Source organism: Panthera pardus, unplaced genomic scaffold (genome assembly GCF_024362965.1).
Source record: "Panthera pardus isolate Hobbes unplaced genomic scaffold, ASM2436296v1 HiC_scaffold_9, whole genome shotgun sequence".
NCBI classification, from domain to species: domain Eukaryota; kingdom Metazoa; phylum Chordata; class Mammalia; order Carnivora; family Felidae; genus Panthera; species Panthera pardus.
The window spans coordinates 620143-692231 of record NW_026527024.1 but is presented as its reverse complement, the minus strand read 5'-3'; the positions used below and the strand labels follow the sequence as shown (position 1 = coordinate 692231).

Genomic DNA, 72089 nt, shown 5'->3' with positions numbered 1-72089 from the left:
TGATAACGCAGAGCCTGCTTGTGATTCTCTGTCTCCCCCTCTCTCTGCCCCTCCCCCACTCTCCCTTTCAGAATAAAGAAAAAACATTTAAAAAGTACTAATTCAATTTCTTTACTTGCTATAGGTATGCTGCAATTTATTTATTTATTATTAGGTATAATTGAGATAACATTATATTAGTCTCAGGTGTACAACATAATTATTCAATATTTGTATGTATTTCAAAATGGTCACCACAGTAAGTCCAGGAAACATGTCACTATATGTAGTTATAGAAAATTTGTGGGGTGCCTGGGTGGCTCAGTCGGTTGAGCGTCCGGCTTTGGCTCAGGTCACGATCTCACGGTTTGTGAGTTCGAGCCCCGTGTCGGGCTCTGTGCTGACAGCTCAAGAACCTGGAGCCTGTAACGGATTCTGTGTCTCCCTCTCTCTCTGCTCCTCCCCTGCTTGTGCTCTCTCTCTCTCTCTCTCTTTCAAAAATAAATAAACATTAAAACAAAAAAAAAGAAAAAAGAAAATTTGTTTCTTGTGATGAGAACTTTCAAGATCCAGTTTTCTTGCTGGTTTCCAATCTGCAGTACAGTATTATTAACAATAGTCACCATGCTCTACATTACATCCTCTTGACTTACTCATTTTATAACCGAAAATTTGTACCTTTTGACCATCTTCACACATTTTCCGCCCCCTCCCCCAACCCCCTGCTCCAAGCAATTCTCTATCCGTGTGCTCGCGGCTTTCTGTTGTTTTGTTTTGTTTTGTCGTTTTTTTTTTAGACTCCTCGTGTAAGGGAGATCGCACAATATTTATCTTTTTCTGTCTGACTTATTTCACTTAGTATAATGCCCTCAGGCTTCATTCATGTTGTTGCAAATGGCAAGGTTTCATTCGTAACGGTTGCATAATATTCCATTGTAAATATACAGTATATAGACTATATACATAAAGAACATGTCGTGTGGGGTGCTCGGGTGGCTCTGTTGGGTAAGCGTCCGACTCTTGGTTTCAGCTCAGATCATGATCTTGCGGTTTCCTGAGTTGGAGCCCCGTGTTGGGCTCTGCTCTGGCAGCTTGGCACCTGCTTGGGATCCTCTTTCTCTCTCCCTCTCTCTCTACCCCTCCCCCACTCGCACTGGGTCTCTCTCTCTCTCTCTCTCTCTCTCAAAATAAGTACAGAAACTTAAAAAAACTTAAAAACATTCATCCATCGACGGACACTGACGTTGCTTTCGTATCTTAGCTGTTGTAAATCATGCCGCAAGGACCATGGGGGGACAGGTATTTTTTTGGAAGATAATGATTTCATTTTCTTCAGATAAATACCCAGAAGTGGAATTGCTGGGTCCTATGGCACCCCTGTGTCTCTAGATCTACGGTGAGTGTCTTATAAGCAGCATATGGTTGGAACGGGAAGCAATGACTTACGGGCCCCAGGGTATTCTTCTGGGGTGTTAACCCTGTCGGCTGAACTCTTCATTTCAGGTATTGTACTTTCCAGCTGCGGACTTTCTCTCTGGTTCTTTATAAAAATAATTCCTATCTCTGTGTTAAGATTCCCTACTTTTTCACACTTCAGACTCAAGATCTCCTTTAGATCTTTGTCCATGGCTCCTTTGGTTCTTGGGGCATATTTAACACAGTTCATTTGAAGACTTTGTCTCATAAGTCTAACGTCTGGGCTTCCGCAGGGATGGTTTCTGACAATTTCTGTCTTTCCTGTGGCTCAGCCATCCTGTTTCTTTGTATGCTTCATAATGTTTGGTGGAAAACTGGACTGTTTGAATATTGGAATGTGGTAACTCTGGAAATCAGATTTTTCTCCCTCTCTGGGAATTGATGTTGGTGCTTGGAAAGGCCGATAGTCATCTGTTTAGCGACTTTTCCGAACTGCTTTTGCTAAGACTCTATTCTTTGTTATGTGTGGTCACCGAAGTCTCTTTTCCATCATCTCCATAGTCAGCCTGTGATCTGAATGCCTGAATCCAATAAGAAAAGAAAGGAACAAAAGGTGTTCTGTGTCTTTCTATCTCTTTAAACTCTTTCCACAGAAGCTGCTTCGGCCCGAGTGGTTGAAACACGGCCAGATCCGTGTAGGTCTCTCAATGATTCACGAGACACATCGAAACACACAATCCTGATTTTTGGAGGACAAAGTTTTTCTTGCCCACCCCAGCACCATCACACCATGCCAGGAATGTGGGCCACCTTCTCTGAGGCTCCCGGCTGTGGGGCTGGGGTCAGGGACTAGTAGCTGTTCCACAAACAAAAATCAAATGTTCTTCGGGATCTATTTTACAACAGTAGTGACAACAATGACTAAGCAGCTGGGGGTGTCCTCTGGCCCCCGGGGCTGATCAGTGTGCCACATGAGGCGGTGGTGCTCAGAAACCCACCCGGAGGTTCTTCAGAAGCATCCATCACTGACAGCAAGGAGATCGTGCCACCAAGGAGGTAGGTTGTCACCAAAGAATCCAGCTTCCTGTGGTCGATTTTGTCTCTTTCCCAGTACAACCTCTGTTGTTGGTTAACTCCTTGCTGCAGTAGGAAGCTCACACTACCGTTCTGCACAGATGGAAGCAAGGAAGGAAAAAGAATTATTTCTGGGGACGCCTGGGTGGCGCAGTCGGTCAGGTGTCCAACTTTGGCTCAGGTCGGGATTTCACGGTCTGTGGGTTCGAGCCCCGCGTCGGGCTCTGTGCTGACAGCTCAGAGCCTGGAGCCTGCTTTGGATTCTCTGCCTCCCTCTCTCTCTGCCCCTCCCCTGCTTACGCTCTCTCAAGAATAAATAATAAACATTTTTTAAAAATGAATAAGCTGTTAAACCAAGGCTTTGAAAATTTTGCATATTTGCTCAGTGAATTTTATGAAATATTTATTCACTCAATTGTTCATCCATTCCAGAGGCACATCTTTTTTAATTTAATGAGAATTTCATTTTCTTTCTTTTTTTTAAATTTTATTTTGTTTAATGTTTATTATTTTTGAGAGAGAGAGACAGAGACAGAGTGTGAGTGGGGGAAGGGCAGAGAGAGAGGGAGACACGGAATCCGAAGCAGGCTTCAGGCTCCGAGCTGTCAGCACAGAGCCTGACACGGGGCTCAAACTCACGAACCATGAGACCATGACCTGAGCCGAAATTAAGAATTGGATGCGTAACTGACTGAGCCACCCAGAGGCCCCCAGAAACACTTATCGAGCACCTGGGAAGTGGGAGTTTGGGTGCCGGGCACAAAGAATGCTTGGGGGAAAGAACTTGAGAAACACTAACTCTCCAGCCAGAAAAGTGGGTGGAGAATGAGAAAATGAGACCGTAGGGAGCAGGATAAGGGCCACACAGGGGACTCTGCCTGGAGGTGATGGAGGGTGTTTTTTGCCAAAGGCAGTGTGGCTGGGGGTTCAGAGATGGGGTGGGGGGTGGTGATCAGAGAGCTGGCCCCTGGAAAGCAAGATATTTGATATCTGGATCAAAACAATGATCAGTCCTTAAGGGACCACGCAGAGGAGACGTCGTGGGGCTGCTGCTACAAGCCCACTTTGCCACACAGTGTGAGTCTGTACACTGTTCTTGCTGTGTTTGTCTCTGGAACTCTGATCCCAACACACACACACACACACACACAGGAGCGGAGGCCATAATTCAAGCAACTGAGGACACACTATTCAGATACAAAAGGCAAAGTGGTTTGGGGAGCAATGGGAAAGTTGCTTCAATTACCCAGATGTTTGTTTGCTCTGGTTCATCATTTCCTGTAACCAGTTGAAATCACGATGAGGTTTGGACTAGACATCATCTAAAGTGGTATTTCTGGGGATGCAGGCTATTTGTATTTCTGTCACTCAGCCACCAGCCCTTGCCCCTCTTTCTCACTGCAGAAAAAAGAAACAGAAAAAGAAATATGTATTATTTTTGTCCACAATCAGGAGCTTTGGGGAATAAACATTACCCTTGTTATTTTCTCTGCCTTGCTCCAGTGGCCAGTCTTATTTTCTAGGAAGGAAAGATTATGCTGGTTTTATTATTGTTTTTAATCATCATTATTATTTTAAACTAAAGCAAATATAGTAGAACAGGTTGCCCCGCACCTTGGTTCTCATCCACAAACTCCTCTGAACAGAGTGGGGAGGCCTGAGCTGCCGAGAGATGCTCCCAGAGACAGATATTGACAAGCATTTGCAGCTCAAACAATAGGGGACCAGGACGGCCAGGAGAGCCTTGATCCTCAAAAGGGGACAAGCAGGGGAGGTTGTCCGTAGTCCCCTGAAACCGCTCCTCCCTCCCCAGCAAACAGGCACCCTGTAGACCCCTCCTTTTTCCTCAGCTGCCATCTGAGGCTCAACCCTCAGCTCTATCCCAGAGGGCTTCTGCGGAGGAGATGGGCTTCAATCCCTGGAGCCGGAGCCGGAGGAAATTGTCTGGCATTTAGGCTAAGTACAAACAAAAGAATCAAACCTGCAAAAGACCATGTTGGGTTAAAAAAACAAAAAAACAAAAACAAAAAAACAGGAAAATAAAAGGGAGAGAGAGAGAGAGAGAGAGGTTACATACCATCATAATTAAACTTAGAGGGGCGCCTGGGTGGCTTAGTCGGTTCAGCTTAGGTCATGATCTAACTTTTGTGGGTTCGAGCCCCACGTCGGGCTCTTTGCCGACAGCTCAGAGCCTGGAGCCTGCTGCGGATTCTGTGTCTCCCTCTCTCTCTGCCCCTCTCCTGCTCACGCTCTGCCTCCCTCTCTCTGAAAAATAAAATAAATATTTTTCAAAATTACACAAAAAAGAACAACCTTAGAAAAAGAATAGTGTCGTTCCTGGTTGGTATACGTACACTCATTTTAAGAATGTTTTCCCCCAAAGTGAAACGTTTGAAAAGTTATCTTTGTAATTGGTTAGAATGCAAGGCTATCTTTGTAATTGGACACAAAATCAAACATAAAAAGTCAAATTTAGCAGTGGGGGGGTGTACCAACTTTAGTGACACTAATGTTAATAAGTTCTGATACCCCACTGCCATCGGACACAAAATCAAACCTAAAAAGCCAGTCAAATTTAGCAGTGGGGGGGTGTATACCAACTTTAGTGACACTAATGTTAATAAGTTCTGATACCCCACTGCCATCGGACCAGCCAAGAGGAGTACTTTCACTTTCGTTATATAAATCTCTTAAGCAGCTACTCCAAATAACTTAGGACGACATGTTTTAATAGGCTTTAACAAGGTTTAATGTTACAAGAACCATACAGTTTGTTGGTACAAAAATGTATATGTTTCCCAATTATCGCCCTTGAATTTTAGACAGTTTGACACAAACTGATATTCAAAATGAATGCAGTTGCATGATGGGAAATAGACACAAATGACCAGGTAGAAGCTTCTTGCCCTTCACAAATATCTTAGGACATTCAGGGCTCACAGAAAAAAATGAACATACTTGTGCCAAGTAGTTAGCAATAAAGAAAAAAAAAAGACGTGTAACGTCCGCAAAATGAGCTTTGATTTTTTTTTTTTTTTTAATCGTCCTCCTGTCTATAATCTGCAAAATGCCTTTCTGATTCAAGGCAGCAGCAGATGGCAGTAAACACACAGAAGATTCACTTTCTGTCCACTCGGTACTAGAGCTTTGGCTAGAGAACTTCGTAGCCAAGAACAAGTTATTGTTCACACTCGGTATTTCCCAGAATTTTCTTCCTTTCCTAATGATCCCTAATAGTTACAGTAGGTCAAATACTTATGCCACGTTTAATATGACCGTATCTTTCAGCTTTAAGACTGCTGTTACTATTTAGAAGTTGCCATAAAGTGCCAAAAATAGACTTTTACCAATGGTTTTGTTAGTGGAGTCCCACTCACTGATTAGCTATGACCCCCCCCCCCCCCCCGGCAAGAAATGGCACATTAACCAGGAAAAAGGGATAAGAAATCTTAGTAATTTTTATCTTTGCCTGTCAAAGCTTTTGTTGTTGTTGTTGTTGATCTGAAATTTACGGTCAAATTGGTTTCCATACAACACCCAGTGCTCATCCCAAGCCTGCCAAAGCTTAATTTTCCTGTTTTAAATATTTTAGAATGCTAAATGTTAAAGTGAATTGAAGGTTTCAGGGACAGAAGAAAATGTGTGTTCAAGAATGTAATTAACTTGGGGTGCCTGGGTGGCTCAGCGGGTTAAGTGTCCCACTTCGGCTCAGGCATGATCTCACGGTTCAAGATCCCACGGTTCGTGGGTTCGAGCCCCGCGTCGGGCTCTGTACTGACAGCTCAGAGCCTGGAGCCTGTTTACGATTCTGTGTCTCCCTCTCTCTCTGCCCCTCCCCTGTTCACGCTCTGTCTCAAGAATAAATGAACATTAAAAAAAAAAAGAGTGTAATTAACTTGAATGCTTAAGAAACATCACTTTGTAAGGAATAATGTTTGCCAATTTCATACGCATCGAGCTTGGCCAGTAACTGGAAGTTTTTTAAGTAACCAGAATGAGAATTGGTATAGTTCCCTGGGAACCGAGACTCAGAGAAGGAAAGGGCTGAGACTTCGGGAGAGTGTAGACGGAAGATACTGTCTCTCGTCATCATCCTTATAATCTCTCATGCAGTGATGATAACTGATTGCCAAAATAGGTTAGCTGGGGTTTCCTGGAAGCGTGAGCAGTCCAAACTTATTCTCCCTTTTCCCACACTTGAGAGGTTTTTTCATTCATTTGGATGGAAGGCCGCTCTGGTCTCCGACATCTCTTATCAACCTCTGTTTAACATGGTAGCCTGAACACATGCAGTTTTTCTGAATTCCTTCTCGAATACCCCTGTCACTGAGTGAAATAATAGAAACAGGACAAAGAGAAGAGAAAGAAACCCCACTGCCCGGAATGGGGTTCGTTGCCTAGAGTTGGAAAAACCATCCTGAAAGCATGAGGACAGAGGCCCTCACTAAAGATGGCCTGAGACAAGCAGAAAGAAATCCTGGCACATTGATGACACCTGGGGCCTTGCTCCAGCCCTGGGCACTGCTCAGCAACATGCTTCCTGTGACATGAGGACATGAGGACAGTAAGTATGGCTCAAGCCACTGTCATTTGGGTTTCTCTCTCCCTGCCCCTCCCTCCCTCTCACACTCACACACACACTCTCTCCCTCTTCTCTCTCAAAATAAATAAATTAAATAAAAAAAATTAATTAATTAATTAATTAAAGAAAAAATAAGTATATTTTCTAAAAATTATTTGGGAAGACAAGGAACAAATTAGCAATAGATGCAACACCATGAATAATGTCAAGAACAATAGTGAACAAAAGAAGCCGGATCCAATGACAACATTTTTTTAAGTTTATTTATTTGTTTTTGAGAGAGAGAGAGGGAGAACAAGTGAGCACTAGAGTTGGGGAGGGGCAGAGGGAGAGAGAGAGAGAGAGAGAGAGAGAGAGAGAGAGAATCTTAAGCAGACTCCAAGCTCAGCTCAGAGCCTGACTGGGGGTTCGATCTTATGACCATGAGATCATGACCTGAGCCAAAGTCAAGAGCCAGACGTTTAACTGACTGACCCATCCAGGTGCCCCTAATGACAGTACGTATGTATTTATTTATTTTTGAGAGAGAGAGTGTGAGTGAGTGAGGGGCAGAGAGAGAGAGTGAGAGAGAGGGAGTGTGGAGCCCAAAGCAGGGCTTGAGCTCACCTGATTTGGTGCTTGAGCTCACAAACCCCAAGATCATGACCTGAGCCGAAGTTGGATGCTTAACCCAGGTGCCCCTAATGACAACATTTATATGAAATTCTAGAAAGGGGAAAACTGAGCTATGGTAAGAGAAGTAGATCTGTGGTTGTCTGGGATGGGGTGAGGACAGGAAAGGGCCCTAAAGGAACTGTTTTGAGGTGATGAAAATGTTCTACATCTTGATCGTGATTTTGTGTATGTACACATTTGTCAAAACTCATTGACCTGTACGATTAAAACGGGTGCATCTTACTGTGTACAGATTATTCCTCCCTAAGGATAAAAAATTAAAAAGAAGCATCTAAGTAAAACGAATCAATTTACTTAAAGAAAATATTGCGTAAATAGCCATTAAAGCGGTGCTTGGATTTCACGACACCCACAGGGTGGGTTTCACGTGGCTGTGACTCGAATGTCTCTAACTTCACTGAGAGTTTAACCGGTGCTGAGCTCAGGGTCCTACAAATACAACAGGAGTGCGCGTTCCCTGGGCTGGAGGGGGTGGGGGTGGGGTGGGGTGGGAGCTAGGGGGCAGCCTGGGGAAGGGGGTCCCAAAACAAGTGGAAGGGTAGATGACATCATTAGCCTACCTGAAGGCTGGGTTTTGGCCCACCTGGAAACATGGCAATTCTTTAGGAAAATGGGCCATTTGGTCATAGGGGTGAATACTTTTCCAGCGCTAACCTGTGCTTTTCTTTGGAATATACTGGAACCCCTTCCATGGCCCTTGCTGTCTTCAGATGACATTTATTTGTTTGTTTATTTATTTATTTATTTATTTATTTATTTATTTATTTATTATTTTTCAGATGACATTTAAATGCCCATTTAAATGGACCTCTGGGTCCTGACTTCCACAGGCCCATCTCTGCAGGCTGTCCGCAGCCCTGCCCATGACCCCTGCTCTCCCGCCACACCCGAGAACCGCCTGCCATTAGCCTCCTGCTGTCCAGTTCCCATCCACTCTGCGGGTCACGGTCACAAGCTGCCTATTGGCCTGGAAGGAAAGCAAATAGTTATTTAGAGGGAATCTTTCTGTGGACAAAAACATCTGCAGCCAGCTCTGTCTAAGCCGGTCTCCCATATGCATTCTCCCTGTAAAAATCTCTGTGCTAGGACTGCCTGGCTGGCTCTGGCAATGGATCATGTGACTCTTGATCTTGGGGTTGTGAGTTCGAGCCCCATGTTGAATGTAGAGATTACTTAAAAATAAAATCTGAAAAAACAAAAAAAAATCTCTGTGCTCTTGATCTCCAGGTCCTGAGTTCGAGCCCCACTTGGGGCATAGAGTTTTCTTAATGTTTATTTATTTTTGAGAGAGAGAGAAAGAGAGAGAGAGAGAGAGAGAGAATGGGTAGGAGAGGGGCAGAGAGAGAGGGAGACACAGAACCTGAAGCAGGCTCCGGGCTCTGAACTGTCAGCACAGAGCCCGACTCGGGGCTGCAACTCTCGAACGGTGAGATTATGACCTCAGCCAAAGTCAGACATTCAACCGACTGAGTCACCCAGGCGCCCCAGAGTTTACTTAAAAAAAAAAAAAAAAGAAGTTAAAAAATCTCTGTGCATGGGATGTAAACAGCCACCCTTCTGAAATGCTGGAGGAGAATATGACTGTGGAAACAACAATAACAAAATGTCGCCTTTGGGCAGAGATCACCAAGGAATGTGGGGGGAAAAAGGCAAGGGTGATGTTATAGTGATAGAAGGCCAGGACGTTCCCTTCCTGGCAAAAAGTGACTTGTAGAACACATTTTTGGGAGGGCGATAAAAACGTCCTAGAACCGGATTATGGCAATGGTTGGGCAGTTCTATAAGTTTACTAAGAATCACTGAATTGTATGGCACGTAAATTGCGCCTCAATACTCTGTAAGCTGGTTATAAGCTCTTACTTGTGCTCTGATATGATTTTAGCAACGAGTGAAACATTAGAAAGTAAAAAACAAACAAAATCCAAAAAATCTGAACGGGAATCGGGTGCTTTATCATTTCAGTGGTCGTACAAACGTCTGGGGAGGTCGGGCTGGGTGTGGGGCCCTGTGTGGTGTGTGCGTGGAAGATGGTGGGATGATCAAGAAAGCTTATCTTCTAGGAGCTCAACTGAACGCCTCACCCGTGGACTGTGGTGTGTGCGACTCTCCAGGGCCAGACTGGATCCAAGTGATGAAACTTCTTTTTGCTTACTGGCAGGTGAATAATCACTTAATCCCCGAGAGCCGTGTCAGTCAGAAAGGAGGACCCCCCCCCACCCTGCTCCGAACGTGCGAGGCCAGACCTGGGGGTCCATGGAGGAGGTGCCACACGTCCGGCTGCTGGAAAGGAAGTGGCATTGGGGTTGGGGAACGTGGGCAGGCCATCTGGGGCCCTCACAGCATTGACTGAACCAGGGAAACAGGAGCTTGAGTCACTCAGGTGACGGAGTTACAGGTCAACCCATGGAGACAGCCCGTGTTCACTGGGTTTTCTATTTATTTAGTTTTATTATTTTTTAAATGGTTATTTATTTTTGAGAGAGAGAGAGCATGCAGGTGAGCAGGGGAGGAGCGAAGAGAGAGGGAGAGAGAGAACCCCAAGCAGGCTCTAAACTGATAGCAGAGAGCCCAGTGTGGGGCTTGAACTCACGAACCATGAGCCGAAGTCAGATGCTTAACCAGCTGAGCCACCCAGGTGCCCCATGGGGTTAAAAAAATTTTTTTTTAATTAATTTATTTTTAGAGAGAGAGTGTGTGTGTGCACACAAGTGGGGGAGGGGTAGAGAGAGAGAAAGAGAGAAGAAAATCCCAAGCAGGCTCATGCTGTCAGCTAAAAGCCCAACTTGGGGTTTAAACCCATGAACCGTGAGATCATGACCTGAGCAGAAACCAAAAATCCGGCGCTCAGCCAACTGAGCCACCCAGGCGTCCCAATTAAGGGATGCATCTTACAACTTCCTGGCCCCGACCAACCTATCCCTCTGTATTCCACACTCTATTATTGTTGGGCCTACCCTCCAGCCTCGGTGCGTCAAACCACACCCCAGAGGCTCCTCTAAAGGCATCTTTGGGGTTCATCTGTCCCAGTAGAGAACAAATAGAGGGTTGCTGGAGGGGTTGTGGGAGGGGGACACGGGCTAAATGGGTAGGGGGCATTAAGGAATCTACTCCTAAAATCATTGTTGCACCGTATGCTAACTAACTTGGATGTAAATTTAAAAAAATAAAAAAAAACTGTGAAAACATTTTTAAAAATATTGATTTTGAGAGAGAGAGAGATAGAGAGAGAGAGAGAGACAGCATGCACCAGCAGGGGAGGGACAGAGAGAATCCCAAGCAGGTTCTGCGCTGTCAGTAAGAAGCCCAACTCGGGGCTCGATCTCACAAACCGTGAGATTGTGACCTGAGCGGAGATCAAGAATCAGATGCTTAGCTGACTGAGCCCCCCAGACACCCCAAAACCTTTTACAAATTATTACACTCTTTGGGTCTCTGATGAAAGTTATACATCTATGCTCACAAAAGTGCACACATTCAATATGCAATGTCAGAGTGTTCACCGACCCCCTAGCCTGACCACGAACTCAGCTTAAGCAAAGCTCTGAATCCGAGGAATACGGATGGCCAGCTGCAAAAGTCATTCAGGTGTGTCACATCTTCCCTCCTTTTCTCCACCTGCTTCTCTGTCCCTCTGTCCCATGCAGAGCTGCCCTGGGGCAGCAGTGCCTGCCCAGCCTTCAAAATTACCACATCCACCCCCCCCCCCCCAGTCATAAAAACCCTTATTTCCCTAGATCACATCCAACAATAAGAAACGCATTAATATATTTTATACATCTAGTTGTGAGATGGAAAGTTACTCAGCTTTAAAACTGAGAATTGTACAGGCACGTGGGTGGCTCAGTCGGTTGAGCATCTGAGAATTGATTTCCACTCAGGTTCTGTTCCCAGGGTTGTGGGATCGAGCCCCGTGTTGGGCTCTGCATTGAGCACGGAGCTTGTGTAAGAGTCTCCCTCTTCCCCTCTCCCCTGCTCTCTCTCTCTCTCTTTCTCAAATTAGTTAATTAAATTGAAAATTGTTAAGCTGGGTGGTACAAAGGAAGTCTCCCACATAAAGTTCAGTGGGAAAACAGAAAGCAAAACAAAGACTGCACTTACAAGACAGACTCGCAGCAAATAAGAGTGTAGAGAATAAGCCAAGAAAACTGAAAATCCGAAGTTTGATATATTGGGACTGTCTGTGTTTCCTTTGCATCGCGTATATATAACCTCCAATACTCGTGTTGTAGTATTGTTTGGGTGATCATCAGAAATCTCATCCCTTCGTTGCTTCCAGCTGGGCTAGTCGGAATAACGAAAAGCAGAGTAAACAAATCCCTGTGTGGTGTAAACAACCCCACATAAACGTCTGTATCTGATGTAAATGGAATTCTCCAGACCCAAAATGAACCTGTAAAGGGACGTTAAGCAACCAGAACGTCACGAACCCTCTGTAAAGCTGAGCTGCGGCTTCTTCCCACGGTTTTCCCACTTGAAAAAGGAAATAAGCAGGATGAAACATTTTCAGGTGTTTCTTCCACGCCAATCAGCCCTCCTCTTGGGGAGGCTTAGGTTTTGAAGGTAGCACTTAGTATTCACAGGCTGGGATCCTGAAGGATGTGGGCCCCAGGACAGCAGCCGGGGAGAGGCAGGGGTGGGGGCGGGGTACTCCTGACACCTGCCTGGGCTCGTGCGCTGTGGGACAGGCGGTGTCAGGGTCTGCGCCTCCGGGGAAGGACTTTGTGCGAGGGTCTGCGGTGCTGAAAGCCCCCTTCCGGGGGCAGAGCAGCGGTTCTCGGTGTTTCCAGGGTTCTCCTTCAACAGGCTCCGCCTGGAACTTGCGGCCGTTGTGGAGCAGGCCCCGGGCTGAGACAGGGCCGGGGCGTGGGGAGCGCGGAGCCACCAACCACAGGGAACAGCCGGCCTTCATAACGACTCTCACCGCATCCTTGTCCAGGGGGGAGGATGGATCCCGCGGCATCCTTTGGTGTCAGGTGAGGCGGCAAGGCCCCCGCAGACTAAAAACAGGAACGCTCAGGGCGTTCTGGTTTGGACAGGCTGACCCCTCGGGAGCTTTTTTCCGTTTTAAAATCTTACTTCTTTCTCCTCTGTACTTACCTCTTTCTTTCTGCCTACACCTCTTGCCCCATTCCCAGGACCAGCTCTTCCCGCAGATCTCTACCTCCAGCAGGCCATGCTGGGGTGGAAAGGACCTGGGGGGGGGGGGGGTTGCTTGGGGATCTGGTGTTTTCCCCCACTCTGCCACCCCTTGCTGTGTGCAAGCCATTTTGTCTCTCTGCGGCTCTCTTCCCTCCTTTGTAAAACGGGAATGAGAATATCTTATGGGCCCAAATGGGCAGAAGTGTGAACGTGTAGGGGCCCTGAGGGGACCTCGGTGCCACCGTTTGCTATGTTCCCAGTCTAGACTCGCCGTGGCCAGGACGCTCATCTTTCTCCTTTGTGACTCAAAACCAGTTCAAAAATTGCCTTGTTCAAAGTCTGCCTGTCGGTGAGTGCTGCATTATTAAGGGGCACTTCTGGGAAGTTTTATTGCCTTTTTTTGCATCCATGTTGAACTGTGTTCAAAGACAATCCTTTATAGTTGGAGTCAAATAATGTCGAAAAGCATGTAGTTTACAGCAAAACAGCGTTCAGCTCTGCAATATAGAAAATATCACGCCTATGAAACAGAGAGCATTAATTAGGCACTGGCTGCTTGGGACCGTGCTAAGAGCAGTCCTTTACCCTCCAGACCGTTCTGTGAAATAGTACTATTGTTAGGCCTGTGTTTAAAACACTCAGATGCAACTGACCTGTAACCTTATGTTAGCATCAGGTATATGCATAATGCAAATTCGATATTTCTACACATTGTGAAATGACCACAATAAGTCTGGTTAATATCTGTCAACACACACAGTTACATAGTCACAATTTTTTTTTCTCATGAGAACGTTTAAGATTTACTCTCAGGTGCCTCTGGGTGGCTCAGTAGGTTAAGCAGCTGACTCTTGATTTCGGCTCAGGTGGTGATTTCACAGTTCATAGGTCCAGCCCCACAGAAATAGGTCGCTTAACCAACTGAGCCACCCAGGTGCCCCTGGAGGTTTGTACTTTTGACCACTTGTACTCGTTTTGCCTAACCCCTACCCCTCCCAACCCTCTCCATCCCCCTACCCCCACCTCTGGCAACCACCGATCTGTTTTCTGTATCTGTGATTTCGGTTTTTGGTTTTTGTCTTTTGGTTTAGATTCCACATATAAGTGAGATCATATAGGCATTTGTCTTTCTCTGTATATTTCATTTAGCATAATGCTAAGGTCCATCCATGTTGTTGCCAATGGCAAGCTTTTCCTTCTTTTTTATGGCTGAATAATACCCCATCATATATACCACAATTTCTTTGTCCGTTCATCATCAAATGGACACTGAGTTTGTTTCCATGTCTTGACCATTGTAAATAACGCTGCAGTGAACATGGGGGTGCGAATATCTTTTCAAGTTAGTGTTTTCATTTCCTTCTGATAAATACCAAGTCGCGCGATTACTGGATCGTAGGGTAGTTCCGTTTTTTAAATCTTGAGGAATGTCCACACTGTTTTCCACAGTGGTTGTACCAGTTTGCATTCCCACACACAGTGTACGAGGGCTCCCTTTCTCCACAGCCTCACCAACACATGTTGTTTCTTGTCTTTTTTATAATAACCATTGTAGGGGTGCCTGGGTGGCTCAGTCGTCTGACTTCGGCTCAGGTCATGATCTCGCAGTTTGGGAGTTCGAGCCCCGCGTCGGGCTCTGGGCCGACAGCTCAGAGCCAGGAGCCTGCTTTGGATTCTGTGTCTCCCTCTCTCTCTGCCCCTCCCCTGCTCACACTCTGTCTCTCTCTGCCTTTCTCTCAAAACTAAATACACATTAAAAAATTAAACTCCCTCTTTCTCTGACCCTCCCCTGTTCATGTTCTCTCTGTCTCAAAAATAAATAAATGTTAAAAAAAAAAAATTTAAAAAAAAAAAAAAGGGGCGCCTGGGTGGCTCAGTCGGTTGGGCGTCCAACTTCAGCTCAGGTCATGATCTCACGGTCTGTGGGTTCGGGCCCTGCGTCGGGCTCTGTGCTGACAGCTCGGAGCCTGGAGCCTGTTTCAGATTCTGTGTCTCCCTCTTTCTCTGACCCTCCCCTGTTCATGTTCTCTCTGTCTCAAAAATAAATAAATGTTAAAAAAAAAAAAAATTTTTAAAAATTAAAAATAAAAAAACCAATATAATAACCATTGTAGCAGTTGTGAGGTGATGCCTCACTGTGATTTCGATTTACGTTTTCCTGATGAAGAGTGATGCTGAGCACCTCTTCATGGACCTGGTGGCCATCTTTGCGTCTTCTTTGGAGAAATGTCTATTCAGATCTTCTGCCCATTTTTAATTGGATTGTTTGTTGGTTTGCTATTAAGTTGTTTGAGTTCCTTATGTATTTTGCATTTTAATCCCTATCAGGTAGATAACTTGCAAATATTTTCTCCTATCCCACAAGTTGCCTTTTCATTCTATTGAAATTTCTTTTGCTGTTCAGAAGTTTTTTAGTTTGATGTAAGCCCACTGTTTATTTTTAATTTAGTTAATTAACTTAACGATCTTAATTTTTTATTTTTATTTATTTATTTATTATTATTATTTTTTTTAACCTTTATTTCTTTTTGAGACAGAGAGAGACAGAGCATGAACGGGGGAGGGTCAGAGAGAGGGAGACACAGAATCTGAAACAGGCTCCAGGCTCCGAGCTGTCAGCACAGAGCCCGATGCGGGGCTCGAACTCCGGGACCGTGAGATCATGACCTGAGCCGAAGTCGGACGTTTAACCGACTGAGCCACTCAGGCACCCCACGATCTTAATTTTTTAAAAGTAATCTCTACACCCAATATGGGGCTTGAACTTACAACCCCGAGATCAAGAGTCGCATGCTCTACAGACTGAGTCATCCAGGTGCCCCCCACTGTTTATTTTTGCTTTTTCTTTTTTTTTTAATGTTTATTTATTTTTGAGAGAGAGAGACAGAGTGTGAGGAGGGGAGGGGCAGAGAGAGAGGGAGACACAGAATCCAAAGCAGGTTCCAGGCTCTGAGCTGTCAGCACAGAGCCTGACATGGGGCTTGAACTCACAAGCTGTGAGATCATGACCTGAGCTGAAGTCGGACGCTTAACCGACTGAGCCACCCAGGTACCCGTATTTTTGCTTTTGTTGCCTTTATTGATTGATTGATTGATTGATTAGTGTCAAATTAAAAAAAAAATCATCACCAAGGCTGATGGTGAGGAGCTTACACCTGTTTTGTTACACTCATTTTATGTTTCATTTTTAAAAAGTTTATTTGAGAGACAGAGAGAGAGAGAGAGAGAGAGAGACAGAGCACAAGCAAGGGAGGGACAGAGGGAGAGGGAGACGGAGAATCCCAAGCAGACTGCATGCTCAGCGTGGAGCCTGATGCGGGGCTCGATCCCGCCACCCTGGGATCACGATCTGAGCCAAAATCAAGCATCTGACTGAGCCAGCCAGGCGCCCCTATTCTTATACCCATTTTAATACTGAGAAAACTGAGCCTAACTTGTGCATGAGCACACGTGGCTGCTAGCAGTAGAAATGGAATGTGATGAGTTGTGTCTCAGTCAGCTCAGGCTACAAAAACAAACGACCGTAGACTGGGGGGCTTGGACAGCAAGCTTTTGTTTCTCAGAGTTCTGAAGGCTGGAAGTCTAAGAGCAGGGCGCCAGCAGATTTGATTTCTGGTGAGGGCTCTTCTCTTGGTTTGCAGAAGTCTGTCTTCTCACCGTGGCCTCGCAGGGTGGAGAGAGAGAGATCATCTCTCCTGTCTCTTTTTAGAAAGGCACTTGTCCCATTCATGGGGGCTCCACCCAAAGACACCACCACCAAATAACATCGTATTGGGGATTATGGATTCAAAATACGGATTGAGGGGGACATAAACGTTCCGTCCCTAGCAAGGTGACAGCAGCCTTTTGGTTTTAGCCTAGCAACCTTCTCTAGGCACTCGGGACCTTTCTCTGTATGTGACGTTGAGAGCAAGACGCCTGCAATTAAGTCATTGGATCCTGACAGCACCTATGCTATAGACGGTGGCATTCGTTTGTCATGAATATCCACCGGGTGTGTACTGAATACGGGAAGCTATAGGCATGCAACCTCACTTCTGCTGAGTGGTCTTGCTTATTTCCTCCTGGAGGAGGCAAGTGAAAATGACAAGCTATTTCAAGGAAAGCCAAGAGACTGTTGCCGCTTGCTCTGGCTGTTTCCTTCCCCACGAAGTGACCTTGTGTGGCCTCAGAGAGCTCACTGTCCCCTGTTGTAGGCGGCCCTTTACCCTCCGCATGCCTGGTGGTTTCCTCCTCCCCCCCCTTTTTTTTTTTAAAGGTAATTTATTTATTTTGAGTGGGAGGGGGGAGGAGGCCGAGAGAGAGGGAAAAGGAATCCTCAGCAGGCTCTGTGCTGCCAGTGAAGAGCCCAATGTGGGCCTCGAATCCACAAACCGTGAGATCATGACCTGAGCTGAAACCAAGAGTCAGATGCTTGACCGACTGAGGCACCCGGGCGCCCCCTAGCAGTTTACTCCTAACCAAACTCTTAGCCACAAGCACATCCCTCCGTGCCTGATGGCATCACACGACCATCAATTTCCGTCAGTAATTGTCAGTCAAAAATTACATGTGTTCTTTTCTTGGAAATATATTCTTTTGCTATTAACATTCCTTACTACATGTACTGTTACACTTTTAACGCAGCTATTTTCTTTAGCAATTTTCACAAACTGAATAGCCTACCCTATAAATTGGATTGTGCTTATACTTTTCTTTAAAATGCATTGAAGTCTCTGTCTTTTATTTTTATTTTATTTTTAAGTAATTTGCACACCCAACATGGGGCTCGAACTCATAACCCCAAGACCAAGAGTCACATGCTCCTCGGACCGAGCCAGCCAGGTGCCCCTAAAATTCGGTAAAAGCTCTTCAAGTCATAAATAGTCTCTCTCTCTCCTTGGAAATGCCTCAGGCGGGACGTATATTTCGACACATCCGTCAAAATTTTGGGACAGGGGCATCACGCTTCGCATCAGAAAAGTGGAGTTGAGTTCTGGTTGGGTCACTTCCCAGCTGTGCATCTTTGGGTGAACCGTCCAACCTCTCCAGTTTGAAGTCCCTGATCTGTCAACTGTGCTACGGGGACTTTACATCATACTTTAGTGTTCTCATAGACTTTGGACAGAAACATAGTGGCAGGTAAATCATTTATTTGGCTACTTGAGGACCGAGGGTTTTTCTCTCTCTTTTTTTTTTTTAATTTTTTTTTTAACATTTATTTATTTTTGAGACAGAGAGAGACAGAGCATGAACGGGGGAGGGTCAGAGAGAGAGGGAGACACAGAATCCGAAACAGGCTCCAGGCTCTGAGCCGTCAGCCCAGAGCCCGACGCGGGGCCTGAACTCACGGACCGCGAGATCATGACCTGAGCCGAAGTCGGACGCTTAACCGACTGAGCCACCCAGGCGCCCCCCGAGGGTTTTTCTCTTATGCGTTCCTTGCCACAGTGCTTGCTAAAAGCGGGTGCCAGTAACTATTGACAATCTCCTTATTAAAATGATGGTGTTCATGACTTCATGTAAAGGATGGAAAAGAGAGGAAAACTCAAGGGTTAGCTCATGGACTTGCAGGATCCATTCTGAATTCAGGTGCTTAGGGATTAAAGGAAGTCCCTGAGGCAATAATTTAATTATTTAATTATTTTATTGCTGAATTATTTAAATTATTTAATTTAAATTTATTTAAATTTAAATTTATTTAAAATTTAATTTTATTTAAAAAAATTTATTTAAAAAAATTTAAATTTATTTAAATTAAATAATTATTTAATTAAATTTTTAATTATTTAATTTTAAATTTAAATTTAATTTTAATTTTAAATTATTAAATTAAATTAAATGATTTAAATTAAATAATTATTTAATTATTTAAATTGCTGAATAATGCCCAGATGAATACAAATCAAGGAACCATTTGAAAATAGCACTGTCCAACAAGAGTAGTCTGGGAACTCAGCAAAATGGTCAAGTTCGGAGTGAATCCTCTGTCCTGCTGAGTTTCATCAATATTCTTGGCAGTTTGGAATCGCACAAGGTTGGCTGCAGCAGATTAAAGATTAGAAACTGGGCACCTTTTGGTGCTTGCATGACTTCTGAAGCCACCTAGATCCCGTCTATAGTTGAGAACGTGGATCCTTGGAGATGAAAACTGTTCATGCACTCAAAAGTATTCTTGGGGCGCCTGGGGGGCTCAGTCGGTTAAGCGCCCAACTCTTGGTTTCGGCTCAGATTGTGATCACAGGATTGTGAGATCGAGCCCTGTGTCTGTGCTGTGCTGGGTGTGGAGCGTGCTTAAGATTCATATTCTCTCTCGCTCTCGCTCTCTCTCTCTCATTCTTTAGAATAAGCAACGCTTGTGTACAGAGCGTTGCCAGATAATGAAATGGATACAATTGCATTCCCAGCACTAAAGAGGTTCTAATTTGCCTGGGGACATAAGACACATTTATAAATTATTATAGAACAACAAAGGATACGTCAAGTAGTAACATACAATAAAGGTATAAAAAGGGTCTTTTGTGGTTCCCAAGAGGAAGGAACAGACTGAAGGGAGAGAATTGTCCCAGGAAATGGAATCGGCAAGGACCTTGCCCTTGGTTATAACCAGAGGGAACACACCCAGCCAGGTACCCTCACAGACAAAAAAGGAAAAAGAAAAAGTAGGCTTCTCACTAAAGGAATGCTGTGAAGTAACTAGTCCTCTGAGGTTTCTAACAGGATAGCTGCTGTAAAGCCGTCTCCCAAAAGCCAGACTGCAAATCTGGCGTGAGTTTGGCTAGCATTCTAGTTGGACACATAAGACGCGGGTTAGCCCAATGAGCAGAAAGTTTTACTCACAGTCTGATAGGTTACTTAAAAAAAAAAAAATTGTCAGGTTTTACATAAAGACCCAAATCTGAATTTGCTTTTGTGAGCTTGTTCCTTCCTAAATTTGCCCAAACACAGATGCTTTGATTTCTTTTCCCTTCCCTTCTCTTTTTTTATTTTTATTTTGTTTTAATGTTTATTTATCTTTGAGACAGAGAGAGACAGAGTGTGAGTAGGGGAGGGGCAGGGAGAAAGGGAGACACAGAATCTGAAGCAGGCTCCAGGCTCTGAGCCATCAGCACAGAGCCCCACGCGGGGCTCAAACTCAAAAACTGCGAGATCGTGACCTGAGTCGAAGTCAGATGCTTGACCAACTGAGCCACCCAGGCACCCCTCTTTTCCCTTCCCTTCAGGAGAATGTGTGAAAGAACAGTAATTTGATATTTTGTATATTTTCTAAACCCATCAAATCGAAATATTATCTGAGTAGAGGTGAAGTTTAACCACAACGAATAAGAAACTATACTTTGTTATTGTGTTGATATTATTGTATGAGACACACCTAGAAATCAGAGCAAACAAGCCAGATAGCTTTGTAATGAAGAGCAAAGACCGAAATCTGACTGCCTGGCTTAGATTGCTGCCCTGGCATTGGCTCTTTGTGCACCCTGCCCTCCAGCAAACCTTCTCTGCCTCACTTTTCTGTCCATAAATCAGAGACGAGAGCACCTAATTCAGAGAGTAATCATCAGTGGACATGTCATACATTTGCTAGATACAAAATAAACTCGGCACAATTCACTCATTGAATCATCTGTGTATTAAATCTAAAGCAAGCATTATCCCATTCACAATAATCACCTTGGAAGAATCATTCCAGGGATGTAGTCATTGGCGAAAAGAGATCGGAAACCAAGTGAAATTGTCTTCGGAAGCTGTGCCATAGTCTTTTTTAGTATTCCTTGTGGTGGCGAATCTTCCTCTTTGGAAGGTAGGGGTTTTTTTTGTTTGTTTTTGTTTTTTTTAGAACAGTCAAACAAAGTCAAGAAGGGTGAATACAATGAGAAGACGCTGGGATTGGTAAAAATGAGGATTGATTAAGCAGTTCACTTTGTCGTGTGGATCAGCCTTTGAGACTTTGGAAACAGAAGCCTTCGAAATCTGCTTAAGCAATGGCCGCGCTTTTTGGTAAAGGGCATGTATGTATCAGTTATCTGCTGCTGCCCAGGATTAAGCCCAAATTTAACAATGTAAGACAAGCATTGGCCTTCTCACCATCTCTGGGTCAGGAATCTGGCCACAGCTGGGAGCTCAGGCTCGGGGTCTGTCACTCTGAAATGGGCTGAAATGCAGACATTAGCTGGGACTGTGGTCATCTCTAGGCTCCACTGGAGAGAGCTGCTTTCAAGCTCATGGGGCCTCAAGCCTGACTGCTGTTGACTGCTGTTCTCTACCTTCTGGCCTCCTCCAAGGAAAGAGGAGAACCAGCAGGAAAGAGAGAGAGAGAGAGCACAAGAGCAAGCAAGAGAGTTCCAGCGGCCTCATAAAATCTACAGACTTTTTCCAGTCTAATCTTGGAGGTGACACCCATTATTTTTGCCTTATTCTTTTTCTTGGAAACGTGTCAATGCATTCAGGCCTCCCTCAAGGAGCTGGGAGTACACACGGGGATGGAGACTAAAAGGCAGGATCATTGAATAATTCCAGAAGTGACAAGGTTGGATGAAACCCTCATTTCCACAAGATCTCCCTCTAATTGATTTTTTTTTAAATTTTATTATTTTATAAGGATGCTACATTTTTTCCCTATGATATAGATATCTTTGTGGGAAGATTACCTGACACTAACAACATGATCTGAGGCATTGGCATCATAGGCCTGAGTCATGGGTTGGAATTATACAAGCAAAAGCTTACTTCTAGCCATCTCCCACACTACAGACCTCACCCGACAGGTTTTGAGTCATCCGAAGCAGAGAATGAAATGCCCGTCATGTTTACAACATTGACCAAGCTTCTGGTATTCTAACATTTCTAGACAACCAGACTCCTCGAATTTGGAGACTTTGTATCTTAATTCTTTTTGATTCAGGATTTAACTTAAATATTAAGTTTAACAAGCCTGACTGGCAGGAAGCACCCATTTTCAACAAGCCTCCATCAGCCTGTGAATGCAACCTGCAGGTGCTTCCCAGGTAAGTATGGTCCTCATTAACAAATGATGCCCTTTTTTGTCTGTCAAGATTTAGTGGACCTAGAACCTTTCCTTCGGGTTTTTCAAGTGGGGTTGTTTTTTTTTTTTTTCTTAAAGCACGTTCACAATAGAGGGTGCAGATTCTCAACAAAGCTGTCAAGTTTATTTCCCAATGAAGTCATCCAATGTGTTGCAACCTGTTGCTTAAATCTTAGTGTCAACTCTTAACAGATACAGCAAAGAACCAACAAAATGACAGCTGCTGGCTGACAACTGAAAGGATGGATGAATGTTGAACAGGAAGCCTTGATAAGGAGTGGAAACTGACACCTCCTCTCCAACCTGGTTTTAAACTGGGTATTGATCCCGGTCTTCGAAACCTACGCACTTTATATATGAAATAAGCAAGCCTTCGCAAAAAGCATACATTCTGAACTTACTCACAAATACCTACAAAATAATTAAATTTATGGCAACAAACTTTCTATACATATTTTTAATTCTGAAAGGTTCTTTAAATGCCCTCCTTGAGTTATGTAAAAAGTGTTAACAATTCGATGTATATCTTCCAGAGTTTTTCTATCCATCTACAAACATGCCTGTATTTATATACACAGATACATGAGATGATACTATATATATATTCTTGAAAGGAAGGTTCTTCAACTGATTTTTTTCCATCTTCCCTCCTGATTTATAATGAGAGATACATTGCTGTTTAGCCACAAGTTAACAATCTTCCTTATAGGATTTCTAAAATCCAAATATGCTCTTGAATAGGTTTAAAGCTAATTAAAACTGTCATTCTTGTAGGTTGTTTTTGTTTTTGTTTTTCTGCAGGCACTTTGACGGTTAATGCATAAATGCTGCTGGCAAGCTATTTTTACTAAAAAAATTACAGACAACTAGATGATTTTGAAAGTCTTTTCCTTTTCCCATCATAAACTAAGGTTACTTTTGTATGCACTTTGGTTAATTTATGTAAACATTGCCTATGGTGGCCACTCTAGATGGGGCAAAAGGCAAAGCCAGTCAAGTGTGGTTGTGGGGGGAGACACTGTTAAACAGCTTAACAATAACCCACAACCCTCGGACCAACTATGAAATAAGGTGCGTCTCTGATTATTTATAGTTCCTATCCAGACTATTTTCTAAGTAAGGAGACTTTTCATGGCCTGTGCCATAAGCATGAAAAATAAGGCGTGTACAACTTCCCTATTAGAACAGAAGGTAAACCAAACAAAATCGCTGTTTTTAAAGTCGTATCTGTAAGAATTTCGTTACCTACTAACCTTTTTTGCATTTCATTTTTACAAATGCATTGTGGGTAGTGCTTAGCTGAATATGAAAGTAAACCGGGAGGGTGGCTGGCAGCCACGAGGGTGAGGGTGGCGCCTGGGTCTGGGTGAGGACAGCTGGCCCTGGGCTGGGAGGGGTCGCGCGCTAAGCTGCAGAGGAAACCGAGCCACGCGCTCGCCTTGCGCCTGCAGGCGGGGCGCCCGGGGCTGTCCCGCTGTCCTGGTGGGTTTCGTGTCAGTGTCGCGAGCGTGTGGCCAGCCAGGGGAGGGAGGGGGCGCCGGCGCCGGCCTGCTGGTCGCTCTCCCGGGCCTGGCAGGTGCCACCTTTCAGCTTCGTTTCATCATTAGGAGCCCCTTCCCCCCAGATCCTGGACGTCTACACCCACGTCTCTAGTGGTTAGGGATTAAAGGTGAGTTAGGGAGTGAAACAGGTGGCTCCAGCAAGACTCCCTTCTCCCCCCCGCCCCAAACCTCGTGTGCACTAAAAGCCCTATCCTGGGAGTTCTTCAGCAGCTTGAATCACCCATAAATTACTTTTTCTAGACCCCCCCTCCCCCACCAGAGGCCCGGGGTATTCCTTTAAAAGCACTGATTAGGCAAATGCAAAACCATTGGTGACCTTTCAAAGCTTTAAATATTCGTCGTGAAAGTTAACAAACTGAGAGGAGATTGCCCGCGAAGTATTTTGCACTTAAAAAACATTGCCAACGAACACTTGAAGTTCTTTTTCTTTAGGGAGAGGGCTTCGAGGGAGGATGTAGGGTTGAACCTTGGCTTTATACGTCAGATATGAATCACACCCTGGAAACCAAAATGTGAAATAGATTTAATAAATGAGCCCTTCGGATATCGGCAGCATCTGAATTTTTTGGTAAGGATAGTTTCTATTTGTTTTTTTTTTTTTTTAATTAAAAAAAAATTCCTGTTGGGGAAACTGACAGATTTCCTGCACTTGGTCAAACTAAAGCTCTTAATCAACATATATCTTAGGGTTTTCCTACTAACTTACTGTTCTTTCTTCCTGTAAGGACAAAACCAGGAAATTATTCAGAAAAAGGCTGAGCTGACTTCCTAATTCCCTATTGTGATTAGTGAGAAAAACTTTGGAAATTGGGAATTTTGGGGCTGGGTTGAGAATTTTGGAAAAATGGAGAAAACCTCCAATTTAAGGTAGTAAGATTTGAAAATTGTACTGCTAAAAATGTTCATACAAAAAACTTAGATTCTGAAGTCTGAAGTAGCTGTCTCGGTGATTAAAAATATATATAATTTAAGAAAGGCAGTAGATTAAGAAAGGTATTAGGTTGTCAAATGCTGTATTTTAAAGGCGGATAATTACTCTAGTGGCATTCTTATAAATTTTAAGATTCTTTGTTTTGACAAAGGTAGGAATTTCTGTAGTAGTAATCATTAGCTTGTACAACAACTCCACTTTTCTTTCTATATCTCTGGTATCTTTATCTTTAGAAGTTGGTGAAGCACATCAGCTTTTTCTCCCCTTTGTAATGCTTACAGTACTTGAAGGGAATCTGGATATGTCACCCCAAAATATGCCACTTCGACACGAAATCATTTTGAGTTGAGGGCAACTGAGAATCCACAGATGAGTATCGACTTTCTGGAGTTTCCCTTATCTGACCAGAAGCAGCAACTTCCGGGAAATAGGGTTGCCATAAATTTCCTCTTTGGGGAAAGTCTACTTACTCATAAATGCCCTCCCTGGGAGAGTTTTATGGCTCTCCAGAAGACAGAAAGACCCGGCCCCCCAAACTTGTACAGACAAACATTATCACAAACTTCCTCATCTCTGCATTTGTTCTCCTGAAAACCTATCTGTCTTTCCTAAAGAATCCTGTGTGTTCTTCCCACAGAGCCTTCCCCTCCCACTTCCTCTCCCCTACTAAGTATATAAATTCCAAATTCTAACCCCCACCTTGGAGTTACTCATCACGGAGTGTTCCCTCGGCTCTGAGTGCTACACGCGCAAATCTACTCTGTTTTCTTCTCTTACTACTGTCTTTAGTCAGTGCAATTCATGGAGCGGGACACTGCAAGTGAGAGGGTCCAGGAAAAGTGTTTTCCTCCTCTACTGACCTGAAGGAATTAACAGGAAATCTCGGAGCAAGTACTGATCAAAGAGGTTGATGGGGTGTGAGAGTGGGGGAGAGGAGTTTAGCCCTTGATCTTTATAGAAACGGTCTCAGTCCTAGACCTGCAATGTCCAAGGTAAGTCAGCTCTCTTTTAATGTTTTTTGTTTTGTTTTGTTTTGTTTTTTGAGATTTACTTCCCTGCCGAGCACTGTACTGAGAGCTTTACTAGTATTAGCTCATTTCACCCTCAAAACAACTCCATCAGGTCAGTAAATCAGAGAAAGTACATAACGTTTCCTGTTCTTTGTCTTGCGGTGGTTTGTTGGAGTTTCAGGTTTTCTTGCTCTTTGTGGGCTATATTGTTCTTTCCAGGCTACTTTGTAGCAAGTTGAGTCCTGAGCATCAACTTCTACTGGAATCCAAAGATCTAGAAGGAGCTTCGGTCTGTGAATAGGCTTTCAATGGTATAATGTTTTGATAGTCTAGGATATTGGCTCTGTCTTGTCTTTTCTACCTTGATATCAGTGATTTGTGAGGAATCCTGTAGTTTGCATTCGAAGGACTTCAGGATGCTTTAGTTCCACTTTTTGATTTGAGCCAAGGAAGTACTAGTAAGTTTTGAGTGTTGCCTGTGTGTTTGAGAAGCCTGAAGTCATTAAGATAAAACCTAACAGGGGGCGCCTGGGTGGCTCAGTTGGGTAAGTGTCCGACTAGCGCTTTGTAGAGTAGGGCTCTGTGCCGGCAGCTCGGAGCCAGGAGCCCGCTTCGGATTCTGTGTGTGTGTGTGTGTGTGTGTGTGTGTCTTTCTCTTTCTCTGCCCTTTTCCCGCTCAGGCTCTCTTGCTCTCAAAAATAAATAAAAACATTTTTTAAAAGATGTTAAAAAAAAAAAAAAAGGATAAAACCTAACATCAAATTGGAAGCCAAGTAACTTGTGCAGGAGGCACATAGAGAAAATACTGGGTGGTTTGGCTAGACCATAATTATAACTAGGGCAGGGTGCAAAGACTAGATTTTCTGGTTTCCAAAAATTGGAATCGTGATGCATTTTTTTTTTTTTGATGTGCTAGTTTAATTTTCAGTAGCAAATGTGTATGTAGAGGGGTCTTATTAAAATTGAAACTTATTTGAAAACAAAACAAAACATCTCCTGGGGCCACATACTGTAAAAAAACGGAGCAGAGGGGGCGCCTGGGTGGCTCATTTGGTTGAGCATCTGACTCTTGATTTGTGCTCAGGTCATGATCTCACGGGGTTCATGGGATTGAGCCCCGAGTGGGGCTCTGTGCGGATGGCTCAGAGCCTGCTTAGGATTCTTTCTCTCCTCTCTCTCTGCCTCTCATGGTCTTTCTCTCTCTCTCTCAAAATAAATAAGTTAACATTAAAAAAAAATGGAGTAGTTACCTTCTCTGAGCTACAGGGTGCTTAATCCAATGCCTCAATAAAGATTTGTTTGAATTCGTTCATTAGTGACTACTGAGTCTGATTCTCCAGAGTTTTAATTTTAATAACTGGCCAACGTTGCATCAGTGTCCTCTTTTCCTTTCCTGTTATGCGTTTCTATTTTCCTGGATTTATGCTAATGATGCCTCCTTTTCTCTTTAAAAATTTTTTTCAATGTTTATTTATTTTGGAGAGAGAGAGGCAGAGTGTGAGCAGGGGAGGGGCAGAGAGAGAGGGAGACACAGAATCCGAAGCAGGCTCCAGGCACTGAGCCGTCAGCACAGAGCCTGACGAGGGGCTAGAACCCACAAACCATGAGATCATGACCTGAGCCAAAGTCAGATGCTCAACCGACTGGGCCACCCAGGCACCCCTCCTTTTGTCCTTAAAGCTATCTAGTCAAATACAATTGACTCTTGAACAACGCAGGGTTGAACTTTGCGGGTCCACTTATAGGTATGTATTTTTTTATCATACAGAACTGTAAATGTATTTTCTCTTCCTGATGTTTTGGTTAATGACATTTTCTCCCTGTAGCTTATTTTATTGTAAGAATACAACCTGCAATATATATAACATACAAAATAAGTGTAAATCAACTATTATTGGTCAGGCTTCTGGTCAACAGTAGGCTATTAGTAGTTAGGTTTTGGGGGAGTCAGAAGTGCTATGCGTATTTTGGACTGTGGCAGGTGGGGGAGATCGATGCCCCTAACTCCTGAGTTGTTCAAGGGTCAACTGTGTAGCCAGCCGTATTCATACAGCTAGAGACAGAAGTATCTGCCAGGTGGACCACACATAGGAATGAGACAACTCAGGTTTTTTATTTATTATTATTATTTTTTTTTAATAAGAGAGAGCATGAGCAAGTGAGGGGCAGAGAGAGAGAGGGATAGAGTCCTAAACAAGGTCTGCACTGTCAACACAGAGCCTGACACAGGGCTTGAACTCATGAACCCTGAGATCGTGACCTGAGCTGAAGTTGGACGCTCAACCGACTGAGCCACCCAGGCGCCCCTCATTTAACTGTTTAATCAATTTTATTTCATTGTGAGTGATGAAAAGCCAGTCTCTCACCTCCCTTGCCTGGCTGTTCCCTCTTAATTAAGATTTCTAATTTCTGTGGGTTTTCTTAGCTTTAACACATCTCCAGGTAGCGTTAAAATAGTTACATTCTAGGGGCGCCTGGGTGGCGCAGTCGGTTAAGCATCCGACTTCGGCTCAGGTCACGTTCTCGCGGTCCGCGGGTTCGAGCCCCGCGTCGGGCTCTGGGCTGATGGCTCAGAGCCTGGAGCCTGCTTCCGATTCTGTGTTTCCCTCTCTCTCTGCCCCTCCCCCGTTCATGCTGTGTCTCTCTCTGTCTGAAAAATAAATAAAACGTTAAAAAAAAATAGTTAAATTCTATGCTGTAGGTTATTTTCTGAGAACAACCTGTGCTCTTTCAAGAACTAACGTGCTAAGTGACCCTGCGTAAGCTTTTCCCACCAGCCTGGGCCCCAGAAATCCATAAAATGAGAGACACGCGCTGGACCTGCTTGCCCCCCGAACATTCTGAGAAGCTCAAGTGTGGCAAGGCTAAATGAGAGAGGAATCCCATGGGCACATGTGTTTAGGCAATTCTGAGCTACATCAGGTGTAATTTTTACATTTTATTTTCCCTCTAATATTATCGGTTATTCGGTAGCATTTAGTGAACGCCTCCTAAGCCAGGCATCATGCGAGGTGGAGCCCCTCCCCCCCCCCAAGGAGACCCCGCCCAGTGAAGTTCATGGGTGTCACAAAAACACGCCACGGTGGATTCCAAGGGAGCTATGAGGGGGAGTCAGGGGGCAGCGGGGGGGCAGCCGTCAGGAGCTTGGAGCCCTGACAGTGGTAGGTTAGGGGAAAAAGTGGCAGAGAAAAACGCAAATAACTGCTCCCTAAGTGAGAGGGCGCGGACTGCTGGAGAAATCGGAGAAAGGCCTGACTCCAGATCATTATGGAACTTTAAAAGCCTTTGGGGGGATTTGGGGCTGTATCCTAGGGCAGAGACAAAAAGCTATCGAAAATTTTAACTGGGGGAGTGACATTTGTGTGCATTGCAGAGACCCTTCTGGCTGCTTTGTGGGGAATAGACAGAACCGATGGGAGGCCTGTAATATTTTAGAGGAGGGGTACCGGTGACGCTGGGTGATGGGTGTGAAAACGGGGCAAAAGCGGCCAGCTCTGGGAACAGCTCTGAGGAGGAATTGCAAGAAGTAAGGGAAAGAGCGTAGTTAGAAACAGCGCCCCGGTTTCTGGTGGGATTGGGGGGGACCCGGGCACCCGTTCCAGGAGGGTGCCGAAAGTGATACTGACACGGAGAAGGTTTCTGAGGTGTGGAGGCCGATGCACTTGGTTTGGGAGCCGATATCGCGAGCCCATTTCTTCTTGGTAGAGCAGCCCTCTGGGCCAGGGTTCCACGGAACACGCTTTGGTAAACGCTGTACGAGTTGCTCTCAGAGGTCTGTTCCAGCTCAGATAGTATCTTTCCCCACGATGCTAACAATAACCAGAAAGCAAACCGCACCGCCTGACGTGTTACACTTTGAAATTCAAGTGTAAGGGACTTACAAGGTGCACAACTGAATTCGTATAGGGAGCAGGCCTGTGTCACCGTCTGATTATCAGGTCTGTAAATCAAACAGCGGGTGGCCCCAGGGAGGCTGGAGGGGTTCAGTAGATCCCTCCCCAAACTCAGTGGCTGAGAGTGGCTTAGATGTCACCTCGGCCATCCCTGTACACGGAGTGCAGCAAGAGTCTGGGGCACTTGGCTTCTTTCCTTGCAGAGAGGCTTAGTAACCAGCACACGAACCGGAGGAGGGCCTTCATCTAGGGATGGCCTTGCCCTCCAGGCGGCCGCCGTACAATCTCAGGAAGAGAGGGAAGTGTCCTCATCCACCTGCCCAGCGACCTCCAGCGGCTCTTGATTCCCTGGGTTAACGATGGAACCACACGGGGTCAGTATTTCTAGGGTTAACAAGTGCTTGAACATCAGCCTCTGCTTCCTGCCTCGGGAATGGACTGTAGATGCCAATGATGCCTCCGAGAGAGGCAGCTGGTGGCAGTTCAGTGTCTGAATGAATGAATGAATGAATGAGTGATTGACTTCCTGGACGGAAGCATGCCTGCCTACCTCTTTGCATGGTTGACTCTCCAATCTGCTGGCCCCAGTTGCAATGTCTCATTCTTAGAGAAGCTATTCCTGTCCCCGGAGCGGGTCAGGCTCTCTCATATACATCGCACCACCTTCTACCCCCTCCTAACACTGAGCACCGTTCCCATCAAGCGCTGGGAGGCCCCAGGCCCTTGAGGAGGTTGAACAAGGTAGCCTAAGAGCGTGGCCGCTGACGTTGGACCTCTGGGTCCAAGTCTCTTGCTCCGTCTACTGCTTACTAGCTGTGTGACCTTGGGCAAGTTACCAAGCTTCTCTGTGCCTCAGATCCTTTACCCGCTGAACGAGGATCAGAGGATGCTCATCAGAGTCCTGCTGTGAAGAACAGAGGAGAATATCCATGTAGAGTACGGGACGCGCTGCTCCAAGAACCCGCGCTGGACGAATGAACGCTGAGTGCGTCTGGCTGTTCCCGCTGAAGGTGGAGGTTCTGGGAGGTCTGAACGTCCTAGGAGAGAGGAGGAAAGGCCAGCATGGGGTGGGGGAGGGCAACAGGAGGGAGACTGGGACTTCTAATACACGTTTCATTTTAGGGTAGGGCCTGACTTGCTTTTACTGTATAAAAACATGCTTCTGAGCACTTGTCCAGGTTAGAATGAGTCCGGCCAGTGTTTGGATATAAATGTCGCGGAGCCTGTCCTTTCTGCCGGCTTCTGTCATGGGAACGCGGGTGGGGGTCAACTCTGTTGGTGACATTTGGCTCCTGGTGGCTACTGAGTCTGATAACCTAGTGACAATGTAGGACTGGAAAGGGTGGGGCTGGCCTCCGATGTGCACGTGATTCCTGTGGGCGTTCGTCCTTTGCAAGGGGAGCAATCATGGCTCCTAGCACTGGAAAAGTCTTTTTTAATTCCTTTTTTTTTTTTTTTTTTTTTAATTTTAAATGTTTATGGGGGTGCCTGGGTGGCTCAGTCGGTTGAGCCTCCAACTTCGGCTCACGTCACAATATCACGGTTCGTGAGTTCGAGCCCCATGCGGGGCTCTGTGCTGACAGTTCAGAGCCTGGAGCCTGCTTCGGATTCTGTGTCTCTGTCTCTCTCTGCCCGTCCCTCACTCGCTCGCTCACTCTCTCTAATATAAATTTAAAAAAACATGAAAAAAATAAAATAAAATGCTTATGGATTTGGTCTCATTCTACACGAAAAATATTTTTACGGTTTGGGGCTGTGGAAGCAGCAGGAAATTTCCGAACAAGCCTTTTAGTTTCTGGCCTAGTTAATATGTGGTTTTGAAGACTGGGGATTTGTCAGTTCTCTAGATCACTTCCAGCCCCGTAATTCTATGATCTAATAGAGTTTATGACAATATGTATTCCAGAAGTGACTTACTTTGAAGGGACTGCAGATGGTTCTGTAAGTATATACTTTTAGAAGAACATAATGCAATTTGCTTTCTAGCCCAAAGCCCTAAAAATAATTAGGTAGGAGTTCAGATGGGTGTTAAAAGGCGGTTGTTTCTGGTGAATCCAAATGGATTTAAAAAATCAATTTCCTTTATCCGCAGAGGAGGGTTTGCATTGTAGATTTCTTACGGTTTGTTGAGTGGTAAAGCACAGTGACCACGCTCACATGAAAAAAGTAAGCGGGGAGAAAAATCAGTGCAACGTTGCAAGTTCAAGTGAAACATAATGGAGCGAGAAGAAGGAATTTCAGAGTGCCGGAGCGAGCGATGTAACCAAGGCCTCCAGTGTTTGCTTTTGGGGCTTCTTCTTCGGTCAGATGTGCGACTTCTACCTATGGCTTCCGTCTGATGACGTCTGTAGCCCCTCGTGCCTTGGAATCGCCCCGACCCATCTGGTTTCCTCTCATGAGATCTGAGGGAGACTCTGTCACTGAAGTTCAGGGCAGAGTTCAGCCTCCTCTGTGTGTAGAAGGGTGGAGACCGTTCGGACGAGGCAGGCAGGGCAATTGAGGGCATGGGAACAGTGGTGGCCACATGGTGGAGAGTCTTTGTGGAAGCACGAGGGACCCTTTTGGGGGTCTTCTCTTCCATAACCTTTTATAGTAAAAGGAGGATACCTTTAATGTGGAAAAATTAGAAAAAACAGAGAAGTACAAAGAGGAAGTTATAATCTTGTTTTTTAGAGCCATTGTGATTGCTTCCCTTTTTTGTGGGGGGTGCTAGTGGAAGTGGGGAGGGACATTATCCAAGTGATATTTTTAGGAACGAATATGACATGGCAATTTAGGGTGTACCAAGGGAAGAGCTAAGCCAGGGAGACTATTTAGGAAGCTAATTCATGGGTCACTGGGCAAAATGGTGGTGGCAGCAGTGACTAAAAGGAGGAGGAGAAGATTTGAGGCAATTGGAAATGGGAGATCAGAGTCCGGATGAATTTAGATGTGGACAGAGAGACTGAGATGGAGTAAAGGTAATGTGGAGAGTTCCACTGGATGGTGGGAGAATACGACATTCATTCATTCATTCATTCAACTGAAATGGATTGAGTTCCTACCACCTTCATGAAACTTACAGCCTAATGGAGGGGGACAGACAAAAAAGAAAAATAAATAACTAGAAGACATAGCATGTTAGATGGTAGTGAGTGTTGTGGGGAAAATTAAGCAAATTGAAAATAACCTGATAATAGAAAGCCAAGGTCAGAGCTAGGAACCATGGGTCAAGCTCAGCATTTCCCAAGAAGCCATGGCTGTACCGTTGTATTCTCATTTTGTGACTTACCTCGATGAAGGATTGATCCTGCTGTAGGGCAATATATGGCCCTGTCACCTTTATTTAAAAATTTTTTTAAAAAAAGATTTAATTTTTAAGTAATCTGTATATCCAGCATGGGGCTCAAACTTAGAACCCTGAGGTCAAGAGTTGCATGCTCTACTGACTGAGCCAGCCAGGCAAACCCCCCCTCACCTTTATTTAAAAATTTTTTTTTTAATGTTTATTTATTTTTGAGAGAGAGAGAGAGAGAGAGACAGAGCACAAGCAGGGGAGGGGCAGAGAGAGAGGGAGACACAGAATCCGAAGCAGTCTCCAAGCTCTGAGCCATCAGTACAGAGCCTGACGTTTGGCTCGAACCCATGAACTGTGAGATCATGACCTGAGCCAAAGTCGGATGCTCAACCGACTGAGCCACCCAGGCACCCCATCCCTACCTTTATTTTAAAGGGTGAATGAATGAGTAGCCAATTTAAATCTGCTCTCTGGCCAATGTTGAAATTCAGAAGAGATTCTAATATTTAAAGGTTCTTATGCCTTTTTTTGTGGCGTCAAGAAAGTCCTTGAGAATACAGTGGAAATTATGGATCTCGTTTCCCATAAAACTGGACTTATTCTCATTACGTGCGGCACCCAAGAATTCACACGTGGGGAGTCAGCCAGCCTGTGAGGAGGTGGCCAACAGAGAACCTGAAGGCATGGCCACATTTTTCCTATGAGAACTAATTAGAACTTCAAATCTTTACCCCAGAAAATACTGGGCCCATTTCATCTCCTATAGCAGGACAAAGAAGCTTTGGGCCTGGAAGTTTTCAAGGGCACCAGGGGGCCAGGGTGTCTGGTCAGGAGATGGCAGGCACCATTTAGGGGGAGGCAGTGAAGGCCCTACTGTGGTTCTGGGAAGGTCAAAGCCAACATACATTCAGGAAGGGCGTGGGTGGATCGGCTGCACAGAGAGTGAAGGAAAAAGGATACAAACAAGACTTGAGTAAGGGGTGCCTGGCTGGCTCAGCTGGTAGCACAGCCACCTCTCAATCTCCGGGTTGTGAGTTCAAGCCCCACGTTGGGCATGGAGCCCACTTAAAAAAAGAAAAGGACTCTGGGCTTGCAAGAGAGGCCCCGTGACCTAAGGCAAACAAGGGAACAATTTTGATGGCAGGTTCCATTTGTTGCTTATAGAATCTTTGTCAAGCCCATACTCAGTTTGGAACCTTCTAACCCTAATCACTGAACTCGTAGACATGACAGAAATGATAAACCGCATTCATGGGCGTTCTGAACTTTCCTTTCATGGCCAACATGGACTTTAACTGCTGTTAGCTTCCCAGGTGTAGCTCGTCTTTTTCTGTACGACATCGGTCTTCGTTTGTCGTTAAGACCTGTATGATTATATTGTACATAGTTCTGTAACAACAGGGCCCTAACGTTAAATGCAAATTGCTTTAAAAAGGTACTTATAGGGCATCTGGGTGGCTCAGTCGTCCCACTTCAGCTCAAGTCATGATCTCGTGGTTTGTGAGTTCGAGCCCTGCATGGGGCTCTGTGTTGACAGCTGGGAGCCTGGAGCCTGCTTGTGATTCTGTGTCCCCCTCTCTCTGCCCCTCCCCTCCCTGTGCTCCCTCTCTCTCTCAAAAATAAATAAACATGAAAAAAATTTTAAAGGGTACTTACAGTTTCTATCGAATACCCAACCTAAATCATAAAAGCTCAAAATTCTCGGAGCACAACGTGAAGAGGTTATACTGTGACGAAATTCAGTTTGAATATACAGGCCATGTCTAAGGGGGAAAGGACAACCCTACAGGCTTATGGAGGCTTAGGTTTAGAAAGAGAGTGACGTTTAGAATGGGGTGAGTTGAGGGGATCTTTTGGATCTTTCAGTTTTAATTTTTTTTTTTAATTTTTTTTAATGTTTTTTATTTATTTTTGAGACAGAGAGAGACAGAGCATGAACGGGGGAGGGGCAGAGAGAGCGGGAGACACAGAATCGGAAGCAGGCTCCAGGCTCTGAGCCATCAGCCCAGAGCCCGACGCAGGGCTCGAACTCACGGACCGCGAGATCGTGACCTGAGCTGAAGTCGGACGCTTAACCGACTGAGCCACCCAGGCGCCCCAGTTTTAATTTTTTTTAAGGAGGCTCTGCCCACAACGGGTGGGCTCGAACTCTTGACCCGTTGACCCGGAGACCGAGAATCACGTGCTCCACTGACTGAGCCAGCCAGGCGCGCCTCATTTAAGTCTTTTATTTTTTTATTTCATTTTTTAAGTGTTTGTTTATTTTTGAGAGAGAGGGAGACAGACGATCCAAAGCGGGCTCCATGCTGATATATGCGCGGGGCTCAAACTCACGAACTGAGAGATCATGACCTGAGCCCAAGTCAGATGCTCAACCGACCGAGCCACCCGGGCGCCCCTCATTTGAATCTTTTAAATGGAGAGTGTAATTTACAAATTACTTGTGAAATTTAAAACAATCAAAGAAAAATGGAGGCAAAAACCTCAAGCTGGTGCAAATCGACACCTAGACCTTCTAGAAAGCGGTAAAGGTCAACTCATCCTCAGAACACTGTAGATAGACTTGCCTTTTTTGTGGTCTTCAGTAAAACTTGTGCTCATTTGGTTTGCCGGTGTGAGGAGTAACATCAGTGCTGCTTTCAGAACTTCTACCTGAAGACGTAACCTGCCCTTCGGCAGTGCCCAGGACACGCCATGGGCCAGGTGGCTGGACCCCCTCATGGGCCGGGATCTGTTCCACATCCACGCAAGGAATTGGCACTCTCAATGCGTTCTGCTCTCAGACTGTGACCGAACTTGTCCTGGGTGTGAACCACCAAATGCCGGTTAATCATTGCCCCACCCTTTCTGAGCTGGTTTTAGAAAAGAATTGAATGGAAACGAATTATAACCAGAGTTTTCTAGTTATTTTACACAAAAGGCTCCCCACAGTCCTGTGGCACCTGCCTCACAGCCTGTTTTATTTTTTTATTATTTAAAAATTGTTTTAATCGTTATTTATTTTTGAGAGAGAGAGAGTGTGTGAGTGGGGAGGGGCAGAGAGAGAGGAAGACAGAATCCGAAGCAGGCTCCAGGCTCTGAGCTGTCAGCACAGAGCCTGATGTGGGGCTCGAACTCATGAACCAAGAGATCGTGACTTAAGCCGAAGTTGGAGCTTAACCAACTGAGCCACCGAAGCGCCCCCCCAGCCTGTTTTATACAGTGACAAAACCTCTCGGGAAGATGAGGGGTCTCGTCCAATGTCTACACGTGCCTGGGTCAGTCTCCTATGGCTGTTTTAACAAAGTGCCACCAGTTGGGGCACTGAGAACAACAGAACTAGATTGTCAGTTCTGGAGGCTGGAAGTCCAAAATCAAGGTGTCACCGGGGTCAACCTCTCTTTGAGACTCTGGGTAGAATCCTTCCTTGCCTCTTCCCGCTTCTGGTGTGGCTGGAAACCCTTGGTGTCCTTGGCTTGTAGATACATCTCTCCAACCCCTGCCTCCTCCAGTCTCTGCGTCTGCAGTCACGTGACATTCCCTTGTGTGTCCCATGGTGGTCTTCCTGCTTCTTGTAAGGACAGCAGCCATATTGGATTAAGGGCCCACTCTACTCCAGTATGACCCCATCTTCACTAATTACATCTGCAAAAATCCTATTTCCAAATAAGTTCCCATTCTGGGGTGCTGGGGGCTAGGACTTCAATATATCTTTTTCCACCCCATAATAACATAACAAAGTTAGAACTAGGGCTCCGTTCTCTCCTTCCCACCAAACCAACCTTATAATGACTCACTTCCCATCGCTCCTCCCTTTAAAAAATCATTACCTGTAGACCTTGGTAACTGACAGTATCGGGTGCACCAGGAAAGTTCTGGAGGGAGGATTGCTGGGGGAACTAATCCTGGACAGAGGAGAATTTACCTGGGGGTGACATCCTGGCAGGAAATTGTGGTACGAACTCCTGGCTACTGTTAAAACACTTCTGACTCTTCATCGTGAGATTTCGCCAGCCGAGAACATTGTAGTAGCCGTGGCTGATGTCATTTGAAATTCTGTAGGCTTGACATCTCATCAGCTGAGCAAGTGTGTGTGTGTGTGTGGGCATGGGCGTGTTTGTGCGTGTGTGTGTGTGTGTGTGTGTATGTGAGGTCGGAGTTTTGATGTGACGATGATGTCAGTAGACAGTCTCAGGATTTCTACAGAACATCTCCTGCTAAGGGAAGTCTGATCTAGAGCCTGTAGATTTGAATATTATGGCAAATTATACGGAGGAGTTTAAGTGATTTTCTTCTTTTAGCGACTAGTGGAAGTCAGGATTATTATTCTTTTTTTAATGTTTATTTATTTTTAAGAGAAAGAGAGAGACAGAGTGTGAGTGGGGGAGGGGCAGAGAGGGAGGGAGACAAAGAATCCGAAGCGGGCTCCAGGCTCCGAGCTGTCAGCACAGAGCCCGACATGGGGCTCGAACCCACAAACTGTGAGATCATGACCTGAGCTGAAGTCGGGCGCTTAATGGACTGAGCCACCCAGGCATCCCCAGGTGACCTTTTAAATAAAGCTTTGGGATAAGAGTGGAGAGAGCAGAAAAGCTACCACGGGAAAAATTAAGAAAGATTCGTTTATGTGTTACAGAGTTAGTAATTAATTTCAAAATTTGTGTAAAAGATGTGTCATCCTTTTTAAAATTTTATTTTATTTTTAAATTTATTGTTATATTTTAATGTTTATTTATTTTTGAAAGAGAGAGAGAGGGGCGCCTGGGTGGCTCAGTCGGTTCAGCATTTGACTTAGGCTCAGGTCACGATCTCACAGTCTGTGAGTTCAAGCCCTGCATCGGGCTCTGTGCTGACAGCTCGGAGGCTGGAGCCTGCTTCGGATTCTGTGTCTCCCTTTCTCTCTGCCCTTCCCCCATTCTCTCTCCCTCTCTCTCTCTCAAATAAATAAAACATTTAAAAAATTTAAAAAGAGACAGAGAGAGAGAGAGACAGAGTGCAAGCAGGGGAAGGGGCAGAGGAGAGGGAGACACAGAATCCAAAGCAGGCTTCAGGTTCTGAGCTGGCAGCACAGAGCCCGACGTGGGGCTCGAACTCATGAACTATGAGATCGTGACCTGAGCCAAAATCAGTAGCTTAACCAACTGAGCCACCCAGGCGCCCCAAAAGGTGTATCATCTTAAATCCAGCCCTTGTGGTAGTTGTAAACATGTCTGTACACGTAAGGGTGTATTTACTATTAGACTGTGCATTGAAGGCATCTCTGATCACGGGATAGTGACAACCCTCCGTGAAAACTTGGGTCACCTTGGAGCTGCCTCTCCGGTGAGAACGGTGGAGGTGTTCGTTGGGTCAGATTCACCAGGTCAGAAAGGAGAGAGCGGTGTTTTTAGAGATCAGACCATTCATCCCGAGGCTTGGATATTAGAGTCCGTAGTCTTAGGAAAGGAATCAACTATCCACTTAACCTCTTTACCGAATACATTGGTGAGACCAAAGTAAACTGTAGAAGTAAATTAAAGCAAGGCCTATAAAAAAATTCCTTTGGAGGCACAGCCAAATAAGTAGGGAGGTTTGCGTGTGAGGTAGAACTTCACCAAATCCTAAAGCCCCAGGAACTACAGTGGGACTGGATGTGAAACAGACACCCAATTCCTGGCAGGGTTTCTGGATAGATTTCCTCTCACAGGGATGGTTGTGTTGGCATTTTCCAAGTCAGACTTAGGAAGTGGGTAAGCCCTTTATGGACAAAGAGGAATTTGAAAAATATGGCCAATATTAATATTATTCATATGTTAATTCAACAATGAAAATTTATTGAGTGTTTGCTCAATGCATGCATTTTCAGTACGTGCGATTTTTTAGACGTCTGCTTTTTAAATTATACTTCTCTTGCATTCCAAGACAGTGCTCTCTTTGTTTTGTTTTGTTTTGTTTCGGGAAAGCCTGTCTGATTTTATAAGGGTAGGATTCATTTAGCAGGAATTCAATTTAAGAAAACTTTAAAAAATTATAGTCAGTGTGAGGTAAGAGATGTCTACATCCACGGAGAAAGTGATATTAATAGGTACTTAATCAGCAAAAATGCTTACTTGATATCCAGTATGTGAGCTTAAATCACTAAAGAATAAAATGCTTCACAGTATGTTCTTTTTCTTTTTAAAGTTTATTTATTTATTTTGAGAGAGAGAAAAAGAAAGAGAGAGAGAGAATCTCAAGCAGGCTCTGTGCCATCAGCAAAGAGCCCAGCGTGGGGCCCTAATCCCCCAAACCGTGAGATCATGACCTGAGCTGAAATCAAGAGTTGGATGCCCCAGGTGCCCCCAGTATATTCTTTCTTAAAGGGAGAAACCATGTCCTAAGACACCTCTGCAAAGGCAGAGACCACACCCTTACTACCTTCGGTTCACCCACAGCCCCCAGCTCAGAACTTGGAATATATAAAATACGCTCAAAGCATGTTCTTGGAAGGAATGTTTGATTTGGGCATCCAAACCTGGAAGTGCCATTTCTTGACCTACGACTGTCAGTTGTTTTTTTTTTTTTTTTTTTTTTTAAATGACATTTTCCCTGCTCTCGGTGATAATTAATGCTCAGTTCAGACTGCAGGGTCTGGATGAAGAAATCTGAACAATAGCTAGGCAAGACAAAGCCTGTTAAATCTTCTGCAGGCTTCTCCCTGTACTAATGTGGTTTAGAATTATATGTTAGGAGCATTGTATACCAGAAGAATATTGATTGCATTTCAGATAATCCAATTTACAGTTAATAAGATGGTTAGGCTGGTCCAGGGAAATATTTGTTTTGTTCAATAACGTTAGACAGAAAACATACATTTTAATAAATACTGCATGAGAACAATCCTTTTGGGTGAACTTTAAGGAAATAAACATACTTACCATATGGCTACACGTCGGCAAATTTTCACATTTCTGAAATCTGGAGAGGTATATTCTCAGGAATTCTTTGCTTTACAAATATATGATTTTTCAATTGTTCTCGTTTTAGCATCAGAACATTTGCCTGGCATTTCTTTTTTATGCAACCTTTGATATCTAAGGGCAATTGTTACAGACCGGAATACATAGTATGATTCCATTTGTTTAAATATATATATTTAATATGTATATAAATATACATACACACAGACACACATACACACATCTATAGGTACACACAGCTCTGGAAGATGATCTAACCTCAGTGCTCATGATGAGGAGCCGGGCAGAGTGAGATGAGGCTTCTTTTTACCTCTCGAGTTACAGATTTCGATGATAGTCAAATTTTACAACAAGTGTGTATTTCTTTTGTAATCAGAAAAAGACATATTAATATACAGAGCTGAAGTGGGTGACATCGACAATAAAAACAGTATTGCCAAGAGCTTGAAAGTAATCTACTTGCTATAATCCATCCAGATTGCTTCCTTCCTGCGTGCGCTGTCTGAAAGGGCAAAAGGTTTGCCACCATTTGAAAATCCATTGTCAGAGGGAGAGAAGGAGGACATTTGGATGTCTGTCTGTCTGGCCAGACTAGGAAAGAGGGGGCACGAGATGAGAAGCTGGTAAACCTTAAGGGGAGCTCTGTCACATGGGGGGGGTGGCGAGGAGGGTTTGTGTCTTTGCCACATGGTTTTCAAAAATGTAAATATTAAAAGGCTCTGTTTAAGGCCACCCCCTCCCCCCCAGTTATCGGTCAGGATAGGACAGGATTCTGGTGGGATAGTTCTTGTCTCCCCCCGGTGGCCTTCTCCCAAGGGTGTCTGTTATATTCTTCCCCCAAACAGGGCTTCTCCAACCATTGAGGGGGAAACACCGGTTTTGTTTAGCTTTTTTTTTGTTTCCCCCATGCCTTTGCAGACTGATACTTGAATAAAATCATTAAAGATGAATTGCTGGAGAGATGAAATTAAAAAACAAAGAAGACGTACAAAATTCAAGGTCCAATGTTTTTAGTATTGGATTGAAAAGATAGAAAATCCCTTGGGCAGATTGCTTTTAAAAAGGGGCTCTCAACTGGCAGGGGGGTGGGCATGATTCTGCGCCCAGGGGACAGGGGGCAATGTCTGGAGACATTTTTTGGCTGTTGCAGCTGGGGAGGGGGTGTTACTGGTGTCTGGTGGGCTGAGGCCAGAGATACTGGTAAATGTCCCACAATGCACAGCACGGGCCCCGCCCCCCACCCCACGAAGGAATAATCAGCCTCAAAATATCAGCAGTGTCAAGGTTGAAAAGCCTGGCCTTAGAAGTTTTGAGTGGTTAGTTTTTGTATTTTTCTCTGGGCAGCTTGGTAACAGTTTGGACCCAGCTCCTCAGACTACGCTTTGGGAAGTCTGCCCTCCCTGATGTACTTGCTTTGAACGCTGACCCAGGAAGGTTGCTGGACACTTCCCAGCCAGAATTCTCTAATGCTTGTAATTTGTGAGACTTCTGCGTAAACAGGAGACTAGAATGAGCACAGGAACATGAAGTGTAGCCATGTGATCAAATGAAACAAGAACAAATTATTCTCGTAGACAGCCAGGAGGGGCTAGCTGAAGGAGCCTGGGAAGGCTAGTTACTATCTCTGGGCCACCATTTTCGCATCTGTGAAATGGGAACCCTGCCCTCTTCTTGAGGCGATTGCGAGGAAGAGGTGTGAAATCAGAGGACCTGAAAACGCCTGATCCACAGGGGCACCCTACACACAGCCTTAGGTTACTTCTCTCCGCAACTCCTCTGTCGAAGGACTCCACCTGACCCAGGCCATCGCCAACCTCAGAGCATTGCCCGTTCTTATCTTTCCTTTTTTTGTGGTGGGGCGGCGCGCAACATTCCTGACACCTCTTTAGACAAGACCGGGGCTCACCAGAAGCTTTCGGCCTCCAAACCAGAGAAGGAGAGCAGGGCGGGAGCAAAGCCTACCTTTCCCTGGAAGACGGAAGGGACTAGTGATGCAGAAAGTACCAGGCAGATGGGAGGAGCCACCCCTTGGTTCTGCGGATATTTACGAGATGCCTTTGAAAGAAAGCAGTGGGAAAGGAAACTCGAGGGAAAGAGAAAAGTCTCTACGAAGCCTGCTGCCTGGTCACCAGCTGTGCCTTTTGTCCGACCCAGACCTGTGTGAAGAGCAGAGCCAGGCTCCCGTTGGCTCACTGGCAAAAAGGACCGGGGAGGAAAAGACAACTAGGGGAGAAGCTTCTTGTACAACTCGTGAGGCAGCCGCGGGGCAACCAGCTCAGGCTTTGGCAGGACCTGCTGGCGAGGTGTCACCCAGCAGATTCCAGCTCCACCTTCACAAGTGACGTCCAGCTGGCTCTCGTCCTCCTGTGGGAAGGGAGCAGCAGGCCCAGTGCCTGGGACCTGGCACCGCTGACCGTGCTGCAGGGAACCAGGACACGGACCCTCACTGTCCCCGATCTGGGAACGGGGAGGGGACGACGCGGGGCTGTGACAGCTGAACTGCCATCTTCCGTGGGTGGACGGGGGACTGCAGCTGGGATAGGAGATCCTGTCTGGAGGGGGGGGGGGTGGGGGGACCTCTCCCTTCTGCGCAGAAGGACCCCTGGCAAGGGTACGGCCCAACGGAGGTGCACTAAGATCTCTGCTTCCAAAACTCTTTTTCCGGAGAAAACGTCCCTCTCCTTCATCACTGCCACGTCCGAGTCAGGCTCCGGACTCCGCGGAAGCTGGTGGGAAGGAGGACCTGTGGTCGGAAGGCGGTTCTCTGCTCCCGTCTGAGTCTGCGGCAGGTGCTTCGGGGAGACGGCTGCCCCGGAGGCTGCCGTCGTCGGGCGGCGGGTAAGGAGGGCCTCACCCAGCAGTCCAGAGGCTAGAAGTTACCCCGCCAGCCGAGACAGGGATGGATGGGGAAGGTATGAATGAACGACAAATTTGTTAACAGTTACCCATAGCTGCCTGGGAGGAACAATCTGTTCTGTTTCAAATCCCCGTTATTTCGGCTCCCTCTTCACGTCTGCATCACCCACAGCATCTTTGTTGCTGTCGGTGGAGGGACTGGAGAAACACAGCTCATTGATCACCTTCTGTACCCGAGGCACGGGCAGACCCTGGGTACACGAAGACAGTTAAGACATAATTTATCTCCCCACAGATGCTCACAGCCCAGACAGGGACATGAACCATAAACTAATAATGACTATGCGTGGGTCAAGTGCTATAAAAGTGCATTTCACAAGGATTTGGGAACAGAGGGGAAGGAGCCCATGAGCGTCCAGGAACAAAGAAATGGTCCCTGCGTGCTCCTGACACGCTTGGAGCCCACGATTGATATCGTGCTCTGACGAGGTGGCAAACACTTTCTCATTTTATGACTCTTTAATTCTGACTCATATTCTCGGATTTTGCTACGGCAAATCATACGGTCTGAAACTGTATCTTAAGCCCACTTACCCAGATTTTCTCCTGGTACATTATTGAAGCATCTTTTTACCCAGCACATGCTTGGTGTCGCTATTAACTTACATGCTGTATCACGTGCCTTTCGTTTCCAAAAGCAATTCGTTCATACAAATGTTCCTGCAGGTTATTAAGTGTTGTACCCTGGTACTGGGCATAACTGGAGGCTGAATCTAATACACATCTGAAACCCACAATTCCAACACATACCCTTACAACATTTGAGATCTCTTCCTATTTGCAAAGAAAGTGATGTATGAGTATATGCTATATACACATATGTATATATTATATATGTGTATGTGTATATATAATGTATCACTTATATGTGATGTATACTTTTATTTTGCATGTTAGTCTCAAATAATTATTTTTTTTTTCTATTAAATCAGGCAATGAGTGCCTTTCCAAGCCTAAGTGAGTTCTTGGTAGGTGAGCCCTGTGCTTTATCTATGCCACGATGAGATATTCTAGGGGCTTTTAAAAATATGGAGACATTATTAGGACTAGCAAAAACAGCAACCTCAAAGTCATGCAAACTGAAAGTACAAAAAAAATCATTTTTAGCTTTTGATGGTTTGATGAAACTTTCTATTCACTGGCTTCATAATTCATAAGCATCAAAGTCAAGGAAATTGTGGTGACATAATTTGGCAGTTACAACTTCTGAGTCTCAGAAATGCGTCAGCTGAGTCGAATGTAATATTTCTTTTTCATTGAAAATGGGTAAAATATAGATTCATGGTTTTAGAATCAGAATCCACTTAATGACTGGAAAAAGCCTTTGAGAAAATTTGTCCCAAGCCCCTCATGTAACAGATGAATACTATCAGAATACAGCTCGTTTATGACTGGAAGTTCCTTTCACCTCACCCGGGTTGACTTCCTGGGCTGTGAAATGAGACATTGGGCTGTGTGAACACTTGATCCCCTACTGCTGCCACCATATTGTAGGATTCTAATGTATGGTTGTTGAATAATGCAGTTAATGCCCAGAGAGGCTGGTTGATTTGCCTGAGATCACACAGCTCATCAGGGACAGATACAACTCTTCTGACTCTTAGCCTTTGGTTATTTATATAGCACAGGCTTAGAATAAAGACCTTGACTCTTGTAAAAGTAGACATTAATGGGGAATACATCATAAGAAAGACAGAGCAAAACCCAATTTAAATCTATACTAAAAGCAAGTCAAACAATCTTCCACTCACATTTCAATTATCTGCATATCCACTTTTTAATCATAGGCTGACTTCCTTTAGATAGCTTATGTCCCTTGTGTACAAGGGTTGTGGGTTAAATTGTGTCCCCCCCCCAAAAAAAAAAACATGTTGTAGTTCTTTTTTTTTTTTTTTAATTTTTAATGTTTATTTATTTTTGAGAGACAGAGACAGAGCACGAGTGGGGGAGGGGCAGAGAGAGAGAGGGAGACACAGAATCCAAAGCAGGCTCCAGGCTCTGAGCTGTCAGCACAGAGCCCGACTCGGGGCTCGAACTCACATACCGTGAGACCATGACCTGAGCTGAAGTTGGATACTTAACTGCCTGAGCCACCCAGGTGCCTCAATATGTTGCATTTCTAACCCTCATTTGACCTTATCTGAAAATAAGATCTTTGTCATCACGTTAAGATGAGGTTATTAAGGTGGGTCCAAATCCAGTCTAACCGGTGTCCTCACCAGAGGAGGGAAATTGGACAGAGACAACAGTGAAGAAGGCCATGTGACATTGGAGGCAGAGATTGGAATCTTGTTGCCATGAAGCCAAGGAATAGCTGGAACTACCAGAAGCTGGAAGAGGCAAGGAAGGACCCTCCCCTAGAGGTTTCAGGGGGAGCACGGCCCTGCTTACACCTTGATTTCAGACTTCTAGCATCGAGAACTGTGAGAGAATGAATTTCTATTGTTTTTAGCCACGCGGTATGTAGTATTGTGGGAGGGCAGCCCTAGGAAATGAACGTACCTCTCAAAGTTCTGTAGGCTTCCTGGGCTCAGTTGGGTCCTTCTCTCTCAGGAATCTCAGATGGTGGCTGGGACTGGAGTCATCTGCAGACCCAACGGGGTTGGATGTCCAAGATGGTATGTCTCCCATGGCCACAGTTGATGCTGTGTTTGGCTGGGGGCTTAGGTGGGGCTGTGGGCCGGAGCACCTGCGTGTGGCCTCTCCATGCAGCGCGGATTTCTCGCAGCAGGGCAGAAAATTCTCTTCCATTCCCAAGAGGCGGGATGTGAAAACTTTAGGGCCAGTGAGGCTTTGGTCAGAAACTGCAATGACATCTCTTTTGCTGCGTCCTATTAGTCACACACATCAAGGGGATGGAACTCAACTCAAAGCCAAACTTTACTGACGGAAAGACAGTTCTTTGAGATGGTCTGAGCCACTGTCTCCGAGCTGTCCGCACAGAGCCCGACTTGGGGCTCAAACTCATGAACCATGACATCATGCCCTGAGCTGAAGTCAAGCATCCGATGCTCAACCCAGGTGCCCCTCCTTGCTTTTGAATCACTTATTGCAACTGTTATACCATGTTCAGCGAGTCCCTAGCTGATGAGGAGAGAATCCCCCTACAGGCCTCACGATTCTTTATTCAGTGTGCCTTTGTTAAATACCTCCGGGGGTTCTGCACTGTGTTGGCCTCTGAGACAAGGAAATAAATAGGAATTTTAGTAGTTAAAAAAAAAAAAAAAAAAAAAAGCCTGCCATCTAGGGAGACGGAACCAGGAAACCTCTTTTTCTCTTTCGTTCTCTTTTCTGAGCAATGGAAGGTGTAGGAGCTCCGGGCCCCAGAGCTGTCCTGGCCACGTCTGTCTCTAAACACTCTTTCTCTTCCCGCAGGGTAGCTGGCCTGAGATGCTGTCTGGGCCGGAGGGGATCCCCCGGAGGTCTGGGGCAAACACGTTCTAGTTATGCGAGCTCCTTATGACCTGAGAGGTGTCAGGTGGGGCTAATGCCTGGAAGGATCGTCCTCTGGGCGGTAGATCCCTGCTATCCATTTGGGGGAGGAGTCCCAGGAACGGAAATCAGAGTGGGTGGAAGAAAGGGCCGCACCCCGTATGTAACATACCCTGCGGAAGGCTGCTCTGGGTTCTTCACAGAAGGGGTTGTCCTCTCGTGGTGGGGATGGTGGCTTTCATACTGCCTGTGCCTTGGAAGACCCTTGGTGGCATCAGGGACCTCCAAAGGGAAGAGTGAGGTGGGGGTTGGGGGGGACCAGAGACCCCTCATCCTTTCTAAAAGAAAATTTCTGGTGTCTGGGTAGCTCAGTCGGTTAAGCATCTGACTTTGGCTCAGATCATGATCTCGCGGACCATGAGTTCGAGCCCCACGTTGGCCTCTGTGCTGACAGTTCACTGCCTGGAGCCTGCTTCGGGTTCTGTGTCTCCCTCTCTCTCTGCCCCTTCGCTGCTCATGCTCTGTCTCTGTCTCTCTCCAAAATAAACATTAAAACTTTTTTAGAAAATAATAAAAGAAAATTGCCATGGACTTTATTTTTAGAGCAGTTTTAGGGTCACAGGAAAATTGAGAGGAAGGTACAGAGACTCCCCACATCCCTCTGCCCCCCACACACGCGTAACCTCCCCGCGGTCAACACCTCCTCCAGAGTGGGACGTTTCTTACAAGTGATGAACCCACACTGATGCATCATCACCGCTCAGAGTCCATGGCGGACTTTAGGGTTCGCTCTTGGTGTTGTACATCCTATGGGTTTGGACAAATGTTCAATGACACATATCTGCCATTATAGTATCGTACAGAGCTATTTCTATACCCTAAAAATTCTCTGTGCTTCACCTGTTCATCCCTCCCTCTAACCCCCTGCAGCCACTGATTTTCTTACGGTCTCCATAGTTTTGCCTTTCCCTTTATCCTCTTCTAACCAGAACAGATCTGTTGTTTTGTTTTAAGTGTATTTAGGGGCACTGGGTGGCTCAGTCGGTCAAGTGTCGGACTCTTGGTTCCAGCTCAGGTCATGATCTCACGGTTCGTGGGTTCAAGCCCCCCATCAGGTTCTGTGCTGATGGTGCAGAGCCTGCTTGGGATTCTCCCTCTCTCTGCCCCTCCCCAACTTGTGCTGTCTCTGCCTCTCTCAAAATAAAATAAATAAACCTAAAAAAAAAAGTGTATTTATTTTTTTAAGTAATCTCTACATCCAACGTGACGCTCAAACTCATGACCCCGAGATCAAGGGTCGCCCGCTCTTCCGGCTGAACCAACCAGGCGCCCCGTGAGAGCAGATCTGTTTTATATGCTGGGCTTTTGTTTCAGATTTCATTTGAAGACTAGGTTATGCTGCTTAAACCAGGGGAAAAAAAAAATGGTTTATGTTAATGGGCAGTGTCTTGACCTCCTCCTTATTAGCTGTGTGACCTCAACAAGTCACTTCACCTCTCTGAGACTTGATTTCTCATCCATGAGGTGGGGCTAATGAAGGCTGCCTCACATAAATCCTACTATGTATGTGCAGTGCCTGGCACACAGCAGGGCCTCAACCAGGGTGAATTTGCCTCTTTCTGCCGCTCGTGCTCACTTCCCACATTTAGTGCCCAAGGTCTGCCTATTTCGTCTCTCGAATTCTAGAATTTCTCCCTTCTCTCATCTGTATTACAGCTCCTTTTTCGTCTAGCCTTGACCTGATGCAGCGTGTTTGAAAACAGGCCACACCCGCTGCTGAATGCTCACCTTTAACGCAAAGAAACAGGGAGACATTATTTAGCGATCCGGAGATGAACACGGGCAGAGCGTAGGCAGGAGTAGGCAGGCAGTTCTCTGGGGTCCTTCCCCCTCGCCCCCCACGGTCCCTTGACAAACCACCAGGACACCTGATGGTCCCTCCGAGTCTGAGGAGTTATCCTGGTGGTGGCATTTAGAGCCCCATCTCCAAGCTCCTTTCATGCCAGCCTATCTCTACCCTTGCTAGCGCTAACCTCACAAGATGCAATGGGACAGAAACAACCACATCCACAGTCTTGGGGCGCCTGGGTGGCTCAGTCGGTCAAGTGTCCAACTTCGGCTCAGGTCATGATCTCACTGCTCATGAGTTCGAGCCCTGTGTTGGGCTCTGTGCTGACAAGTTCTGTCTCCATCTCCCTGCCCCTCCCCTGTTTACATTCTCTGTCTCTCTCTCTCTCTCTCAAATATAAAATAAAACGTTAAAAAAAAAAAAGAAACTGGGAATGAAATAAATTTTTGAGGAGAAATCTCAACTCCCACAATTGGTGACAATGTCACCAAGTAGAACAGAGATCACAGGGAAACAAACACGCAGACTTGGGGACCTCTGCTCAGCATGTGGCACTTGTGGGACCCACGAGTAGGGGTATCAATGTTGCCTCTAAGCTTCAGGGAGTCCCACGTGGGAAGGTGGCTTTGATCTACCCCAGCTGATTTTTTCTATATTTTAAGGGTCTCAGCTTCCTCTTATTTTTTATTTCTTGGGCAGGGATAATTCACTCTCACTCATGTCCTATTTACAAGACAATTCTTGTATCACTTGGCATCTAATGTGATGTTGGGGGAAATGCCAAGTATTTGCCTCTGAACTATTAGCTTATCATGTGGCTGAATTGACTAGTTATTAGCGTTTCGATGTGTGAAGACATATTACAAACATTGTGAAAGATTTACCTTATGTACAAGCGATAAGATCATAGATTCCTTCGAAAGGAGAATTAGATGTTGTATAATCCGATGCCCTCAAGCTATCAGGTAACTCAACATGCATTAATTGAGCACCCTCTGTGTGTATATGAACACATAGAGAATGAATGTGAAATGTTCACATTCAGGGAATCTCAGTGAAGGATGTATAAAAATTCTTTGCAGGACACCTGGGTGGCTCAGTCGGTTGAGCGACCGACTCTTGGGTTTCGGCTCAGGTCATGATCTCGTGGTTTCATAGGTTCGAGCCCCACATTGGGCTCCATGCTGGTGGTGAGGAGCCTGCTTGGGATTCTCCGTCTCCCTCCTGTCTCTGCTCCTCCCCTACGCGCGCTGTCCCTGTCTCTCTCAAAATAAACTTAAAAAAAAAAATTATTTGCGCTATTTTTTCAATTTCTTTCTGTCTAAAATTTTTTTTCAAATTAAAAATAAAAAAAAGTTTAATACATGCTACGTTACACCTTAAGGACCGAGAAGGGGTGTGGTTACGAGCTGTGCCAGTGGTGGGTAGGAAGCAAAAAACCTCAGCAGGGTTTCCAAGAAATTGGTGATCGCACAGCCAGTTTCTACGTAATCACCTGAGCTTCTCAAATGTTTTGAGAAGCAGTCTTTTTGGTTTTTTCTAGATGCAAAGAGATGTAGTTGACTAAATCAGAACAGAAAATGAAAAGATTCTCTAGTTGCTGCTATAGTGATTGTGAAATAGGTATAAATCTCAGCCCAGGAGGAATTAATATGACTAACGTAGATGTAAAATCAAAATTAATAGGACCATAATCCCTTGGGGGATCTGTATCTGTTCTGAACGATCTTATCAAATGTTTTGGGGACACAGGACACGATATTATTGTTAAGCTACGCGGTGGGCTCGGCTGTGAGTCGGATGGAAGAAAGATACTGGTGGTCATGTGCTCGCCTGGCTTGGAGAAACCCGATGAAAGGTTGAGATACCTACTATAGAGCTTGGACTGTGGAACCGGGAACCTGACCCCAGGAGCCTCTTACAGATATGTTTACCCGGACTGAAGCACAGATGTGGCCAGAGCATCTGGTCCTGATTTGTATCAGGGAACTGGAGGCTTATGGATGATCCCCTGCCTCAAAGGAAACAGCGAACACCCCTAAATGAGTTAAGGTCTTACCCCCCACCTTCTATTCTGAATGATAGTCTTGCGGGTTAAGGTCTTAATAAAGTCTGGCAAGATCTGCTCCCAAGGGGCAAGCCTCATCAGGAAGAGAGTCAAGGGAGGGCTGTTTATTCAGTATTAAATGAGTGCCTTCTATATATTTGGCACAATGCAGAACAATAGAATAATGAATGCACGATAGGATGAATAGCATCTACCCCATCTGGTGGCTTAGGAACTGGCCAGTTAACCAAGGCGTTTTCAAAGAACTTACCCCATCTGTGAAAGGGGGAAACCTCTCTCCCTCATATATGAAACACAATGATTAAGTGAACTGATATATGCAAAGTGAGTAGTAAACTCGTGGCAGGTTTCGGGCTCACTCTACTTGCTGGTTCCCCCTCTCTCTTTTCTTTGATGCAAGAGCCTGAGCTGCCCTGGGTTGCTCCAAATCTTGTCCGCTCTGGCCTTTCACCGGGACAGTTCCATGGCCCCCGCTCTAGACCTTCTACTCTTGTCTTAACCCAAATGCTGAACTTGCCCTAACGGTGCCCCCCCCGGGCCCCACACCAAGACTGCTCACTACAGAGCAAACATGTATGTGGTGAAGAAAGTCAAGTAGTTTTCAAATGTGAATATATTCGGGCTGCAACAGTGATTTCAATTTGTAGATTTCACCACGGCTGTGCTATCAGGCAGTGTTCAGGTTTATTAATTTTATATGCATTGGAGTCTTTGAAATTGTTGGTTCATATGTATGGAAATAAATTTTCATGAAATGGACCACCAGCCCTGTTATCTAGGACAACTTTAATACTGGAGTAAAATAGCTTTTGCATTACTGGAATGGCAGGTTTCTGCGATAAATTTGTAGAGAGAAAGGGGAGAGAAAGGAAAAGAAGAAGAAGAAAAGAAAGTAGATGTGAAATGGCTGTACTTCTGGTCAACCCAGACCTGTCCCCACCCTATGAAGCCCCGTAAAGGCTGCGGTTATTTATGCTCGGGAGAAAAGTTGGGACGGCAAACCAAGTGGTTCCTGAACATAAATAAGCCACGGGGGCTGACGCTGAGCTAGAAGGACACCATAAGGGGCCGAAGTAAGTTTGCGATTGCAGGCGGCCTCCAGCAAGCATCTGCTTCAGATAAATGGGCTCAGACTGGGAGTAAACAGGATCTCACAGTCACCGGGCTGGAACCAGAGCCCAGAGCCTCCCTGGATGGAACCAAGGCCCTGCTGGCTGAGCTGTGGCCCAGGGGGAGGGGTGGATGTGTCCCTTCCACGGTTCTCGCTGAGATCACATCGACGGCTCCGCCTGAGAATAGGGCCGCTCAGACTGCTCTTTCCTCCTTTGAGTTCATTCCTCCTTCTGCCCTGGGCCACAGGTTTGCGGGAGATATTTCATGACGGCGCACAGAACGATCCAGGTTTTTACAAGATCAAAACTAATGCAAAGTACAGGATCCCATGGAGACCAAGAGAAGGAGTCACGGAGAATGTCTGTTGGTAGAGAGGAAATGTGGTAAGTTGAACCAGAAGCTTAGGATTTTTTTCTTTTTTAAAAAAGCCTGAAGTTGCTCATGATGTTGCTTTACTGGACCGACAAAGAAGGCAAGAAGATCGAAAAGCAAATTCTCTTAATCTAGGCAGAGAAAAGAATTTCCTTTACATTTCCCCCCCCAATTTTCTGTTCTATTTCTTTTATATACTTGTTTTTCTCTGCCTAAGAATAAATTTTGAATCATCATTCTGTCTCACATTATTTCGAGGTGTGACTGCAGAGTAAGGATACTAATTCTCCCAGCCATGAATACAAATCACTGTTCTTATTTTATAATCAAAGCATACGCAGTCATCTGTTTCTGTAGAGTAGCAGATGTGATTTAGGACACACATCACTGGCAATCTCTGATTTTACTTGTTGGAACATGGAGTGAAGACTTAACTACCAATTCCAGCGCTTTGCATTTTCAAAAGAGGTTCCACTTCTAAAAGTCATCACGTATTATTTAATAACTTAACATTACGCCCTCCCCTTTGATGGCCCAAATGAGATTATTACCAGATTGTCTCAGATTACAGATTCTCAGCCGCGGGAGCCAGGTTCATGCAGTTTCCGTGTAAAATACTCTGTAATCAGATGCTTGATAATGACTTTGCTTTGAAGAAGGAACTCCGTTTTTAACTTTTGGTCTCCGTATTTTCAACATAACGAACCATGAAAATCTGATTTTTCTTGCTCTGCCATTTTAGATGTTCAGTTTCCTCGATGGCGAGCTCAGTTATGGAGAGATACTACTAGGTTCAGAATCAATTTCCCGGTCTCCCTTTCATCGAGTCGTGTTGTGGGCATGTGTTCCCTTTCTTGCCAATGAAATGCAAGAGGGAATCTTCAGGGAAGCTTCTTGAGCATTTTTACTTTTTTGCTACATGAGAAAGCAGTGGCTGACTCAGTAGTAGCTTCCCCCTTCTTTCTGCCTTGAAATTGCATGTGATACTTGGAACCACAGCAGCCATTTTGCAACCATGAGGTGACATGCCTGGGGATGATGGCCAATATGCAAAGTGGAAAGACAGAAAGACTGAGGTTGTTGGTTTTTTTTTTTTTTTTTAATGTTTTTATTTATTTTTCAGAGAGAGCAAGACAGAGCGCAAGCAGGGGAGAAACAGAGAGAGGGAGACGCAGAATCTGAAGCAGGCTCCAGGCCCTGATCTGTCAGCACAGAGCCCAAAGTGGGGCTTAAACCCATGAACTTTGTGAGATCATGACCTGAGCTGAAGCTGGATGCTTAACTGACGGAGCCACCCAGGCGCCCCTAATTCTGTCTTTGCAAAATGTACCAGCAGTATCTAGATGATGTTTTCATTGGATAACACTACCCTAGGATTATGCTAACAACATACATGTAGGAAATGTTTGGGAAGAATCCGGAGTGGAAAGCATGAATCCTCTGGACCAAATAGTGTTCTTTCTGATATAAAAGATAGTGGATTTTACCTTATTTTTGGTTAACAATACTTAAATCAATAAACAGAAGTAATTATAGGAAAAGAGACATAATTAATGTAATTAATTTTAAGTTTACATGCTTTTCTGTTCCAAACATTACTATTTTTATAAACCCGTGCTATCCTATCCCGTTGCCTACATACTGAAATAAAAAACTAATCTGCTAATTAAAGATTAGATTTGCGTTTCATGTTTTGTTTATACTCTAGTAACTCACTTGGAAAACTTGAGGCAGGAAAAAGCATATTCTCCTCTAGTAAATTTGGTCACATTTTTTCTAAGCTATTTGTGTAAACTTATGTATTACTTCATATGTATCTGTATCTGTTTTTATTTACGGATTTTAATTTTGAATTTTTATTTTTTTTAAAGATTAAAAACAATTTTTTTAAATGTTGATTTATTCTTGAGGGAGAGAGAGAGACAGAGTGTGAGTCGGGGAGGGGCAGAGAGAGAGGGAGACACAGAATCCAAAGCAGGCTCCAGGCTCCGAGCTGTCAGCACAGAGCCTGATGCAAGGCTCGAACTCATGAGCAGTGAGATCACGACCTGAGCCGAAGTTGGACACTTAACCGACTGAGCCGCCCAGGCGGCCCTAAAGATTTTGTTAATGTTTATTTTGAGAAAGAGCACACACAAGCGGGGGCGGGGGGGTGGGCGGGAAACCAGAGGATCTGAAGTGGGCTCTGTGCTGACAGCAGAGAGCCCAATGTGGGGCTTGAACTCACGGACTGTAAGATCATGACCGGAGCCAAAGTCAGATGCTTAACCGACTGAGCCACCCAGGCGTCCCTATTTGTGGATTTTTTTAAAAAGCTTTCCTTACGGTACACCAAAAGCGAACGGATTAGAATTTCTCAGTTAGCTTTGGCTGTGTAACAAATGCCTCCCAAAGCTCAGTGGTTTTAACAGCAGTGATGTGACCACTGCTGTGTCTGCAGGTTGGTTGGTCCAGCCTGTGCTTGACTGGATTTGGCTCTGAGTTACAGGCTGGATCCAGGTCTGGTTCACATTTCCTGGACCAGCAGGCCGGCTGGGACACGTTTTTCCCATGGCAGGGACAGAAGTGCCAGCTGCTAGAGGGCGAGCCCAAATATACACTTCAAGCCTTTGCTTGTATCACATCCACAAACATGCCATTGGCCAAACTGAGTCATAGGGCCTCCAGGGTGTAGGAAAGGGACCTGAGTGCTGGTAGGAGGGACTATGCAGTCCGGGGCAGAGCTCACAGGAGGAGGGGGCAGAGAAGAACGGGAAGACAACGCCACCCTGTAAGGGAAGGAGTTGGTAACAAAGGAACAGCCTCTGACGTTGTTCTGACACAGTTCTTAGAACCCGACAGGACTAAGAATTAAAGGAATTCTCTTCGGGGAGAGAGATGCCCAGCACTTCTAGTGTGGGAGATACAATTCCTCCTCCTGAACACAATTAGGCTATGCTTACAGGAACGATCTCAATAATGCTTTTCCAAAAGATCATCTACCATTGGTATTCTCTAGAACTAGCCGTGTTTCTGTGAAAGGAGATCAGTTATTTTATCATTATTATTGTCATGGTTTGTCTGTACTCTGGGGTGATATAGAGATTGTATTCACAAGATCCATCCGTGTTAATGACCAGTATTTCTTTAAAAAAATTTTTTTGGGGGGGCGCCTGGGTGGCTCAGTCGGTTGGGTGTCCGATTTCGGCTCAGGTCATGATCTCACGGTCTGTGAGTTCGACTCCCGCGTCAGGCTCTGTGCTGACAGCTCAGAGCCTGGAGCCTGCTTCAGATTCTGTGTCTCCCTCTCTCTCTGCCCCTCCCCTGTTCATGCTCTGTCTCTCTCTGTCTCAAAAATAAACGTTAAAAAAAAAAAATTTTTTTTTTTAACGTTTATTTATTTTTGACAGAGATAGAGCACGAGCAGGGAGGGGCAGAGAGAGACAGAGAGACAGAGAGAGAGAACAGGAGACAGAGAATCTGAAGCAGGCTCCAGGCTCTGCGCTGTCAGCACAGAGCCCGATGCGGGGCTCAAACCCACAAACAGTGAGATCATGACCTGAGCTGCAGTCGGCTGCTTAACCGACTGAGCCACCCAGATGCCCCATGACCAGTACTTCTAACAATAATGGCTAAAACAATAGCCATATTCTTCCCATGCATTCTTTTGTTCAAATCTTCACCATAACCCTATGAAGTGGTAATTATTTATTATTTCCATTTCTCAGATAAGGAGATTGAGCCTTGGGGTGGTAAATAACCCGCCAAAGGTCCCAGGTCACAGAGCCAGAACATGAACCCGGTTAGGCTCAGTGAGCTCTTACGTGCTTAACAAGACATGCTGTTCCTTCTTCTTCTCATGCCGGTGCTGTTCTAGCCCCGTCCGGCACGTGAGGCCGCTGCAGCCACGTTGAGATCATGAAATACAATGCTGGGAAATAAAATAAATCATGCACCTGCCTTGCATTTTTGTGTGTCGTAGTACAGAAAATCGCTCACCTGAATTGCTTCTGAGCACTGGATCCTGAGGGTGTGGGTTGATTGCTGGCAAAAGAATGCATTTTACAAAACAAGTGTGAATTTTCAAACACTCAGAGCCTTCTCATTGACCGGGGCCATGGTTTTCACTGGCCTCATTGGCTTCTCAATCCAACGTGGCCTGGGCCAGCCATGCTCACGGTGTACAAGCAGCCTGAAGCCTTGATCACTTTCTGCCATTCCTGCGTGGCAGGGCCCAGCCGCAGGGTCCCTTGCTCCCCCGTGGACCACTGAGGGGCGTCCGGGTGACTCTTCATGTGTCGTTGGTGCTTAAAAGCTTTTCATCTTTGTTCTCCTTGATTCTCCATTTTGTTCTGCGTACTTTTCTGAAGCCTGGTGTTAGCTCTGCATGTGGAGCAAATTCACATCCTCAAGGAGCCTCCTTCTGGATCTGAATTTCGCTCTTCCATTTTCAAACTCATCCTTTGTTCATCGGTCCGAAAAAAATGAACGTCTGGACTTTCAAATGTTTTCTTAAAAAAAAAATCCATTCATTCATTCATTCATTCATTCATTTTTATTTCATTTTAGAGGGGTGGTGGAGAGGGGCAGGGGCAGAATCTTAAGCAGGCTTCATCCTGCGTGTAGAGCCTGATGGGGGGGCTCAATCCCATGACCCTGGGATCATGACCTGAGCTGAAATCAAGAGTCCAACACTTGACTGAGCCACCCAGGCGTCCCTTAAACATTTTCAGCAGTTACTTGAGTGATTGTCCTTTTCATTTCTTTTAAGCTATACAAATTAATTGCTTTAAAAAAGGCATTCTTGGGGCGCCTGGGTGGCTCAGTCAGTCGGGCGTCTGACTTCAGCTCAGGTCATGATCTCGCGGTCCGTGAGTTCGAGCTCCGCGTCGGGCTCTGTGCTGACAGCTCAGAGCCTGCAGCCTATTTCAGATTCTGTGTCTCCCTCTCTCTCTGACCTTCCCCCATTCATGCTCTGTCTCTCTCTGTCTCAAAAATGAATAAACGTTAAAAACAAAATTAAAAAAAAAAAGGGTATTCTTAGGGGTGCCTGGGGGGCTCAGTAGGTCAAGTGTCTGACTCTTGATTTCAGCTCAGCTCATGCTCTCATGGTTCGTGAGATCAAGCACCACATCCGGGCTCTGCGCTGACAGTGTGGAGCCTGCTTGGGATTCTCTCCCTCCCTCTCTCTGCCCTCCCCCTGTTCACGCTTTCTCTCTCTCTGTCTCTCTCTCAAAATAAATAAACTTAAAAAAAAAATACTTCTGGTATGAACTGGAAAGAGTAAAGCACATCTCTTAAACCCAAGAATGTTTTCACATGACCCACAAGTCAACAGTTATTCCTTCAACTGTGTATTTTCGTGTAATGAGAATGGCATAATTTGGGGGGGGGGGTCCTTTGGGGGGATGGCTAGTGGAAATGGGAGGGCGATCAAGTCCTCTAGCGGGGGTGAGATTCAAATTATTTTCATAACTGGGACAGCACAAGCGCTGACCCATCAGAATAGATACTGGTCACCAACAGCCCATGTGGCTGTACCGATGTCACCTCACTAGCAGACAGGGCAGTTCTGGCAAGAGCTCCACCCCCCCCCCCTCCCCAGCTGGTTCCAAATTCCCCTCAGGCGCTTTTGTAAATGGAACCGACTGTCAGGAGGAAAAGATTGGTCACCATTTAGGAGATTCCGTTTCTGAAGGCAATTTCAAAAGGTTTTCACGTCAGGCTCTGGGCTGATGGCTCGGAGCCTGGAGCCTGTTTCCGATTCTGTGTCTCCCTCTCTCTCTGCCCCTCCCCCGTTCATGCTCTGTCTCTCTCTGTCCCAAAAATAAATAAAAAACGTTGAAAAAAAAAAAAATTTAAAAAAAAGGGGCGCCTGGGTGGCGCAGTCGGTTAAGCGTCCGACTTCAGCCAGGTCACGATCTCGCGGTCCGTGAGTTCGAGCCCCGCGTCAGGCTCTGGGCTGATGGCTCGGAGCCTGGAGCCTGTTTCCGATTCTGTGTCTCCCTCTCTCTCTGCCCCTCCCCCGTTCATGCTCTGTCTCTCTCTGTCCCAAAAATAAATAAAAAACGTTGAAAAAAAAAAAATTCAAAAGGTTTTCAAAGAGAGTATGAGCAATGACTGAAAGAACTTATTCCTTCTTGAAGCCGACTGCTGGTTGCGAGAGTAGAAATTCTGCCATGTTTATTCGGGGACAAGTATTGTTATTTTGTCATACTTCCTGGTGACTGATCTACTTTGTAGCGGCTTCCTAGACGTGACTATCATTTTGATGAAATGTCAGGTCAGGTGACAAGATATCTGACTTATTTGGAGAAACCTAAGCCTAGAGAGGAAAGGAGATTATGGTCAGATTAGAACGGGATGTGTACAATGATCACGTTACAAAGAAGAAAGAGTCAAGCTTGGAAAGAGAAACCAGCTATCCCAGTCTGGCAAGCAGGGGTAATGGGACAACCCGTGCTGTCTGCGTCCAGCATGTGGCCTGAAAGATCGATGGTGTCTGGGGCGAAGCTAGAGCCCCGGAGCAGGATTGTGAAGAGCCCAGCCCTGGCTCAAGGCTTCTTTGGCCTCCAGAAGATATTCTTTTCACAGTGGATTTGCAAATAAGTTCTCCGAAAACAGAGCCAAGTAAAGAAGACGTGGGAAATGTGGGGTTGGCTCTGGAGTTTGTGACTATGCTAGAGTATTCCACTAAGGTGACTGCACCTTTTTCGTATCAACTTATTTTAACTTTACCTAAAAAGGAAATGTAAAAATGCTATTTGTTCTCAAATGCCCACTCACCGGGGACAAGCTGAATAATTACAGCATGTCTGCAATATAGACTATTAATCAAGGGAAGCCTGGGTGCCTCAGTCTGTTAAACATCCGACTTCGGCTCAGGTCATGATCTCACAGTTAGTGGGTTCAAGCCCTGCCTCGGGCTCTGCCCTGGTGGAGCAGAGCCTGCTTGGGGTTCTCTTGCTTCCTCTCTCTCTGCCCCTTCCCACTTGTGCTCTCTCTCTCTCTCTCTCTCTCAAAATAAATAAATAGGGGCACCTGGGTGGCTCAGTCGGTTAAGCATCTGACTTCAGCTCAGGTCATGTTCTCATGGTTCGTGGGTTCAAGCCCCGTGTAGGGCTCTGCGCTGACAGCTCAGAGCCTGGAGCCTGCTTTGGATTCTGTGTCTCCCTCTCTCTCTGCCCCTCTCCCACTCACACTCTGTCTCTCAAAAATGAATAAATGTTAAAAAACAAATAAAAAATGAACTTAAAAAAAGAATATTAATCAGGCGTTAAAAACTATGTTTTCAGAGGTGCCTGAATGGCTCAGTGGGTTGCGCGTCCGACTCTCGATTTAGGCTCAGGTCATGATCCAAGGATAGTAGGACTGAGCCCGCATTGGTCTCCATGCTGAGCTTGCAATCTGCTTGGAATTCTTTCTCTCTCTCCCTCTGCCCCTCTCCCCTGCACCCCTATCAACTAAACAAACAAACAAACAAAAGCCATGTTTTCAGCAAAGCAATGCTATATATTGTTTTGCACACACCTATGTTATGTAAAATGTCTAAAACCTGCACGGAAATGACAAACACCGAATTCAAATCAATGTGTTACTGATGGGGAGAGAGAAGGGACAATGGGGTTGAAGAGTGTGCAAACGGAGTTTATTAATCCGTAATTTACAACTGGGACAGCCCAAGCATTTCTCCAGCTGGATGGTGGGTCCATGGGTGTTCACCATATGAGTTTCCATGTTTTTGTATGCTTGAATTATTTAAAAAGTCATGTTTTCGGGGCTCCTGGATGGCTCAGTTGTTTGGGCGTGGGACTCTTGATTTCGGCTCCGATCGTGATCTCGAGGTTTGTGAGATCGAGCCCTGCGATGGGCTCTGTGTGAGCTGACAGCACACAGACTCCTGAGGATTCTCTCTTCCTCGCTGTTTGCCACTTCCACACTCATGCACTTGCTCTCTCTCTCTCTCTTTCAAAATTAACCAATAAAACATTTTTAGAAAACCATGTTTTCAAACTCTGATCACATGCTACTGTCATGATAAATATGAAATGAAAAATCAATCAGGGTATAAAATATATATGCAATATGATCTCAATTTTGTCTTAAAAATATATATACATATACATGTTTATCTGTATACATATACACATACATGAATAGAAGAAAGTACGAGAGGCTATCTCTGGTGATTTTTTATCTTCTTGATCCCATGTTTACGTTACCTGAATGTTTTATGATCACATGTCTTTCATCATCTAAGAGGTGGTATTTTTAAAGACTAAACGAGGGGCGCCTGGGTGGCTCAGTCGGTTAAGCGTCTGACTTCAGCTCAGGTCAGGATCTTGAGGTCGTGAGTTTGAGCCCCGCGTCGGGCTCTGGGCTGATGGCTCAGAGCCTGGAGCTTGCTTCCGATTCTGTGTCTTCCTCTCTCTCTGCCCCTCCCCCGTTCATGCTCTGTCTCTCTGTGTCTCAAAAATAAATAAACGTTAAAAATAAATAAATAAATAAATAAAGACTAAACGAATATGTTCTCTGACGGTGATGAAGTGCGTTGGACAGTTTCGCCTTTTAAAATTGTGTAATACATGAATTCGTTCTTACTATAAAGAGTCAGGTCAGCCACAGTGACCCTGAGCTGAGTGTTAGCCTCCCACCCCTCCGTCCCCCTCTGTGTTCTTGTCCCATGGGGTGACAGTTTTGTGCACATCCTTCCAGCCCCTTTCTGTGCATTTTTCTTCGTATCTATGTGTGTATGTGCATAGATGTGGTCATACCATACACACTGTTCTAGAATTTACCTTTTTTAATTTTATACTGCGTCCTGGGAGATTTGTAAATATCAGTGTATGTAGGTTTACTTCCTATTTTTAATTCAAAACTTTAAAGAATAAATTTGATCTAAATTCACTTAATCTCATTCATTTTAATAGCAACATAGTATTTGTAACATATATAAATATATATAATAAAAGTTATATTACCCTTCATTTAACTCTACGCTTAATGATGGATATTAAGCTATTTGCTAATTTTTTCTATTATAAACAGTGTTTTGGTGACTATCCTTATCTTTAGGTGCATGAACAAGAATTTTTGTAGGAAAGATTCCTAAATGGAGGAATGGGCCCTCTGGGGGCCCATTATGCAATAATGATAAATATTCCCACACTGCCTTCCTGAAAGATTTGTCACTTAGCACTCCTGACAGGTATGAGTCCTGCGTCCTCGGTCCTCACGTTTCACTAACATCATATTTTGAAAAACACAAGTTTATCAAGAATGTTTGACCAAGCTTTGCGTCGGGCTCTGTGCTGACGGCTCAGAGCCTAGACCTGCTTCAGATTCTATGTCTCCCTCTCTCTCTGCCCTCCCCTGCTCATGCTCTGTCTCTCTCAAAAATTAAAAACATTTAAAAAAATTTTAAAAAAAGAAAAAAAGTTTTAAAATTAAATTGCAGCACGTGGTTGGCTTAGTCCGTAGAGCATGTGACTCTTGATCTTGGGTTTGTAAGTTCAAGCTTCACGTTGGGCGTAGGGACTACTTAAAAAAAAATAGGGGCACCGGGGTGGCTCAGTTGAGCTTCTGACTCTTGATTTCAGGTCAGTTCATGATCTCAGGTTCGTGGGATCGAACCCCATGTCTGGCTCTATGCTGAGGGTGGACTTTGCTTGCGATTCTCTGTCTCTCTCCCCATTGTTCGCATGTGCTCTCTCTCTCTCTCTCAAATAAAAATAAATTTAAAAAAATTAAAAATCTTAAAAAAAATCAAACCAAAAAGTTGCTTTTCAAGACTGAAAGCAAATGCACCAAAATGGTGAAATGGTTCTCTTTGGAAGACAGGCTATGGGCAAGTTTCATTTCTTTATAATCTGAAGGGGGAAAAAAAGTTATAATTAAAACAAGAACGTTAACGTTCAAACACAAATGTTACAGAAAACAAGACAGAGAGAGAGAGACAGAGAGAGAGACGTCATAGGTCCTGTCTGGTTAGCCATGGGATAGAATAGAAGTGGTTTCTTTATACTGTGAAGCAGTATTGGGACACTTGGTACACAAAAACAGTGATCTGGAATAGGCATTGGTTCTTTAAGATATTGCTATTAAAAGGCATACGATTATTATGCTCTGAAAGTAGTGATGACTTAACAACCTAGTGAAAAATTTAGTAATCTCATTTTGTGCCAGAATCCAGCCTGCTTTAAAAGAACCTTGGCTTACAAAATAATATGAGGTCTGAGAAATAATAAAATTATGGGCGGAATGAATGTCTTTTTCCTGAGAAGTTCCTGCCAGTGTGCACTGACTGTTAGATACTATTTTCTTTTGCATTTATAACCTAAAAAGTATGGAGCAATTGATCATTCTCTTACGATTATCCTAGGATGATCTTGGTATGAAAGTATTCCAAAAGTGACTTATGAGGTCCATTTCCAGTAATGTTCTAAGCTTAGGGATTTTTTTGCAAACATTTCACAGGTGACATGGGTGTGACAGCAGCACACGATGAAGTGAATCAGCTCTATCATTGATATATTGTCCTTAGTTTAAAATGGCTGCTTTTTTTAAACATATGGTTGATATATTGTCCTTAGTTTAAAATGGCTGCTTTTTTTTAAACATATGGTTCCCGGCTGACGTTTTATCGCTGCTACGGGTTTTCCTCCCAAAAGATTATACACCACATTGATAAATTTCATCAGCGGGAAAATATTTTCTCCTCAAGTGAGGAATGAATTTCTGCAGTTGGAAATGCTCCTTATATTAAAAGTGTTGAATTGGAACATACTCTTCTTGTAATGGTAGGAACGTCTTCAGTCAACAGTCAGAACATGGCAATTGTTTGCGGTTGCAAAGTGACGTGTCAATAGAGTGTCGTGGAACTTGTACGAAGCCAGAGTTGCAAAAGGAATTGCCTTACTTGTCCATCCAGCCCGGTGTCCTGTGCCAGAGAAGGGGCAGGACACCAGCCCTGAGTGTGTCCGGTAGCCCTCTGCCCACGGGTCCGCAGGTGCAGGAGGACACGGGGTGACCCAGAGAAATCTTCCGGCTCGGACTCATTATGACATACAGGCGTTCGAGGAGGGCACCACTCTGGAGTAGGAAAAGCAAGAAATCAGGTTGAGGATCTTGTTTCCGGAAAGATTTATTGTCCAGAGAGAGAGAGAGAGAGAGAGAGAGAGAGCTCACCCCAGACTTAGAAATTCCCGTCAGATGGGGCGCCTGGGTGGCTCAGTCGGTTAAGCGTCTGACTTCGGCTCAGGTCATGGTCTCATGGTCCGTGAGTTCGAGCCCCGCGTCGGGCTCTGTGCTGACAGCTCAGAGCCTGGAGCCTGTTTCAGATTCTGTGTCTCCCTGTCTCTCTGACCCTCCCCCGTTCATGCTCTGTCTCTCTCTGTCTCAAAAATAAATAAACATTAAAAAAAAAATTAAAAAAAAAAAAAAAAAAAATTCCCGTCAGAAACCTCATAGAGCCTGGTCCTGAGTTCAGGGTCCTAGGCACACACATTGCTGCTTCTGAGATCGTAGGCAACGAGGACTCTAGAGGACAGAGAATTTAATCTTCTAGCCTCCCCTGCTCGCCCCTCCACCCCCACCATTCCCACTGGTCATAGGAAGGGGCTGCTGAATGGGTCCAGTTCACTCTGCTCTTGGGGGTGTCTACCTCACCTCATTGCTGACCTGGCCAACTTTGAACCTTGGCATCGCTAACTCCACTCGTCTGCTGCAAACCCCACATTTCTTTCATTCTTCCTTTCCTCCCATCCCATCCTTCCTTTCTTCTTTGATGTTTTGTTTTAAATGTTTATTTATTTTTGAGAGAGAGAGAGAGAGAGAGCGAGAGGGGAGGAGCAGAGAGAGAGAGGGAGACACAGAATCCGAAGCAGGCTCCAGGCTCCGAGCCGTCAGCACAGAGCCCGACACGGGGCTCACACCCACGAATGGTGAGATCATGACCTGAACCCAAGTCGGACGCTTAACCGGCTGAGCCACCCAGGCACGCCTCTTCTTGCTTTCTTGAGGAATCCTTCTCTGTGTCGTCTCCCTCTCTCTTCCCCCATCTGTATTTCTGATCTGGTACAAGCAGGGTGTGGACCAAAGCAAGCATTAAGTAAACGCCCTTTGAATACATACATGAATGATCATGTATGGCTCAGACTTTTAAACATTTATGCAAACATTGTAAAGAAACTTTTATGTGTGTCTAATTATACTGTATTTTAGGGTAATGAGTTCCTTAAGCTTGCTACTTACCGAATGAAGTCATTCTCAGTTGTGTTCAATATACATTGTAGAGAACGAAAGGCGTGCTTTTTAATCGAAACATCTTGGGAGTCATTGGAAAAACCTAGGTTCCCTTTATCCAGATGGCATGTGTTTTCAGAGAACTTGAACTCTTGATTCGTTTCTCCTCCTTCGTGTCTTCAGAAGACCACTGCCTGTCTTTATTGGGCAGAATTGCTTTTCTTTTCCTCCCTGGCCTCCACCTCCCTCTCTCCCTCTCTTAATCTTTCCAGGTACAGTGATCAAAAATGCTTGTTGTGTTTCCTTTTGTGGACACCTTGGAGTGTTTTGGTTTTGCTTTTAGGGGCTTTTTTTTTTAGATTTTGTTTTTGTTATGAACAGCCCTAAACAAAATTCCATAGCGATACTACCTGAGTATTTCAGGTAGCCAAGTTATAATAAAATATGCCACCAAATTAGAAGAAACCATATAGAAGATATTCTCTATTTCTTTAGCTACCGGGGTCAGACTTGTGAAAAGGAGGCATATATACAGGGGATTTTGGAAAAACAAGTATTCATATAGCTCATTCACTCATTCTTTTATTCACCGACTGACTAATTCATGAAGTCCTTTATTTAATTGATTTTTATCAAGCACATCCCATACACAAGACACATTAAGTACAGCGAAGTATACAGAGATGAATGTAACAGGCCCTCTGCCATTAATAAGTATAACATTATCTGGAATTGAACTTGAACTAGTATGTAACTGGTAGTGAAATATTTGAACCACCTGAAACAAGGATAAAGCGTTTTGGTGGCAAAAGCTTATGTTCCTGAATTATGCAAAGGTGTCTCTGAACAGATTCTTGTCTCAGAAATTGTGTTTGGTTTTGCTTTTTCAGTTTGATGGTAAAAGACAAGCAGTGATTGTCGCCTTTTAGGCCATAGGACTTCGTTTATAAACAACTGTCTTTCCAAGTGCCTTTTCTGAGGCTTCGGCTGATGGCCGAGAGGTCTTCTTTTCTTGTCTCAATTCTTTTCTCTTTTCTTTTAAAGTTTTGTTTATTTTGAGAGAGAGAGAGATAGAGAGAGAGAGGGAGTGAGGGGCAGAGAGAGAGAGGGAGAGAAAGAGTCCCAAGCAGGCTCCACGCTGTCAGCAAAGAGCTTGACTCGGGCTCAACCTCATGAACCATGAGATCATGACCTGAGCTCAAGTCAAGAGTCAGCCGCTTAACTGACTGAGCCATCTGGGCGTCCCTCTTGACTGATTTCTTTCACTCAATGTTCTGTTGATCAGATTTATTCATATTGTTGCATGTAGCTGTAGACTGTTCATTTGCAATGTTGTAGGACATCCCATTATGTAAATTTACCACAATTTATTGGGTCTACTGTTGATGGGCATTTGGATGGTTTCCAGTTTGTGGCTTTTAGGAATAGTGCTCTTAGGAATATTCGGGTACATGTCTTCTGGTAAATATGTACACATACCTACTTATGTCCACATGTACATACCTGCTAGATCTATACTGAGCAGAATGACTAGCCTATAGAGTATTCAATATCTGTTCAAGTTCATTTCTTCTCAACCTTCCACAATAGTTGTACCAATTTACACCCCTTGTTGGAGGAGGTAATTAAGAGGTCGTGACTGTGGTTGACTTGAGAGCTGGACCTGGGCAGCTGGAGGCTCCTCAACCCCTTCCCTGCACTTGAATTGATGCCCCACCCGTTGTTCCCACAGCGGGAGCTATTCTGAGGACACAGCCTTGAGAGAGTAGGGTGTTGAGAGAGTAGGGTGCTGAACCCCAGTAAGGCCTCTATATAAACTTTTTAATGTTTATTTATTTTTGAGAGAGAGAGAGAGAGCACAAGCAGGGGAGGGGCAGAGAGAGAGAGAGAGGGAGACACAGAATCCAAAGCAGGCTCCAGGCTCCGAGCTGTCAGCACAGAGCCGACGTGGGGCTCAAACTCACAGACTGCGAGATCATGACCTGAGCCGAAGTCAGATGCTTAACCAACTAAGCCATCCAGGTGGCCCTAATTTTTTGAGTTTATTTTGAAAGAGACAGAGACAGCACGAGCAGGGGAGGGGCAGAGAGAGAATCGCAAGCAGGCTCCATGCTGTCCGTGCAGAGTCGGACGTGGGGCTTGAACTCAGGAAATCATGAAATCGTGACCTCAGGAAATCATGAAATCGTGACCTGAGCTGAAGCCAAGAGTCGGACGCTTAACCAGCTGAGCCCCCCAGGCGCCCCTATAAACTTTTAAGATTCTGGCAAGTGGATGTGGAGACCTAAGGCAGCTCAAGACAAGCCTCATATGTAAGTTCCCTTGCTTATTAAAACCTCCAGTCACCAATCTGGACTGGTCTGCCTCTTTCTTTGGTCTCTCTCTGCCCTCTGAGTACAGAGGCCAGTTTGCAAACCAGTTCTCCTATTGGCAGTCTATTAAGCATTTTGGGTGCCCCACATTTTTGCCAATGCTTGATATCTTCTGTATTTTGTTTGTTTGTTTGCTTTAGCCATTCTAGTAGGTACATAGGACTGTGTATCATTTTATGGTTTTATTTGCATTTCTCTGATAACTGGTGATATTTCCCACCTTTGTATACATGTATGGGACATTTGTGTATCTTTTGGGGTGCCCATTTCAGGTGTTGTGTTTTTTCTTTCCTGGCCATTTCCTAATATTTTGGCTTTTTAAAAAATTTAGGTTCTGTGGGAGCTCTTCATATAATATGATGACAAATCTGTTGTCAGATAGGAGTATAGTGGATTTCTTCTAATCTTTGGCCTGCTTTTTCGGCGTTTAATGGTGTCTTTTAAATAACAGAAGTTCCTAATTAAAAAAATTTTTTTTAATGTACACTTGAGAGAGAGAGAGAGAATGAGTAGGGGAGGAACAGAGAGAGAGGAAGACATAAAATCGGAAGCAGGCCCCAGGCCCTGAGCTGTTAGCACAGAGTTGGAGGCAGGGCTCGGACTTATGCACCGTGAGATCATGACCTGACACGAAGTCAGATGCTTAACCAACTGAGCCAGGTGCCCCGGAAGTTCCTCATTTTAATTTCACTCAATTGATCATTGCCCCCCTTATGGTGAATACTTTTTGTGTCTTGTTTAAGTACTTTTTGCCTCCTCCAAGATCATAAAGATGTTTCTCTATGTTTTCTTACACATTTAGATCCGTAACCCATCTGGTGTGAGGTAGAAGGCCAAGATTTTTCCCCATGAGGATATCTAGCACCGATTATCACGAAGACCGTCCTTTCCCCACACACTGCTGGCTCACCTCTGCTATAAATCAAGTAGCCAAAAAGGTATGAGCCCGCTGCCAGGCTCTGTTTTGTCTGCCATTAGCGCCACTCTTCGTCCATTTTTGTGCCACTCTCACTGTTTTAATTACTATAACTTTAAAAAGCTTGGTTTGATATCCGGTAATGCTGACTCCCATGCTCGTCTCTAAGATTATCTCGGCTCTTCTTGGCCTTTTGTATTTCACATATATTTTGGAATCACCTTGTCAATGTACACGTGCACATATGCACCCATAAACACTGCAGGGATTTTGATCGGCGTTGTGTTCAATCCATGCATCTTCTACATCATAAAAATGACATTGCCTCTACTTAAGTCTGTTTTTAGTTTTCCTCAATATCGGTTTATAATATTCACCATATAGGTCTTGTATATTCATTTCTCATCAGGTTTATTACGAGGTGTTTGATGGTTTTCCAAAGGGAAGTGGTTTCACTTTAAAAGTTTATTTCCGGGGCACCTGGGTGGCTCAGTCTGTTGAGTGTCCGACTCTTGATTTCAGCTCAGGTCATGATTGGTGAGTTTGAGCCCCACATCAGGCTCTCTGCTGTCAGCACAGAGCCTGCTTCGGATCCTCTGTCTTCTTCTCTCTGCCCTTTCCCTGCTCATGCTCTGTGTCTCTCTCTCAAAAATAAATAAACATTAAAAAATAAATAAAGGAGTGCCTGGGTGGCTCAGTTGGTTAAGTGTCCGACTTCAGCTCAGGTCATGATATCACGGTTTGTGAGTTCGAGTCCCGTGTTGGGCTCTGTGCTGACAGCTCGGAGCCTAGAGCCTGCTTCAGAGTCTGTCTCTGTCTCTCTGTCTCTTAAATATAAAAAATAAAACATAAAAACAAAAAAAAATAAAAAAAATTAATTTTCTCTGTTCATTGCTGGCATATAGAAATTGATTTTTGTAAACTAGCCTTGAATCCAGTGACCTTGCTAAATGTACTCATTAACCCTGTTGTAATCATGAAATCGGTTATAATCCATTCATTTAACTTGATCAAATCTCTCTTTTAAAAGTCTTAAAATGAAATGGTAACATCTTGATCAATTTAGCTGAGTTTGTGTTCAGGAAAGCGAATAGTACAATATGGCTAGAATTTAGCGTAGTGGAAATATGAGACGAAACCGATATGACAGCTTGTTTCATCCAAAGAAGAAACGAGAGAGCCGTGGAGAGAGAGAGAGAGAGATGGAGAGAGAAAAAAGAGGTGGGGGTAGGTCCTAATTTCAGATGTGACGTTCTATCGCTCGCGTGGCTGTATTTTCTCGGTTAGAGGTGGGTCCCACCTGCACTCAAGGGGAATGGATGGCACAGGGCGTGAGTAGCAGAGGTGGTGATGACTGGGGCGCCTGCATGGCTCAGCTGGTTGAGGGACCCACTCTGGATTTCAGCTCAGGTCCTGGTCCCAGGGGTTGTGAGCTTGAGCCCCGGGTAGAGCTCTGTGCTGATGGTGAGGAGTCTGCTTGGGACCCTCTCACTCTCCCCCTCTCCTTGCCCCTTCCCAACGCGCACACATGGGCACGGGCCCTCTCTCAAAATAAACTTAAAAAAATACATGATGACCAAATTAGGTGTACACTTTTTTGTTAAAAAAATTTTTTTTTAATGTTCTTATAAATTTTCTTCATCTAGGTATCTATCCATCTATTTATTTCATTTTTTTTTTACATCCAAGTTAGGTAGCATTATAGTGCACTGATGATTTCAGGAGTGGAATCCAGGGATGCACCCCCTCTGTATAACCCCCAGTGCCCATCCCCACAAGTGTCTTCCTTAATGCCCCTGACCCTTTAGCCCATCCCCCCTCCCCCCGCCCCTCCGGCAACCCTCAGTTTGTTCTCTGCATTGAAGAGTCTCTTGTGGTTTGTCCCCCTCCTTGTTTTTCTATTATGTTTGCTTCCCTTCCCTTATGTTCATCTGTTTTGTATCTTAAATTCCACATATGAGTGAAGTCATATGACATTTGTCTTTCTCTGACTAATTTTGCTTAGCATAATACCCTCTGGTTCCATCCACGTAGTTGGAGTACATTTTTTTTCTCTTTACGCCACATCTTCCTTGGCCCAGCCAGGGCTGCCTTCCAGCCTGCAGGGTAAGGCCACTCTTGTGTCTCAGGAGAGGCATCTCTCCTCAGACCTTAAACAGACACTCCTAGTTGGCGAGCTCACGTCTCTTACCCAAATTTATATCCCATGGCTCTCTGTTCTCAGAGAGAACGGTTCTCAAGAACTTTTACAGTTTTTACTTTTGCTTTGTGCTCTGTATGCCTAAAACCAAAAAAAAATTTTAATTTATTTTATTTTTATAAAAATGTTTATTTTTGAGAGATAGAGAACGAGCAGGGGAGGGGCAGAGAGAGAGAGAGAGAGAGAGAGAAGATCCAAAGCGGACTTTGCCCTGACAGTGCAGAGCCCAATGTGGGCTCAAACTCATGAACCTCGAGATCATGACCTGAGCTGAAGTTGGATGCTTAACCGACTGAGCCACCCAGGCACCCCAAAGCCATCAGTTTTCAAAATCTCTGCGAGGACTCGTACATTGTTTTAACACCAAGCAGAATGAATTGATATAAATGCAAGGTCACAACATAACTTTTGCACCCTAACAAGCTGTAAGCCCATTCTCAATGACCAATTCTCAATCACGAGTGGGTGTCTGTTGTAATCACACGTAAACTTCTACCTAATCTCCCCACGTACCTGCCTTGCGTCCACATACTCTCCCGTTCATGCTCTTGGCAAAGGCCAAGTTTTCCACTCAAACTCCAGGACCGACCCCTTATCACCTGTTCAAGGTCTGGAGCCCACCCCCTTCCAACACAGTCTCGTTAATCTGTTGTCAATTAATCTGCAGGCCCCGATAACTAGGGCCTAAATTGTTGCTGGAAAAGTTTTCCTCCTCACAAAAACTTACCACCTACTTCGAAAGAGGGCTTCATACCTCCATTTGATCTCAGACTTTCTAATTCAGTTCTTCTTTCCAGTTTCTCTCTCTTTTTAAATGTTTATTTTTGAGGGGCGCCTGGGTGGCTCAGTTGGTTGGGCGTCCGACTTCGGCTCAGGTCATGATCTCGCAGTCCGTGAGTTCGAGCTCCGCGTCGGGCTCTGTGCTGACAGCTCAGAGCCCGGAGCCTGTTTCGGATTCTGTGTCTCCCTCTCTCTCTGACCCTCCCCCGTTCATGCTCTGTCTCTCTCTGTCTCAAAAATAAATAAGCATAAAAAAAAAATGTTTATTTTTGAGAGTGAGAGAGAATGAGCAGGGGAGGGGCTGTGAGACAGGGAGACGTAGGATCTGAGGTAGGCTCCCGGCTCTGTGCTTTCAGCACAGAGCTCCACGTGGGGCTCAAACTCATGAACCGTGAGATCATGAGCTGAGCTGAAGTCATAAGCTTAACCAACTGAGCCACCCAGGCGCCCAGCCAGTTTATCTCTAACTCAGGCAAGACCCTGAGGGTGAAGCATCCCCTGAGGGGAACCAAACTATCCTTTGTAGCCCCTGGGCCAGCAAGACCCCGCCTGTGATTGACCCCAGGACAATGATCCGACTTGACCTTTGCTGCCTGTACTCAACGACCCTTGCTCCACCTTTTCCTTATATAAACCCAGAAGTAGTTTCAGCACTTTGGAGCCAGTCTTTGAGACGCCAGTCTTCCCTGCGTTGGCTTCACTGAAATACACTCCTTTCTTGTTTCACCACTGCTCGTCTGTCTTTGGATTTTGTCAGCAGCGAGTGGCCAAAACCAGTCGGTTTGGGACCCCTGGGGCCACGTGCTTGTGCACCCCTGCACCCGGCTACCACGTGACATCGCTACTTGGTTTTAAAATAGGCCTCTCAAACTCACTGTGTCCCAAGCCAAACTCTGATCTCCAAACCTCCATCCCCATCAACCCCTCCTGGTCCTACAGCCCCTGAAGCGTCCAACTCAGTTATGACTCACTTGCTCATCCACAGGCTTGCTTTCGACCTCTTTTTTTGCATCCTATATCCAATCTGTCAGCAAGTCCTATTGCCTATTTCTTCAAAATACATCCAGAATCTGATGTTTTCCTACCAGTTCCACTGTTACCACTCGGGCTCCTGGCCACGGTCACTTCTTGCCTGGATTGGTAGGAGAGGCTCAGAGCTGCTCCTCTGGTCTGGTCCCTGCCCCACGTCTGGCTACTCTCAACACAGCAACTGGAATGCTCTTGTTTTAAGTGCTGCCATCACCTTTTTGCTCAAAATCCTCTCCCTTAAGTAGAAAGTAAAGTCCTGGGGCACCTGGGTGGCTCAGTCGGTTGAGCGTCCGACTTCAGCTCAGGTCACGATCTCGCAGTCCGTGGGTTCCAGCCCCTTGTTGGGCTCTGTGCTGACAGCTCGGAGCCTGGAGCCTGCTTCGGATTCTGTCTCTCTCTGCCCTTTTCCCTGCTCCCACTCTCTCTCTCTCTCAAAAATAAATACATGGTAAAAAAAATTAAAAAAAAAAAAAAAAAAAAAAGAAAGTCAAGTCCTAACTAAGGTCCTCAGAGGTCCTAAAAGGTCTGCCCGTGCCCCCTCACCTCTTCTGCCTCGGTCTCCGGTCCCCTCTCCCTTCCAGTTCCCAAAACACACGAGGCAGGCTCCCCCTTGGGGCCAGGCACTCACCCTTCCCTCTCTGTCAAGTATTTCTTCCAATGTCCTTTTCTGGGAGAGGTCTTCCCTACCAAGCTATTTTAAAATTACTGCATTTGCACTCAATTTACTCCTTTCGTGCCAGGTTTTTTGCCATATCCTTGCCATTACCTCACATGCCACATCGTTTGTTTTTTGTTTGTTTCTCTTCACCAAAATGTCCGCTTCACCTTGGCAGGGATTTTTGCCTTGCTCACGTTGAATTCCTAGCACCCAGGACAGTGTCTTTCAACTAGTAAGCTCCTCCATAAACACTTGTTGAATGCAGAGTGAATAAATGAAATGTGTAGGAAGTAAATCCCATTCATGGGGTAGAAAGGAATGCTCTGTGATGCTAATAGCCTTAACTTTGCACTTGACCTTCTCCCGTTCCCCCAGGAAAACCCTGGGGATAAACTGTGCGCCAGCAGTGATAGGCCCTTGGGAGTATAATGCAGAGGTAACAACACGACTTTGGAGCTGAACTGCCCAGTTTTGGTTTGCTCCCATAACTGAAATAGTGCATCTCTGTCTTCAACAGAGGACAGAATCACCTGCCAGGGGTAGTACAGTTGTAATCTGAACGTCTTTACAGGAACGAAAAAGCTTTGGGACTCTCACCCTTCACATTCACCTCGTGTTCAGCCTGGCTTTCTGTTTCTTTAAGCCCCTACAGTAGCTACCATTCACCCCCGCCCCCCCCCCGCCC

At 45.1% G+C, this 72089-nt stretch overlaps 1 long non-coding RNA gene across 1 annotated transcript; it reads left to right on the top strand.

The window, feature by feature from the left end:
* The first annotated feature begins 24824 nt into the window (after nt 1-24824).
* LOC128775872 (uncharacterized) lies at nt 24825-52777 on the top strand. Its single transcript, XR_008420808.1, has 2 exons — nt 24825-25372; nt 52351-52777. It is a non-coding gene; the product is annotated as an uncharacterized LOC128775872 (long non-coding RNA).
* Nucleotides 52778-72089: the final 19312 nt, after the last annotated feature.